The sequence below is a fragment of the Bos taurus genome, chromosome 9 (genome assembly GCF_002263795.3).
Source record: "Bos taurus isolate L1 Dominette 01449 registration number 42190680 breed Hereford chromosome 9, ARS-UCD2.0, whole genome shotgun sequence".
NCBI lineage: Eukaryota > Metazoa > Chordata > Mammalia > Artiodactyla > Bovidae > Bos > Bos taurus.
In genome coordinates, this window is record NC_037336.1 from 54,937,439 (window position 1) to 55,009,527 (window position 72,089).

The following is a 72,089-nucleotide window of genomic DNA, read 5'->3' on the forward strand; positions in this document are numbered from 1 at the left end:
GTGTCTGGCTCTAGGGTGAGTGATCTAGGTGAGTGACCAGTGATTATCTGGGTCATGAAGATCTTTTTTGTACAGTTCTTCTGTATATCATTGCCACCTCTTCTTAATATCTACTGCTTCTGTTAGGTCCATACCATTTCTGTCCTTTATGGAGCTCATCTTTGCATGAGACATTACTTTGCCAACAAAGGTCCATCTAGTCAAGGCTACGGTTTTTCCAGTAGTCATGTATTGATGTGAGAGTTGGACTGTGAAGAAAGCTGAGTGCCGAAGAATTGATGCTTTTGAACTGTGGTGTTGGAGAAGACTCTTGAGAGTCCCTTGGACTGCAAGGAGATCCAACCAGTCCATTCTAAAGGAGATCAGCCCTGGGATTTCTTTGGAAGGAATGATGGTAAAACTGAAACTCCAGTACTTTGGCCACCTCATGCGAAGAGTTGACTCATTGGAAAAGACTCTGATGCTGGGAGGGATTGGCGGCAAGAGGAGAAGGGGACGAGAGAGGATGAGATGGCTGGATGGCATCACTGACTTGATGGACGCGATTCTGAGTGAACTGTGGGAGTTGGTGATAGACAGGGAGGCCTGGCGTGCTGTAGTTCATGGGGTCGCAAAGAGTCAGACACAACTGAGCAACTGAAATGAACTGAACTTGCATGAAATATTCCCTTGGTATCTCTAATTTTCTTGAAAAGATCTCTAGTCTTTGACTGTGTGGACCACAACAAATTGTGGAAAATTCTTCAAGAGATGGGAATACCTGACCACCTGACCTGCCTCCTGGGAAATCTGTATGAAGGTCAAGAAGCAACAGTTAGAAGTGGACATGGAACAAATCAGGAAAGGAGTACGTCAAGGCTGTAGATTGGTCACCCTGCTTAGTTAACATATATGCAGAGTACATCATGCAAAATGCCAGGTTGGATGGATGAAGCTCAAGATGAAATCAAGATTTCTGGGAGACTCAGCTATGCGGATGACACCACGCATATGGCTGGTGGTCCCAAATCAGGAAAGGAGTACATCAAGGCTGTAGATTGTCACCCTGCTTAGTTAACATATATGCAGAGTACATCATATGAAATGCCAGGCTGGATGGATGAAGCTCAAGCTGGAATCAAGATTGCTGGGAGACTCAGCTATGCAGATGACACCACCCATATGGCAGAAAGTGAAGAACAACTAAAGAGCCTCTTGATGAAAGTCAAAGAGGAGAGTGTAAAAGTTGGCATAAAACTCAACATTCAGAAAACTAAGACCATGGCATCCAGTCCCATCATATCATGGCAAATAGATGAGGAAACAGAGGAAACAGTGGCTGACTTTATTTTTGAGGGCTCCAAAATCAGTGCAGATGGTGATTGCAGCCATGAAGTTAAAAGGCGCTTGCTTCTTGGAAGAAAAGCTATGATCAACCTAAACAGCATATTAAAAGCAGAGACATTACTTTGCCAACAAAAATCTGTCTAGTCAAAGCTGTTGTTTTTCCAGTAGTCATGTAATGGATATGAGAGTTGGACTATAAAGAAAGCTGAGTGCCAAAGAATTGATGCTTTTGAACTGTGATGTTGGAGGAGACTCTTGAGAGTCACTTGGACTGCAAGGAGATCCAACCATCCATCCTAAAGGAGATTAGTCCTGAATAATCATTGGAAGGACGGATGCTGAACCTGAAATTCCAATACTTTGCCTCCTTATGCGAAGAACTGACTCATTGGAAAAGAACCTGATGCTGGGAAAGATTGAAGGTAGAAGAAGAAAGGGACGACAGAGGACAAAATGGTTGGATGGCATCACTGACATGATGGACATGAGTTTGAGTAAGGTCTGGGATTTGGTGATGGCCAGGGAAGCCTGGTGTGCTGCAGTCCATGGGGCTGCAAAGATTCGGACATGACTGTGTGACTAAAATGAACTGAGCTGAACTTATAATGGCTAGGACATGGAAACAACCTAGATACCATCAACAGATGAATGGATAAAGCAGCTTTGGCACATATTATATATAAAATGGAACACATTTGTGTCAATTCTAATGAGGTGGATGAACCTAGTGTCTATTATTCATAGTGCAGTAACTCAGAAAGAGAAAAACAAATATTGTTATTTAATACCTATATATGGAATCTAGAAAGATAATATTGATGAACTTATTTGCTGGGCAGCAATGGAGATGTAGACATAGAGAACAGGCTTATGGACATAATGGGAAGGAGAGGTTGGGATGAAATCAGAAAGTAGCATGGAAACATATACATTACCATATATAAAATAGATAGCCAGTGGGAATTTGCTGTATGATGCAGCACGCTTAAACTTGGTGCTCTGTGACAACCTAGAGGGGTGGGAGGTGGGAGGGAGGTTTCAGAGGAAGTGGTCATATGTATACCTATGGCCAATTCATGTTGATGTATAGCAGAAACCAACACAATATCATAGGAAGGACAAATGAGTTAGCCTAATTTTAAAAAATTGAAAAAGAACAATGCTCCACCTAACTAACTTTAGGTGATAGGTAATTCACTGTACCTGACTTTATGGCTTAGTATTTAGTTATAACAATCAAGACAATATAGTTATAAGAGAATTTACATACCTGTTGATTAGAATAAATGATCTAGAGAAAGATTCACAGAATTATGGTCAATTGCTGTGACAAAGGAGCAAAAGCAAGTCAATGGAAATAGGGTAGATTTTTCTTAAAAAATGGTATACAAACAATTAAATATTCATATGCAAAACAAACATGAACCTTGATCTATACTTCATGGTGCATCCAGATTAAATTACTCTGCATAAATTGTACCTTCAAAACACCTGACAAAAAGTGTATAAGAACTGTACAATATTCTTTCATTTTTGCAATAATATATTATGTACAGATGAATAAGTGTAAACACATGGAATAGTCTAGAAATATACTTAATAAATATATGATTTTAAGCATATTGTGATTGGCAGTGGTGGTCAAAGTTTTCTATAAATATTTAACAATATTAATTCAGTGCCTGTTGTGCGCTAGCACTGTTCTATAGCTTTGCACATATTCACTCATTTAATTTTTGAAGAAACTATAAAAGGTGGATACTATAATTAACTTCATATTGAAAACAAATTAAGGAACAAAGAAAAAAATATAACTGACAAGGAGACATTTATTGCACGTGGTAGATCGGTCATTCAAACCCAGGCAGTCTTGATCTAGGTTACATGCCCCTAGCTGTGAAGCCAGAAATGCATTTCTTCACAGCAGAAATGCATTTCTGCTACAGTTGCATTTCTGCTGTGGTTCACTTCCACTCTGAGCTTGCACAAAAGTGAAATTGTAAATACTCTATGAAGTCAAAAAATAACCTGATAAATGGATGGAAAAAGATAAGTCACAATGTCTCAAAATCTCTGCATGGGCTTTTAAAATAAGTTATCAAAGATATATCATTAAAAAACTTGGGCAGGAACCATACACAAGCTCTTATCAGGTCTACTGCTGAGCAGTTTGGGGGCAAAAAAATAAAATGTACTGCAGCAGAACTATTGATGTTTCATTTCTTTTCAAATGCCTCAATTTTGTATTGGAAGCTTCTTACAACAAACAAACAAAACACAGTAATTATGATCTGTCTTAGAACATAAGAAAGTTTTACTTAGAAGAGTATACCTTCGTATATAGGCAGCTGAACAAGTTACAGCTCTCTGCATATTACCACCACAGCTTGTATATCCATGAATTAGTAGATATGTGTGGAACATCTTGTTAAGCTGCTAGGACCCTTCACTGCAATAAATAGGCAAATATTTCCAATCTAGACATCTATTTCTGACATTAAAGTGAGGAGGGAAAAATTTTAATGACTTAATCTTTATGATTGGAGAAGGAAATGGCAACCCACTCCAGTACTCTTGCCTGGAAAATCCCATGGACAGAGGAGCCTCTTAGGCTGCAATCCATGGGGTCACAAAGAGTAGAACACTACTGAGTGACTTCACTTTCACTTATGATACTGGTCAACGTCCTCAGCTAAATACCAATAGGAATGTATCTATTCAAAGTTGGCTTATTGTGTGACACAATGATAGAGCCCTCACGCTGAAGGAAATGGAAATACCATAAGGGACTTCTAGGATTTTGGTTTGTGTTAGGTGACTTACCCGATGGCTCAGCAGTAAAGAATCCACCTGCAATGCAGGAGAAGTCAGAGTTTTGGTTTGGTCCCTGGCTTGGGAAGATCCCCTGCAAGAGGAAATGGCAACTCATTTGAATATTCTTTCCTGAAAAATCCCATGAAAAGAGGAGCCTTGCAGACTACAGTCCATGTATCACAAAGAATGGGACACGACTGAGGACCCACACATTTAGGTAGTTTATGTGTGGAGTCAAGGAAAAGAGACTTTGTTTCGGTTTCTATCTGGTCAGGAAGAAGCAGCAGTGTGTATGTATTAATGTGTGTATACACACACACACATCTCTTTCACAGAATGATAGGATGCTAGGATAGGTAGATGGCTGGTATATTTGTGGTTCTGACAATGTTCTGTTTCTGTTTTGCTGAAATGATTGCAGAGTGGTCTTATTTTATCTCAATCAATCACAGTCACAGAGTGGCCTGGTCTTGATGTTGCGTTCTGTGAAATGGTTTATGTTCATTAGCTGTGAGCACAAGGACTAAGTCAGCAAAATGAAGCCAGGAGAGCTGATAGTTCCAGGACCGCTTCCAGCTGTCAGGAGCTGCTTTTTCCTCTACCAATACCAGACAAACAATTAAGAAGAAGGATAAACTCATTATTAGAACTCCATACATTTTATTCTAAAGCTTACTAAAATTAGTAATAAACAACACATTTAATCCAATAAACAATAGGTGTATCAATAATGATTTTCAATTCTCCACTCTTTAAGGAACTGCTAAAGTTAGTAACAAGAAGTGACAAAGTAATGTTTTGTGTTCAGATTCTGTTTTTTTTCTCTTCTTTGCTAATCCCTTTTGATAATTCTTTTTTGCCTATGCACATATATGGTTTCTTACCCTGGAATCATTTTATTATTAACATCTGTGGGAATTTCTCAAGATTTGTTGTTTCAATTGCTCAAAGTTCAATATTAGTAAGAAACTTTGGTTTTCTACAGAGATTTACAGCCTCTTATGGTACCTTTAAAATATCTGCACAAATATTTTTTCTAGGAATACCCCTGCATATTATCTCCACTATAATTGTGTTCTAAGTAATGTGGGTGAAGTAAAATTGCTTCCTCTTGCTTTTTCTTTTATTTGCCTGCCCCCACCCCCTGCCACTGCAATGGCAGTGGAAATCATCAAATTCTGTTCTCCGCACAAATAATTATCCCCTGGTTTTGCCCTAATGTGAAATTATGCCTCATGTGGGAAGAAAATAAACACTTTTATTTCCTGTCTCCTGGATTAATCTTCTCTTTGTAATTCTGTAATTTAAGTTTTTCCACATATCCACTGAATATGAATATCCCTATCAGAGATCTCACTTTTAGTAGCATTTTTGGTAATTTATTATTTTAGTCATTATTTTTCAAAGGTTAGCATGCAATATATACTTTAAAAATTCCTGATTTGGGTTCCTCTTCCATCCTTTTCACCAAATAGGGATTTGGTGAATAATAATAAACTCTGCAACCAGTAAATACTGAAATATGTAGTTACATTGTTGATATGGATGTGTGTGTATGTGTATGAATGTACATACACTATATGTATGTGTATACACACACACACATATACATGTAAACATAGAGTTTACTCTGCATAATTATTTTGTAGATTAGTTGTTTGGTCTTGTTTCTTAATTATTCTTTAAGAAATTTATTGGGCTCTAATTATTCTATATTATCATCATAGCTTATATATTATAGCTGAAAAATCAAACGATATCTAGAACCTGAATTATCACTAGAGGAAGGAGCTGTACTTGATTTCTTTGAAAATGGGGGGTTGATTGGCACATATCAAAATGCAAACAGTCCCACAGAGAATAGGCTGCCACTAGGAAAGCTGGCAATTTTGGCAATAGCTATGTAGGAGGTGTATGTGTGTGTGACTGTGTGAAAGAGAAGGGACTTGATTGAACAATGATCCTACAGCACATTTTCTGGATTCAAATCCTCCTGTTTATTACTTTGTAGTATCTTTTCTCAAGGAGATCTGTGTTCAAAGTACCTCAAGTCACCTGCCATGTCTCTGAAATATTATCTCATATTTCAGTGCTTGTGTTCCAATAGCATTCTACTAAATCTTTGGTATTCTTCTGACTGCTGATACTATTTCTTCTTGCTTTTTCATTACTGTAGTATTTCCAGTATATGAAATTATAACACCACAGGAATAAAAAAGATATACAGATCATAAAATAGATATCAAATAAGACCAGTCAGGCTACTGACATGTTGCAGAAAATAAACATAAGTCTTTCAAGGTCAATAGATCCCCTGGTGCCCATTGGTAACAGAATCGGTACTAGAGTGTTTGTCCAATTGAGTATAAGGGTTTATATCCATGCTTCTTATCCCAACTGGATTGCTGCTAATCAAATATTACTCTAAATTTTTACAGCTATCTATATTAACATTTTAATCAGAATAGTATACTTTTCAGAGCTCTCTTTTTCCCCTTTTGGGAGGTGATAAAATCCTTTTTTAAAGAAATGAGAAATAATAGCTACTGCAACAAGTTGGACATTTATAATAATCTCTTTGGAGTAAATACTAACTTGTTTGCATTTTGTACTAGTATAATAATTAAAAATATTTAACAAGACAATTTTATCATATTTCCTTTTGTAGATATAACATGAAGTTCAAAATCACAAGCTACAGAAATATTTAATTTACTAATATTTTGACTTAAATCATGGACAACTAGTCCCACAGCATCTATAAAATTCATATAATTATATTTATTAATGATCAGCCTAGTTATAAACTGCTACTTACATATTTTTACACTTGTGTTTATGATAGCTATACTAAGTAAACAACTCCACATATAAACATTCACTAATTCTAGCAAAGTAATTTAAAATGGATAAATAGAATGAATAATTCCTCATAAGTAGAACCTGCTACATTTCTAGTAGCTTTTCAGTATTTTCATTTTATGAATCAATTTAATTACTTCATTACAGTATTTTATTTTGTCTAGTTTACTTAATTTCAATCATAAAGAAATGTTCACCATTCTATTATGTACAATAAATAATTTAGCTATTGAATTAGATCAGTGTACCCTCATTTTCCATGTTGGTGTTTGCAGTATCTAGGTATTCAGTCTGTGAGAGAAATTGTCCATCTGTTGTCCCAATCCATCTGTTATTTGACCTAGGTATTATGATTGTTTAAAAACTTTTCTACAAATACATAATAATTTATTATTTTGGCTTGACACTTTAAAATTCCCAACAAGTCTATTCCCAAGATTAATTCTTACCTATTTTAATTTAAAGTGCTTTTCTAATGATAATATGATATTCAAGTCAGTTTACAATTAAGTGAATGTTATCTCAAGAAGTGTAATCACATTTATAATACTGTTACTTCACTTCACTGCATGACATGGTAGAGAATTATTTGGTCCTTAGATATGTGCACACTTTTTTGAATAACTTTTATAATACCAATCATTTCTTTTATACAAATCTCTTTTTTCTTGATTTTTTCTATCGTCATGGGCTTATGCTTCTATGTAGAATTACTAACCCTTGGATTAAGCCATTTAAAGATGAATCTGTCATTTCTAAGGGTGAAAAAATGTGACATTTGAATTTTTTAAAAGGAGCAGGTCAAATGTAGGCCAAGGAAGAAGCCCATAAAAATCTATTCTACAGCTTTACTTTAAAACATTCATCTGATAATAAAATGAATAATTTCTCATTAAATCCAAGCCATTTAACATATTATTATTATGTTTGAAAATGACTGTATTTTTCCTTTTTTTTTGTACCTGTAAATTTTTGCCTCTCTTATTTAATGTTATTTTTAGCAATTAAAAACTTCCTGAATTTATTTACACAGTTTATATGAAATAACTATTATTTTTCTGTGGTATTTTGTCTCTGAGCATCACATTTATTATTTTGTCTTCCCGTCACAATCCTACTCTCCATTTCTTACCTCATTTCTCCTAGCTCAGCTTTCCCTATCCCATACAATGAAATATTCCAGTTATATCACCTGTAAATTTAATAAAGTGCCTGTTCTCACCACAACATGGTTTTAGAACAGTTTTCAGAAGTCTCAGCACATAATGTATTTTAGTATTGGGATAACTGTCTTATTAAGTAATTATACTTCTGCTGCTGCTGCTGCTAAGTCGCTTCAGTCGTGTCCGACTCTGTGCGACCCCATAGACGGCAGCCCACCAGGCTCCCCCGTCCCTGGGATTCTCCAGGCAAGAACACTGGAGTGGGTTGCCATTTCCTTCTCCAATGCATGAAAGTGAAAAGTGAAAGTGAAGTTGCTCTGTTGTGCCCGACTCTTAGCAACCCCATGGACTGAAGCCTTCCAGGCTCCTCCGTCCATGGGATTTTCCAGGCAAGAGTACTGGAGTGGGGTGCCATTGCCTTCTCTGAAATAGTTATACTAGGTAATGCTAAAACACACATTCTATCTAAAATTCCCCTCATTAGAAATGTCATCCAAGTACAGAGATGGATTTATCATGAATCAAATAAAGCTTAAGCTTTGGAGTCTCTAATGCACAAAGTGCCTTTCCAAGGCCTTGAGAACAGCCCCAAATTTACTAATAAATATCTCTCTTTTTTAAAAACCCCAAATTTTCTAGACTTCAGGTACTATAAACTCTAGATCTCTCCTTGCCAAAAAAGTATAGTGGATGATTAGACCTCCATGCAGTTTCTAATATGTAGCTCCATACCTCAACCTTCTAAAGTCATCCAATTTGATAATATTCCTTTATATTCTTGAAATACAAAACTTGAAATCTCAGATCTTAGACCTGGAGATCTGCTTTGGGCTCAACTGTATGTAAAGAGATTTTTATTTTGTTTGCCAATTGGAATACCTGATCTGAATCCTAGCATGATTCTTAAAACTATATGGGTAGAGTAATGATAAAGTAAATAACAGTAATATCAAATAATGAAAAATAATATATCAACACAAATATATATGCATGAAAAATTTAGCATCAGACAAGATACATGAAGCAAAATAAGATAACTCAAAAAAATTTAATTAAAGGAAAAGTACAATAAAAAAACAGCTTTATAAATTGTAAGGTCAAATTGAATAAATGGACAAATGAAAACTTAAAGAATACATGTAAATACAAATTTACAAATAACTTTAGATTTTACCTAGTTTAAAAGTGAAGATTTGTAAGTTTGTATTTCTCAAACAGCTTTGTAGTAATAATTGAGATCAGGATCTACTACAATCATTCATCTGAGAAAATCAAGTTTCCATCAATTTTTTCAAGTAAAAACATGTAAAAATTAAATGACTAACAATAAAGGACTTAACATAAAGGATCGAGAAAAGGCCAATGCTCATTCTAAAAGAAATGCCATAAAAATCAGGTCTGATTTTAGGTTGTCAGCCTAAACTGCTAGGTCTCATTAAGATTTTCCTGAATAGAGGATAGAGCTTGCTACTTCCAGGTTTTCTCTCTCTGGGGGAGCCTGAAAGACAGGTGACAGAAAATCAGATCAAACAATAAAAATGTCAGAGGTGCCTGATTCTGCTGCTCTCAAGCTGTGCACATAGTAGGCACTCAACAGGCTTTTGAATGATGAATTGTCCTTCTTGAGTTAAACATTTAAAGAGCAAGGCTAGAATCAAGAATAAACTTTAGCATAAAGACTTCCATTATAAGAATCTTCTAAAGATATTAAGGTTGTGCTTTGTTTTGTTTCAAATTAAGTGCTTGTCTACATCTCAGTTTGTGTATTCCAAATATAGTCCCTTATTTTATAATTCTGAGGGACATAACCTTTTAGCCTCTGCAAATGTATGTTATACAGAAATTTAATTCTTTAAATATTTGCCAACACTAGCATGTATTTGTGCTGTTACTTTAAACCATCTTGAAGATTTATTTATGAAATTTAGTTTCCTTTTCCAAGAATCCCCAAGCATTTCCACTGTGTGTGTGTGTGTTTAGGAGAAAGAGTGTGAAAAGTAGAGTTTGAGAGAGCAAGAGTTTCCTCCATGGCTGCTTTTAGACATAGATAGTATGATATAGTTCAATTTTGATGCCTTCCATCCTAGCATAAGATGGTTTCAGTAACAGTTAAAAATAAGCAGTAGGCACTTTTCTAACATCTTATAAGGTTAGTACTATTATTACATCCATACAGAGACAAAGAAAATGAGGCACAGAGAGCTTAATGATGTACATGTTTAAAATTCAATAAAAATATTTATTATTATTATTTCATTAGTTTTACTGTGAGTCTGGGCAACACAATGATGTTTGGCAGAAATCAACACAATATTGAAAAGCAATTATCCTTCAATTAAAAAATAAATAAATTTAATTAAAAAAATACTGGAGTGGGTAGACATTCCTTTCTCCAGGAGAACTTCCAGACCCAGGAATTGAACACATGTCTCCTGCATTGCAGGTGATTCTTTACCATCTGATCCACCAGAGCAGTTCAAATATTATTGATAGCAAGATTTAAATATCTAGATTGAAAGGGCTTACTGATTGACTGGGGAAAGGAAGCTTAAATGCTCCCATGAATATATAACATTATGAAATTTTAGAACTCTAGAGACTAAAAAATCACTCCCACTGAACTAAAAGGTCACAAACAAAAACTCAAGAAATTACAATAGCATTGGATTTTTAACAATATCAGAATTAGAAGGTAGAGAACAGTTGAGAAATACCTTGAAAACTCAAAGGATCTTTTTAACCTAAAATTTTATGTTCAGATAAATTAAGATTCAGATAGGCAGTAGACCAAAGACTCTTTTAGAGAAACAATATCTTGAAACTGTATCTTCTATATAATCTTTCTAAGAAAGATGAAGGATAACTTGGTCAGAAAAGGGGAGAAAAGAAAGGAAAGAAACTGTTATTCAGCAAAGAAAAAAAGATGAAAAGAATCCTCAGGGTAATGACACAGGGAGACTTTAGGATTACAACCAAGCCTGGAGAAAAGCAAACCCTGTCAGGGACAGAATGTTGGAGAGTGGCTGGAAGACAAATGGAAATTTACATTTTCAAGCAAGCTGGAGAACAAGATTATAATCACATATGAAAAAAACTAAACAAGCAAATGATAAAGAGGAAATAATATTCTAGTACACCACATGCCTCCAATTGAATAATATTTTCAGTCATTATTAATAATTGAAAAATTCTGCCTATTAATCTATATTAATAACCTGACAAAATTAAAAAAATCAATACTGGTGTATGAGAGGAGGTTGAAAGTGGATTTTCCCATTTCATCTTAGGAAATTTATAGATCTTGAAGTAACATTACATATAAATCCAACAATATGGTTTATTGTTACTCAGTATCTAAGTTGTGTCCAGTTCTTTGCAAACTCATGGATTACAGCACACCAGGCTTCCCTGTCCTTCACAATTTCCTGGACTTTGCTCAAACTCATGTCCATTGAGTTAGTGATGCCATCCAACCATCTCACCCTCTGTTTCCCCCTTCTCCTCCTGCCCTCAATCTTTTCCAGCATCAGGGTTTTTCCAGTGAGTCATCTCTTCACATCAGGTGGCCAAAGGATTGGAGTTTCAGCTTCAGCATCAGTCCTTCCATGAATATTCAAGGTTGATTTCCTTTAAAATTGATTTGTTTGATCTCCTTGCCATCCAAGGGACTCTCAAGAGTCTTCTCCAGCACCACAGTTCAAAAGCATCAATTCTTTGGCACTCAACCTTCTTTATTTCATATCTCCTTCCCTGGTGGCTCAGATGGTAAAGAATCTGCCTAAAATGCATGAGACCCACATTCAATTCCTGGATTGGGAAGATCCCCTGGAGAAAAAAGTGGCAACTCACTTCAGCATTCTTGCCTAAAGAATTCCATGGACAGGGGACACTGGTGGGCTATAGTGCATGGGGTCATTAAGCATTGACGACTTTCAGTCACTCACATTTGTACTTAACTACTGGAAAAAACATAGCTTTGACTGTATGGGCCTTCATCAATAAAGCGATATCTCTGCTTTTTAATATGCTGTCTAGGTGTGTCATAGCTTTCCTTCCAAGCATCTTTAAATTTCATGACTGCAGTCACCATCTGCAGTGATTTGGGAGCCCAAGAAAATTAATTCTGCCTCTGTTTTCACTTTTCCTCCATATATTTGTCATAAAGTGATGGAGCCATGGGCCATGGTTACCAGAATACAGACAGAGTGGATAGGTTGGAAAATCAAGAAATAGTACAAAAATATATTTTAAGTAAAATAGCATTAACTCATTGCTTCAGTAAATAAAAAAACCAAAACTATGGAAAAACTGATGCATAAGAAAGATGGTTTTCATTATAATATAAACCTCAGAAAACAACTTGCTTTTTCTAACAAGTATTAGGTATAAGAGTGAGAATAAAACTAATTTTTAAGAGCAAATGACAAAATAATAATAAATAAGATAAATATAAAAAGTAGTGGAGTGAGTGAGACTACTTCTATGACTATGACTATTCTTATTTTTCTGGTCCTAATGTTGTTCCCTGTGATTGCTTTTTTTCTTTTTTATGGACTCCCATATTTTTCTTTCATATTTTTTTCTATCCTTTTTTGTCCCTTTAATTATCCTTGTATTAGTTTTTCTACTCTTCTAATATAAGTATTTATAAAAATAAAAAGTGTCAAAACTTGGAATATGTTTCATTACCTGTATCTTCCCTAAAATATTTTAATATTTTGTACGCACTTCTTTTATTTACATTAGTTCAATGATCCTCAAGGAATTCAAAATATAATATGAGAAAAGTTTATTAAAATTACCAAGGGAATGTTTTCAAATTATACCCACCTTTATGTTTCCATTTGGACGAGAATCCCTAGAGTTGGTTATATGTTGGTTAGCATCTATAGATAATTCTAACAGTGTTTTAGAGTTTGTCTCAACATGGACTTTTTAAAGTCTCATCCTTTGATTAAATTAAACTATATGCTCAAATTATGAAATACTCTTAGCAGCATGATTGAGGATTCTTTGGACAGCGAGGCTAAAATTTTCCTCAGTCAGTAACCCAATAATGGAAACTATAAGTTCTTCTCTATTATCGAAACACATAATTTATATCTCAACTTGGGCTTTGAATAATTTAGTTCACAGAAAGTCATTTCAGTAGCTAGCTTTATGTGCAAAGAAAGCTGATTTATTCCATATTAACATAACAGTACATTTCAAATAAAAATACTTGATAATTTAAAAAATACAGGCCCAAATTCAAATGACGTATGAATAGAACAAAATATTATACTAAATCATAATGTAAACACTTATTTTCAATAAAAGATATAATCTGGAAGAAACAATAAGTTCAAACTGTTCTTTTACTGTTCTCCATCATGTTATATATTTTCAAAACTCCATTTTCTGCACATAAGGATTATTGTGTGAAACATTCTTATCGTCATTTATCATCTGCCAAATTCACATACATATATTAGGACCCTCCTCTGCATGAAGGCCTTCTTGGTTCCCCAGATGGATTTAGTTTCTCCTCATCCTTTGTAATCATAGATCATTTTAAGCTTCTTATCAAAAGTATAACAAATATTTATAGGCTTAAAAGCTATATCAGTATAATAATGCTCTGGAGGCTAGACACCTCTTTGTGCTTTTTTGTGTCTCTGGAATTTGGAAAATTAATATCTTTTTACTTTTTATGGAAACACTTTTTAGTAAATGGAATTACTCAAATAGTATTGTGAGTCCTCATATACACATGATTCATAATCACTGATATATATAAACATATACAAAATTTCAGTGTGTATCTCAAAAGACAGTGCCTCTTTTACTTAACACTGCCTAAAATGTCGTTGTCACACTTATAAAAGGGTTAGTTTATAATAATTCCCAAATACCACTAAAAATAAAATATCATGCTCAAATGTCTCATTCTAAATGTACAGATAAGAGTGATCTGCTTGAGCTAGGTCATACCACCTTGTAAGAACCTGTTATAGTTTCAATAATTTTGTGAGCTTAATGTTAAAAACAAGCATTATTAAAAATTAAATTATATATTTGCACAATTAAATAAACTATATTTAAATCATATTTAAAATGAAAGTAAGAAATACTAAAAGTTTCAGTGCCATATTTTCACATATACATTATTAGAATATGTATTAAATAATCCTTTGGTCAATATAGTTGTTCATATTTCAGCTGAAAATGCAAATGATGTCAAACTCGATAATTGACAGCATTTCCTAATGTGATAGAAAATATTTGGTTGGAAGAGTTATCTTCCTGACTACTTAAAGCAGTTCTCTTTTGGACTGTAAATAGATGGGAGGGATAAGCTACACAAATGAAAATAATTAATGATAATATTATCAGTCAATACAAAGACATCCTCCAGAATCACTAGAATAATAAATTATTAAATAAAAAAAATTTACAGCACCTGCCATAGCAAAGCTAATGGTTCAGATCTTTAAAAGGAAATAGTAGCCTTAGGTGCTAGTATTTATACTGTACCTTGAGGATTCAGTTTTTCCTTTAGAAAGCATTGATTCTCTAGAAATGCTTTGATTGAAGGAAAGAAGACTTTAACCTTTGTAAGTAAAAGGCCTTATGTTGCTGCCCTAATGTTCCAAGTCCTCAGTTTATCTTTATTTCTAGCAGTATGATTCTAAATCAAGATTAAAAAGCAACTCAACATGAGGTAAAATAAAAAGGTCATTTAATCACCCTGTTAGCTTCAAATGATTATTGATTCTTAGAGGTGATGTCTAATTCTGCCAGAAAATCCATTTCTGTAATGATTACTGCCTCAGTTTTATCTATGATACTGGAGGTTATTAAAAGTAGGAATCTCAAGGGAAGTGTACAACTTTAGGCCATTAATATTATATTTAATATTATTTTTTTTATCAGAACAGAATTTCTAGCTCTACCCTGTATCAAGAGTCACATAGGAATATGTGCTTCACTGCAAGTTTAATTATTATATACATTCCTTTGGGAAACAGAAGCACATTGAAATATCTGATAGGTAGATATCAAACGGTGTAGGGCATGTTGAACTACTCATCATTTCTTGTTACCACATATACAACACTCAAGTATCGTGCCTAGAAAACGGACATTACTCTAGTCTCTTTTTTTTTCACCCAAACTATTTTATAGTCATGCTTAGAATGCTATTAGAATCACAGATTTGAAAATATAGTATACAGAAATTCCTGAATACAGTTCAAACTATAAGCATAGACAACATAGGCATCTTGAATACAGATAACTAAAGCTCAGATGACCCTTTATGTAAGGTTTATTAAAGGTAATGTGCCAATTAATCAGAAAGTTTCTGCTTTGAGCATGTCTCTCTGCTTGTAGGTGTTAGTGAAAAAAAGAGTAAGAGGGGAGGAAATCTATGGAGCATAATCTAAAAATCTCAAGTACAAATTTATTAAACTTCTACTGAACTGCAGCCCAAGATAGAGCTAGTGAGCAACAGAAATCTCATACAATGGAAATGAAGAAAAGAGAGATATATGAGAATAAAATTTACACATTTGATAGAAAGCATATATAGATAATAGGGTAAATAGAGTGATTCAAAATGATTACCATATTTATGAAATAAGCAACTGAATCTTACCTCAATAAGATGAAATATAATACAAGGGATAATTGGCAGGGAAAATTATGAGCATTTGAAGTTTTGAAGAAAATTATGAGCATATGAGTTTTGAAGAAAATAAATATGAATTTGAAGTTTTATTTATGATATCATTGAAAATATGATTCTAATGTTCATAAAATAAATATACCTTGGGATTAGAAATCTGTGAGTATGTTTACTTGTTATCATAGTAATTAACAGGCTGATGAGGAGGTAAATAATAAAATAACAGGTAAAAGGGTAGCATAGAAGTTATTCTGGCTCCTTTTGAATCATCTTTAAAATACAAGATATTACATTTTGTTTCAATCAGAGCTTAATCACATTAAGTGTACTAAATAAGGGGTCCTTCAATTATGATTATAGAAAAACAGATACAAATTATAAAATAAAATGAAAAAAACAAATTCTAACATAATCTTACCAAATGTAGATTTTTTAACCCTAATTTGCAGACTACAAAATATTCAGACAAAACTGTATGCAAATGATGCTGTAGAATGTTGCTGTTAAGTATTTTTTCACTGAATCTGCATAGCCCTATTACATGGAGGTTACACTCTAGTCAGAAGAGACAGATAATAACAAAAGTAAATAAGTAAGATATTAGGTAGTGTTACAATTTTAAATAGAGTGAACAGGTACAGCCTCACCAAGAATAAAATGTTTGAGATGGAAATATTTTGTCTGCATTATAATGACATAAACTTTAATTTGTATAAAATTTCTGTCCAGATAGATCATATTTATACAAATCATTAATCAATGAAATCATACTGAATGACAGGCTATCTATATTTGAACTTCAAAAATTCAGTTTTTAGTCCTCTCCTGCAATTATAGAAAAAAATACATTCTAAAATATTATATGTACATTTAGATATATAGGTATACAAATATATTTATATTCATAATGTGAGAGTTATTTTAATTTTCACTGCTGTTTTTTCTGAACACAGATTGAAATGATCAGTAAAACTGGTTAAATCCTAGCAATATTAACAAAAAATAAAAATAAAAGAGAAGATACAAATTACTAGTATAGATGAAATAGATATCTCTATAGATCTGGCTGATCTAAAATGAAAACAAGATGATACTAAAAACAACTATACATATATTAATTTGCAAACTTAGATCAAATGAACCCATTCCTCAAAAACCCAAACTATTACAACTCACACAACATGAAATAGAGAATTGAATAGCCTTATAGCTATGAATTCAGGAAACTGAATTCATAATTTAAATCTCCCCCAAAGAAATTGCCAATCCCAGGTGATTTCACTGACAAATTGCTCCATATTTTAAGGGCTTTCCAGGTGGCTCAGTGGTGAAGAGTCTGACTGCCAATGAAGGAGAAGAGGGTTTGATCCATAACTCTGGAAGATTCCCTATAGGAGGAAAAGGCAACCCATTACTGTGTTTTTGCCCGGGAAACCACAGGGACAGAGGAGTCTGGCAGGCTACACCCCATGGGGTCGCAAAGAGGCAGACATGACAGAGCAATTAAGAATGCTTGCAGCATATTTTAAAATAACAACACTAACTCTATGTAATATCTTACATAAAATATACAAAAATTAACACAAATTAGATCATAAACTTGAAGATAAAGTGTAAAATAATTAAATTTTAAAGAGCGACATTGTAGAAAATCTTTGGGATATAGAACTACATAAAGTATATTAGATTTCACTGAAAAAATAGTCTACAAAATGAGAAATGGTAAAGTGGACTTTATAAAATTAAAAACATTTGTTCTGTGAAGGATGCTATTAAAGGGAGGAAAAGATAATTATATTCTTGAAGAAAATATTTTTAAGCCATAATCTGGAAAAGCACTTGTATCTAGAATACTTAAAGGACTTTCAAAACACAACCATAAAAACAAAACAAAGAAAAATATCACATAATTTGAAAATAGAAAGACCTCAACAAATCTTTCGCTAAAGAGGATATATAGATGACAATAAGCACATGAAAAAAATAGCTTAAAAAAAAAAGCGATAACACTAAATTCTGGTAATGGTAATACCACTTTGGAAAACAGTGCAGAAATTTCTAAAAATTGAACATGTAATTGCCATGAATTCCAGCTACTGTCCTGTGCATTTATCTGATAAAAATGAAAAGCTGGGTTGATACAATATCTTGTAGCTAAATGCCTAGAGAAGTTTTACTTAAAATAGCCTAAACTTGAAAAACATTTATGAGATAAATGGTGAAACTAACGGTGGTACCTTCACACCATGCAATAGTACTCAGCAATAAAAAGGATTAAAGTATTGATACTCATAAGAACCTAGAAGAATCTCCGAAGAATTAATAATACTTTGAATGAAAACAAAACAATCTGAAAATGTTACATACTATATTATTCTATTTATAAAACTGTCTTCAAGTGATAAAATAATAGAAATGAAGAATGGTTAGAGGTTCTAGGAGTTTGGATGGGATTGGGGTGTGAGGAAAGTGAGTAAAATCATAAAAGGGTAACATGAGGGATCATTTTTTCATGTGTGCATCTCTACAGGTTAGTTCTTAAAAGTGATTTATCTGGTATAGAAGTCCACTTGAAAATTAATATAATTGTACAACAAGTTTATAAAATTGTAAGAGTAAATTTTTCTACATTCTCTACATTACTGGTATACAAACTGAGATAAAAATATTTTATGTATATGAGAATATTTCTAAGCTGTGTTCAGGCAAGGATGGCATAAGAAAATCAATTTAGAATCCTCAAATTGCGCATTGCATCTCCAAAATTGATGCACTGTCTTAGGAGCTCATAAGGACAGTACATTTAAGTCCCTGGGTGAATGTAAGACAGATTGTAAACTTCAAGAAATCTGAAATCAATCCCCAAGTCATACACCAATGGAAAAGTGTGACCTAGCACATCATCTGAAAGATCAATGGTTGATCATTAATATATTCTGACATAGGAGTGAATACTAGGACATTAAACTTAAAAATAAAAATAAGGAAAATAAATTGATCATGGACATCAAGAGGCTGTACACCATGGGAGAAATGGATCTCACAGAATCAGAGCAGTGAATTCACTGAGCCAAATATACAAATGAACAAAAAGAGCAATAACAATAAACCCTGAGGAATAAGAAATAAGAATCCAGAATTGCTATAACATTATATAAAGTATTTAGTTTTCACCAAAATATTATGTGACATGCCAAAGGAAGCAACATGTTACCCATACTCAAGAAAAAGAGACAACAGAATATGCCTTTAAGAAGTTCCCCAGTGTTCAAATTAGCAGACGCAGATTTCAAAGCAGTTATTATATGTGATCATAGAACCATAGGAAACCATTTTCAAACACTTTAAGGAAAGTCTCACCAAATAGACAATTTCAAATAAAGATGGAGAAACTATTTAAAAAGAAATGGAAATTCTGGATTTAAAAAGTAAAATAAATGAAATGAAAACTTCATCCCACAACTCAACAGGAGATGTGAGCTGAAAGGAAAGAATTCAATTATATTGAAGATCAATCAATACAATTTATACAATCTGGAGAAGAGAGAATGGAAAAAATTGAACAGAGCCTAAGAGAAACATCATGAATCACGAAGTCACTCAGTCGTGTCCGATTCTTTGAGACCCCATGGACTATAGCCCATCAGGCTCCTCCGTCCATGGGATTTTCCAGGCAAGAGTGCTGGAGTGGATTGCCATTTCCTTCTCCAGGGGATCTTCCCAACCCAAGAATCAAACCCAGGTCTCCCTCATTGCAGGCAGATGCTTTACCATCTGAGCCATCAGGGAAGCCTAATGAGAGAAACATGGAACACCATTAATGTATCAATGCATACTTAATGTTAATAACAGAAGGAGAGGAGAGAGAGGATGGGGGAGAAAAAATATGTCAATAAGCGATTGAAAACCTCCCAAATTCTTTCTCTTCATAATAGTAATCTATATCCAAGAAGCTCAAAAAACTCCTAGTAGGATAAAAGGGTCTGATATACAGACATACCATAATTAAATTATTGAAAGTCAATGAAAAAGCAATTACCTTGGAAGAAATTTTAAAAATCTAAAAAAAGGAGTCACAATAAGATTAAAATTTATTTCTCATAATTTCTCCTCAGGAAAAAAGTGGAGACCAGAAGGGAGTGGATGACTTCAAAGTGCTCAAAGGGAGGAAAAAAAAAATGTTATCCAAGTATTCTCTATGCAGCAAAATTCTCCTTCAAAACTGAAGAGTAAATAAGGACATTCCTAGATGAACTAAACCTGAGATATTTTGTGAGCAGATTTGTCTTACAAGAAATACAAAATTTTTCAGGCTGAAAGGAAGTGATCCCAAGCAAAAGAACACAGGAAGAGGTAATTATGGGTATGATTGAAAAAGGCAGTATAATAACATATTTATTCTCACTTCTCTTATGGAAATGTAAAATCACATAGTTACTTTATAAAATAGTTTGGCAGTTTCTCAAAATGTTAAAAATAGAGTTACCATATGACCCAACAATCCCAATCCTTGATAATCACCCAAGAGAAATGAAAACAAATGTATACATAAAAATCTATACATAAATATTTAAGCTAGCATTATTCATAATAGTCAAAGAGTGGAAAGAACTCAAATGCTTATTGAAAAATGAATGGACAATGTACTATAAATTATTAAACAATATTATTAAAAATAAAGTATTAATAAGTACTACATGAATGATCCTCTAAAACATTATAAGTGAAAAATGCCAGACACAAAAGATTATATATTATTTCATTTATATAAAATATCTAGAGTAGGCAGCTATATGGAAACAGAGAGTAGATTAATGTATGCCTAGGGCTATTGGGAAGGGATAAGAAGTGATTTCTCATTGATAGTAGGTTCACTTTTTGGGTACTGAAATTGTTTTAAAATTAGACAGTGTTATTGGTTCCATAACTCTGTGTGTATGTGTGTATAAATATATTAAGAAGTATTGAATTTTCAAAATTCATTTAATTAAAAAATTGAAACCTGAATTTTTTGATATGACTATTATACTTAAATGAAGTTGTTTTTAAAAAGTTAAAATTTAAAAATCCAGTTTAAAAAGTAAAGAGGAAATAATTCAAGGACTAAATGTTTATGCAGGAAAAGTTAAGATATGAATGGTGAGCTGATTTTTAGATTTAGCAATGTAACCTCTATCTTCGTAGTAAAATTTCAGAATGAAATGCGTCTGTGCTAAATCTTTTTTGCTTTGATTTTTCATTTATCACACCTGCTTCTAGAAGTATATATACCCTTTGAATCTGGAGGCTTACATCATTAAACACTGGGAAATTTTCATTACTCATTTAACAATATCTTCCATTCTGTAGTCTGTGATCATTCTCAGTTGAAAGTTGCCTTCCCTGTGTCATTGCTCCAAATGTCTGATGTATTTACTCTTAGTGCTTTTGTGTTACTGAGTTTTATTTGCACTTATATATAGATTTCAAGATATTTGTTTCAGTTTTCTTTCTTAAGGGCTCTCATATTATTTACTAAAATTTTTACTTCTAAAAATGAAATATCTTCTTATATTTTTTCTGTGTATACCAATCAAAACTTTCTAAACACAATTCCATTCTGAGCTTAATTTTTCTATTTTTTTCTGGGACCACTTTAATTTTGTTTTGCTGTTTGGGTTCATTTTTTCTTTTCTTTTTTTATATTTTCCTTAAACATCTCATTAACTATGACTATGCATTCATATTTAACAGGGAGACTCTAAAAAATCTGACTGGTTTATATCTGCCAATTTTTAACTTCCAGTCCTAGGATTAGCAGATGCAAACTAATATTGATGGATAAATAACAAAGTCCTATTATATAGCATAGGGAACAGTATTTAATATCTTGAGATAAACCATAATGGAAAAAAAAACATGAAAAGAATATACGTATATGTGTAACAAGTCATTTTGCTCTATAGCAGAAATTAAGCACAACATTGTAAATCAACTAAGCCTCAATAAAATCAAAAAAAAAAAAAATCTGGGGAAAGCACCTGAAGTGTCTGCTAGAGGAGTTCTAGCTTGGGTTAATAGGCAATAGAGATTCATCACAGTGGTTCCCAAATCTGGCTGTATTTCAGAAACACCAGATGAACTTTATAAAGAAAAATTAATGACTTGCTCTGACTCAAGAATTTGAATTAAATTAATTAAATGAGTTAAATTAAATTAATTTCATATGAATTAAATTAAATATAAATTAAATCAGAACCTACTCATGTAGAACTTTGGCATCAGTGGTTTTTTTAAAAAGCTCTTCCCTTGGAATCAAAGGATTAACCGGATTACAGACTTCTGGACAAGGATGTGGCAGGATAGATAAACCTGTCCATGAAACAAGGATTTGAGGATGCCAGTGTCTAGTGACACTAGTGATTACAGCAAGAAAAGTTCCAGAGTCTCCCTTATTTCCTGACTTAAAGGAGCTTAGACTCACAGAAGGAGAAGAAATCAAGCCCTGAGCCTTTGGAGTCGGAGCACTGATTCCAAGACCCTAGACTACCAGAGAACTAACTCTAGAGAGTATCAAATAGTGAGAATGCACACAAAGAAAACCACTTGAATACAAGACTCAGCGTCACCCAATCACCAGTAGCACCCTGTGAAGGACACCTTATCTAAACAACAAACAAAAGAAAAATACAAACCAAATCATCAGCAGACAGAATTACCAACTCACTCAGCCTTGCCCATCAGAGGAAAAACAAACAAACAAAAACTCGGCACAAATCTCACCCTATACGAAGCTTACACAAACCATTGGACCAGCGTTAGGAGGGAAGAAACCAAAAAGAAGAAATAATTCAACCCTGAAGCCTTGGAAAAGGATATCTCAAACACAATAAGTTGAACAAAAAAATAATAAAAAGGCAGAGAAATACTACACAAATGAAGGAACAAACTAGAAACACAGAAGTCCAGATAAATGAAGAGGAAATAGGCAAACTACTTGAAAAAGAATTCAGAGTAAAAATAGTAAAGATGATCAAAAACCTTGAAAACAAAATGGAGAAAATGGAAGAATCAATTAATGAAGACCTAGAAGAATTAAAGAATAAACATACAGAGACAAACAACACAACTGTTGAAATTAAAAATAGTCTGGAAGGAATCAATAGCAGAATGTCTGAAACACAAGAACAAATCAGTGAGCTGGAAGATAAAAGGGTGGAAATAACTTCTGAAGAGCAGAATAAAGTAAAAAGAATGAAAAGAACTGAGGATAGTCTCAGAGACCTCTGGGACAATATCAAACTCACCAACATTCAAATTATAGGGGTTGCAGACGAAGAAGAGGAAAAGAAAGGGTATGAGAAAATTTTTGAAGAGATTATAGTTGAAAATTTCCCCAACATGAAAAAGGAAATAGTCAATCAAGTCCAAGAGGCACAGAGAGTCCCATACAGGATAAACCCAAGGAGAAACACTCCTAGACACATACTAATCAAACTAATAAAGACTAAACACAAAGAAAGAATATTAAAAGCAGCAAGGGAGAAGCAACAAGTAACATAAAAGGGAAACCCCATACGCTTAACAGCTGATCTTTCAGCAGAAACTCTGCAGGCCAGAAGGGAATGGAAGGATATATTTAAAGTATTGAAAGGGAAAAATCTACAACCAAAATTATAGTACCTGGCAAGGATCTCTTTAAAAACTGATGGAGAAATAGAAAGCTTTTCAGCAAGCAAAAGTTAAGAAAATTCAGTACCACCAAACCAGCTTTACAACAAACGTTAAAGGGACTTATATAGTCAAGAAATACAAGAGAAGAAAAAAAACTTACAAAATCAACCCCAAACATAAGAAAAATGGCAATAGGAATATATATCAATAATTATTTTAAATGTAAATTGATTAAATGCTCCAATCAAAAGACACAGACTGGCTGAATGGATACAAAAACAAGACCCACATATCTGCTGTCTAATAAACTCACTTGAGACCTCAAGACACATATAGACTGAAAGTGAGAGGATGGAAAAATATATTCCATGCAAATGGGAAGCAAAAGAAAGCTGGAGTAGCAACCTCATATCAGAGAAAATAGACCTTAAAATAAAGAAGATCACAAGAGATAAGGAAGGACACTACATAATGATCATGGGATCAATCCAGGAGGAAGACATAACAATTGTAAATATCTGTGCACCTGACATAGGAGCACCTTAATACAAAAAACAAACACTAACAGACATAAAAGGAGAGACTGACAGTAACACAATAATAGGAGACTTGAACACCTCACTCACACCAGTGGACACATCATCAAAACAGAAAGTTAATAAGGAAACACAAGTCTTAATGATAGAGTAGATGAGATGGATCTCATGGATATCTTCAGGACATTCCAGCCAAATGCAGAATACACCTTTTTCCCAAGTGCACATGGAACATTCTCCAGGATAGACCACATCTTTGGTCACAAATAAAACTTCAGTAAATTTAAGAAAATTGAAATCATATCAAGCATCTTCTCTGACCACAATGCTATGAGACTAGATATCAATTACAAGGAAAAAAAAAACTGTAAGAGACAAACACATGGAGATTAAACAACATGTTTCTAAATAACATTGATGAAGACATCAAATGGGAAATCAAAAAATTCTGGAAACAAATGACAATGAAAACACTACAACTCAAAACCTATGGGATGCATTGAAAGCAGTTCTAAGAGGGAAGCTTAAAGCAATACAATTCTACCTCAAGAAACAAGAAAACTATTGAATAGCCAACCTAACTTTACACCTAAAGCAACTGGAAAAAGAAGAACAACAACAAAACACCAAAATTAGTAGAAGGAAAGAAGTAATAAAGATCCAAGTGTAAATAAATGAAAAAGAAATGAAAGAAAGAATAGTAAAAATTAATAAAATGAAAAGCTGGTTCTTTGAGAAGATAAACAAAATTGGCTAAAAGCTTTTAGCCAGACTCATCAAGAAAAAAAGAAGAATCAAAACAACAAAATTAGAAATGAAAAAGGAGCAGTTACAACAAACAATGAAGTAATACAAAGGATTATAAGATACTATTATGAACAACTATATGGCAAAACCACTGGATAACCTGTAAGAAATGGACAGATTCTAAGAAAAGTTCAATCTTCCAAGACCAAACTAGGAAGAAGTAGAAATTATGAACAGCACAATTCATTTCAGTTCATTCGCTCAGTTGTGTCCTACTCTTTGTGACCCCATGGACTGCAACACCCCAGGCTTTCCTGTCCATCACCAACTCCTGGAGCTTACTCAAATGCATGTTCATTGAGTCGGTGATGCCATCCAAACATCTCAAGAACTGTTGTCCCCTTTTTTACCTGCCTTCAATCTTTCCCAGCATTAGGGCTTTTCCAATGAGTCAGTTCTTCATATCAGGTGGCCAAAGTATTGGAGTTTCAGCTTCAGCATCAGTCCTTCCAATGAATATTCAGGACTGATTTCCTTCAGGATGGACTGCTTGGATCTCCTACAAGCATTGAAATTGAAGCTGTGATAAAAAAAAAAAAAATCTCCCCCAAACAAAAGCCCAGAACCAGATGGCTTTGCAGATAATTCTATCAAACATTTAGAAAAGAGCTAATGCCTATCCTTCTAAAACTCTTTCAAAAATTGCAGAGGAAAGAACACCTCCAAACTTATTCTATGAGACCACAATCACTCTGATACCAAAACTAGATAAAGACAACACAAATAAAGAAAACTACAGGTTAATATCATTGATGAACATAGATGCAAAAATCCTCAACAAAATTTTTGCAAACAGAACTCAGCAACTCATCAAAAAGCTCATATACCATGATAAACTTAGGTTTATTCCAGGAATGCAAGGATTCTTTAATATAAGCAAATCAATCAATGTGATAAATTATATTAACAAATTAAAAGATAAAAACCATATGACCATCTCAAAGATGCAGAAAAAGCCTCTGACAAAATTCAGTACCCATTTACAATTAAAATTCTTTAAAAAATGGGCATAGAGTTGATCCTAAGATGGCGGAGGAATAGGACTGGGAGATCACTTTCTCCCCCACAAATTCATCAAAAGAACATTTAAACGCTGAGTAAAATCCACAAAACAACTTCTGAATGCCGGCAGAGGACATCAGGCATCCAGAAAAGCAGCCCATTGTCTTCGAAAGGAGGTAGGAAAAATATAAAAGACAAAAAAAGAGACAAAAGAGGTAGTGACGGAGCTCCGTCCCGGGAAGGGAGTCTTAAAAAGAGAGGTTTCCAAACACCAGGAAACACTCTCACTTCCGAGTCTGTGCCGAGCCTTGGAAGTACAGAGGGCAACATAATAGGGAGGAAAAATAAGTAAAGAATTAAAACCCACAGATTACAAGCCCAACGGTAACTCCCCCAGTGGAGAAGCAGCGCAGAGGCCTGCACCTGCCACTAGCAAGCGGGGGCTGGGCAGGGAGGCGTGGGCTGCATTGCTTAGACTAAGGATTGGGCCTGAATGCCCCCTAGGCTAATCAGAGTGAACTAATTTGGGCTAGCAAACCAGACTGTAGGATAGCTATCATGTGAAAAGCCCTAAGACACCACCAGTCTCATGCACAGAACAAAGGGCAGAACAAAACTAGCTAGCTGCAGACCATCCCCCTCCGGTGACAGGCAGCCAGAGCCGGAAGAGGGCAATCACAGCCCCAGAGAGACATTATCTACCAAACTGCAAGCAGGCTTCTTTGCTTACTAAGACTTCTTGAGGTTCTAGACAGTCATCCGCCTGAGGTGTGCCGGTTGTACACCCAGAAAACCGAACGGCAGGGACAGGAGAGGCGATAAGTCGCAGTGACCACACTCACCAAACACCTCATCACCCGAGCTGCTCAGAGCTGGGAAGGGCACAAAACCCAGGCCTTATCCATTCATCTGCTGATGGACATCTAGGTTGCTTCCATGTCCTGGCTATTATAAACAGTGCTGCGATGAACATTGGGGTACACGTGTCTCTTTCCCTTCTGGTTTCCTCAGTGTGTATGCCCAGCAGTGGGATTGCGGATCATAAGGCAGTTCTATTTCCAGTTTTTTAAGGAATCTCCACACTGTTCTCCATAGTGGCTGTACTAGTTTGCATTCCCACCAACAGTGTAAGAGGGTTCCCTTTTCTCCACACCCTCTCCAGCACTTATTATTTGTAGACTTTTGGATCGCAGCCATTCTGACTGGTGTGAAATGGTACCTCATAGTGGTTTTGATTTGCATTTCTCTGATAATGAGTGATGTTGAGCATCTTTTCATGTGTTTGTTAGCCATCTGTTTTTGAATCAGTTCTAATGAGGTGGATGAAACTGGAGCCTATTATACAGAGTGAAGTAAGCCAGAAGGAAAAACATAAATACAGTATACTAACGCATATATATGGAATTTAGAAAGATGGTAACAATAACCTGGTGTACGAGACAGCAAAAGAGACACTGATGTATAGAACAGTCTTATGGACTCTGTGGGAGAGGGAGAGGGTGGGAAGATTTGGGAGAGTGACATTGAAACATGTAGAATATCATGTAAGAAACGAGTTGCCAGTCCAAGTTCGATGCGCGATACTGGATGCTTGGGGCTGGTGCACTGGGACGACCCAGAGGGATGGTGTGGGGAGGGAGGAGGGAGGAGGGTTCAGGATGGGGAACACATGTATGCCTGTGGCGGATTCATTTTGATATTTGGCAAAACTAATACAATTATGTAAAGTTTAAAAATTAAAAAAACAAACAAACAAACAAAAAAAACCCAGGCCCAACAGAGTCTGTGCCTCTGAGGAGTACCCAAGTGCCTGAACCTGAGCGGCTTAGACCTGGGAGGTGCATGCAGCCCAGGGCCAGCATCAGACGGTTTCCGGAGGAGCAACCTAGAGCCTGAGCTGTGTGGGCAGGGAGGGCACATGCACCGTGAGCGGGGGCAGGCCCAGTGTGGCTGAGACACTAGGAGTACGCCAGTGTTATTTGTTTGCAGCTTCCCTCCCTCCCCACAGCCCGACTGAACAAGTAAGCCTAAAAAAGTGTCCATCACCGCCCCCTTGTGTCAGGGCGGAAATCAGACACTGGAGACCAGCATACAGAAGTTAAAACGGAGAGAACCGCCTTGGAGGTGAAAGGTGCAATCGATTATAACCCTGTAGTTAGTATTGACTACATAGGAAGGGGCCTATAGATCTTGAGAAATATAAGCCGGACCAAGAAACTATCCGAAAATGAACTGACCCCACACTGCCTACAACACCACCAGAGAAAGTCTTACATATATTTTTACTATTTTTATGATCATTCTTTTCTTTTCTTTCTTTTCTTTTTTTAACTTTTTAAATTTTTAAGTCCTCTATTACTCCTTAAATTTTCATTTTTATAACCTACTATTACTTTTCAAAAAAAAAGACTTTTTTAAAGCAAACTTCATATATATATATATTTAATAACTTTTGTGATTTTTTTTTCTTCTTCTTTTCTTTAATATTGTATTTTTGAAATCTAACCGCTACTCTAGAATTTTAATCTTTGCTTTTTGGTATTTGTTATCAATTTTGTACCTTTAAGAACCCAATCTTCAGTACCTATTTTTACTTGGGAGTGAGATTACTGGCTTGACTGCTCTCTCCCCCTTTGGACTGTCCTTTCTCTCCACTAGGTCGCCTCTGTCTCCTCCCTCCCCCTTCTCTTCTCTACCCAACTCTCTGAATCTCTGTGTACTCCAGACGGTGGAGGACACTTAGGGAACTGATTACTGGCTGGATCTGTCTCTCTCCTTTTCATTCCCTCCTTTTATCCTCCTGGCCACCTCTGTCTCCTTCCTCCCTCTTCTCTTCTCTGTATAACTCCATGAACATCTCTGAGCGGTCCAGACTGTGGAGCCCACATAAGGAAGAGATTACTGGCTAGCTTGCTCTCTCCTCTTTTGATTCCACCTCATCTCATTCAGGTCACCTCTAACTCCCTCGTCCCTCTTTTTTTCTCATGTAACTCTGTGAACCTCTCTGGGTGTCCCTCACTGTGGAGAAACTTTTCATCTTTAACCTAGATATTTTACCAATGGTGCTGTATAGATGGAGAAGTCTTGAGACTACTGTAAAAATAAGACTGAAAACCAGAAGCTGGAGGCTTAAGTCCAAATCCTGACAACATCATAGAACACCTGACTCCAGGGAACATTAAGCCATAGGAACTCATCAAATGCCTCCATACCTACACTGAAACCAAGTACCACACAAGGGCCAAGAAGTTCCAGAGCAAGACATACCATGCAAATTCTCCAGCAACAAAGGAACACAGCCCTGAGCTTCAATATACAGGCTGCCCAAAGTTACTCCAAATCCATTGACATCTGATAACTCATTATTAGACACTTCATTGCACTCCAAAAAGAAGAAATACAGCTCCACCCACCAGAACACCGACACAAGCTTCCCTAACCAAGAAACCTTGACAAGCTACCGACACAACCCCACCCACAGCGAGGAAGCTCCATAATAAAAAGAACTCCACAAACTGCCAGATTACAGAAAGGCCACCCCAAACTCAGCAATATAAACAAGATGAAGAGACAGAGGAATACCCAGCAGATAAAGGAACAGGATAAATGCCCACCAAACCAAACAAAAGAGGAAGAGATAGGGAATCTACCTGATAAAGAATTCCGAATAATGATAGTGAAAATGATCCAAAATCTTGAAATAAAAATGGAATCACAGATAAATAGCCTGGAGGCAAGGATTGAGAAAATGCAAGAAAGTTGTAACAAGGACCTAGAAGAAATAAAAAAGAATCAATATATAATGAATAATGCAATAAATGAGATCAAAAACACTCTGTAGGCAACAAATAGTAGACTAATAGAGGCAGAAGATAGGATTAGTGAAATAGAATGGTAGAAATAAATGAATCAGAGAGGAAAAAAGAAAAAATGAATTAAAAGAAATGAAGACAATCTCAGAGACCTCCAGGACAATATTAAACACCACAACATTCGAATTATAGGAGTCCCAGAAGAAGAAGACAAAAAGAAAGACCATGAGAAAATACTTGAGGAGATAATAGTTGAAAACTTCCCTAAAATGGGGAAGGAAATAATCACCCAAGTCCAAGAAACCCAGAGAGTCTCAGACAGGATAAACCCAAGGCGAAACACCCCAAGACACATATTAATCAAATTAACAAAGATCAAACACAAAGAACAAATATTAAAAGCAGCAAGGGAAAAACAACAAATAACACACAAGGGGATTCCCATAAGGATAACAGCTGATCTTTCAATAGAAACTCTTCAGGCCAGGAGGGAATGGCAAGACATGCATAAAGTGATGAAAGAAAATAACCTACAGCCCAGATTACTGTATCCAGCAAGGATCTCATTCAAATATGAAGGAGAAATCAAAAGCTTTACAGAAAAGCAAAAGCTGAGAGAATTCAGCACCACTAAACCAGCTCTCCAACAAATGCTAAAGGATATTCTCTAGACAGGAGACACAAAAAGGATGTATAAACTCAAACCCAAAACAATAAAGTAAATGGCAACGGGATCATACTTATCAATAATTACCTTAAATGTAAATGGGTTGAATGCCCCAACCAAAAGACAAAGACTGGCTGAATGGATGCAAAAACAAGACCCCTACATATGTTGTCTACAAGAGACCCACCTCAAAACAGGGGACACATACAGACTGAAAGTGAAGGGCTGGAAAAGATATTCCAAGCAAATAGAGATCAAAAGAAAGTAGGAGTAGCAATACTCATATCAGATAAAATAGACTTTAAAACAAAGGCTGTAAAAAGAGACAAAGAAGGACACTACATAATGATCAAAGGATCAATCCAAGAAGAAGATATAACAATTATAAATATATATGAACCCAACATAGGAGCACCAAAATATGTAAGACAAATGCTAACAAGTATGAAAGGGGAAATGAACAATAACACAATAATAGTGGGGGACTAATACCCCACTCACACCTATGAATAGATCAACTAAACAGAAAATTAACAAAGAAACACAAACTTTAAATGATACATTAGACCAGTTAGACCTAATTGATATCTATAGGACATTTCACCCCAAAACAATGAATTTCACGTTTTTCTCAAGCCCACATGGAACCTTCTCCAGGATAGATCACATCCTGGGCCATATATCTAGCCCTGGTAAATTCAAAAAAATTGAAATAATTCCAAGCATCTTTTCTGACCACAATGCAGTAAGATTAGATCTCAATTACAGGAGAAAAAATAATAAAAATGTCAACATATGGAGGCTGAACAACATGCTGCTGAATAATCAACAAATCACAGAAGAAATAAAAAAAGAAATCAAAATATGCGTAGAAATGAATGAAAATCAAAACACAACAACCCAAAACCTATGGGACACTGTAACAGCTGTGCTAAGGGGAAAGTTCATAGCAATACAGGCATACCTCAAGAAACAAGAAAAAAGTCAAATAAACAATCTAACTCTACACCTAAAGCCACTAGAAAAGGAAGAAATGAAGAACCCCAGGGTTAGTAGAAGGAAAGAAATCTTAAAATTAGGGCAGAAATAAATGCAAAAGAAACAAAAGAGACCATAGCAAAAATCAACAAAGCCAAAAGCTGGTTCTTTGAAAGGATAAATAAAATTGACAAACCATTAGCCAGACTCATCAAGAAACAAAGGGAGAAAAATCAAATCAATAAAATTAGAAATGAAAATGGAGAGATCACAACAGACAACACAGAAATACAAAGGATCATAAGAGACTACTATCAGCAATTATATGCCAATAAAATGGACAACGTGGAAGAAATGGACAAATTCTTAGAAAAGTACAACTTTCCAAAACTGGAACAGGAAGAAATAGAAAATCTTAACAGACCTATCACAAGCCCAGAAATTGAAACTGTTATCAGAAATCTCCAGCAAATAAAAATCCAGGTCAGATGGCTTCACAGCTGAATTCTACCAAAAATTTAGAGAACAGCTGACACCTATCCTACTCAAACTCTTCCAGAAAATTTCAGAGGAAGGTAAACTTCCAAACTCATTCTACAAGGCCACCATCACCCTAATACCAAAACCTGACAAAGATGCCACAAAAAAAGAAAACTACAGGCCAATATCACTGATGAACATAGATGCAAAAATCCTTAACGAAATTCTAGCAATCAGAATCCAACAACACATTAAAAAGATCATACACCATGACAAAGTGGGCTTTATCTCAGGAATGCAAGGATTCTTCAATATCTGCAAACCAATCAATGTAATACACCACATTAACAAATTGAAAGATAAAAGCCATATGATTATCTCAATAGATGCAGAGAAAGGCTTTGATAAAGGCTTTCCATACCATTTATGATAAAAACTCTCCAGAAAGCAGGAATAGAAGGAACATACCTCAACATAATAAAAACTATATATGACAAACCCACAGCAAACATTATCCTCAATGGTGAAAAATTGAAAGCATTTCCCCTAAAGTCAGGAACAAGACAAGGGTGCCCACTCGCACCACTACTATCCAACATAGTTTTGGAAGTCCCAGGTATAGCCATCGAGAAGAAAAAGAAATAAAATGAATCCAGATTGGAAAGGAAGAATAAAGCTGTCACTGTTTGCATATAATATGATACTCTACATAGAAAACCCTAAACATAGTATCAGAAAATTACTAGAGCTAATCAGTGAATTTAGCAAAGTTCCAGGATACAAGATCAATAAACAGAAATCACTTGCATTTCTATATACCAACAATGAAAAATCAGAAAGAGAAATTAAGGAATAAATCCCATTCACCATTGCAATAAAAATAATTAAATATCTAGGAGTAAACTTACATAAGGAGACAAAAGAACTGTACACAGAAAATTATGACACTGATGAAAGAATACAAAGATGGCATAAGAAGATGGAGAGATACTCCATGTTCCTGGGTAGGAAGAATCAAAATTGTGAAAATGACTATAGTACCAAATGCAATCTACAGATTTAATGTGATCCCTCTCAAATTACCAATGACATCCTCCACAGAACTAGAACAAAAATTTCACAATACATATGGAAACAAAAAAGAGCCCGAATAGCCAAAGCAATCTTGAGAAAGAAAAATAGAGCTGGAGGAATCAACCTTTTTGACTTCAGATTATACTACAAAGCTACAGTCATCAAGACAGTATGGTACTGGCACAAAAACAAAAATACAGACCAATGGAACATGATAGAGAGCCCAGAAATAAACCCATGCACCTATGGGTACCTTGTTTTTGACAAAGGAGGCAAGAATATACAATGGGGCAAAGACAGCCTCATCAATAAATAGTTCTGGGGGAAATGGACAGCTACATGTAAAAGAATGAAATTAGAACACTTCCTAACACCAAACACAAAGATATACTCAAAATGCATTAAAGACCTAAATGTAAGACCAGAAACTATAAACCTCTTAGAGGAAAATTTAGGCAGAACACTCGATGACATAAATCAAAGCAAGATTCTCTATGACCCACCTCCTAGAGTAATGGAAATAAAAACAAAAGTAAACAAGTGGTACCTGATTAAATTTAAAAGCTTTTGTACAGCAAAGGAAACTATAAGCAAGGTAAAAAAACAATCCTCAGAATGGAGGAAAATAATAGCAAATGAAACAACTGACAAAGGATTAATTTTCAAAATATACAAGCAACTCATACAACTCAATGCCAGGAAAACAAACAACCCAATCAAAAAGCTGGAAAAAGGCCTAAACAGACATTTCTCCAAAGAAGACATACAGATGGCTAACACACACATGAAAAGATGCTCAACATCGCTCATTATTAGAGAAATGCAAATCAAAACTACAATGAGATATCACCTCACACCAGTCAGAATGGCCATCATCAAAAAGTCTACAAACAAATGCTGGAGAAAAGGGAATGCTCTTGCACTGTTGCTGGGAGTGTAAATTGATACAGCCACTATGGTAGATGGTATGGAGATTCCTTAAAAAAGTAGGAACAAAACTACCATATGACCCAGAAATCCCACTCCTAGGCATATATCCTGAGGAAACCAAAATTGAAAAAGACACATGTATCCCATTACTCGTTGCAACACTATTTACAATAGCTAGTACATATAAGCAACCTAGATGTCCATCAACAGATGAATGGATAAGGAAGTTGTGGTACATATATACAATGGACTATTACTCAGCCATAAAAGGAATGAATTTGAGTCAGTTCTGATGAGGAGGATGAACCTAGAACCTATTTTACAGAGTGAAGTGAGTCAGAAAGAGAAAGATAAGTATCATATTCTAACATATATATACAGAATCTAGAAAAATGGTACTGAAGAATTTATTTACAGGGCAGCAATGGAGAAACAGACATAGAGAATGGAGTTATGGACATGGGAAGCAGGGAGCAGAGGGTGAGATATATGGAAAGAGTAACAAGGAAACTTACATTACCATGTGTAAAATAGATAGTCAATGGAATTTGCTGTATGGCTCAAGAAATTGAAACAGGGGCTTTGTATCAATCTAGAGGAGTGGGATGGGGCAGGAGATGGGAGGGAGGTTCAAAAGGGCGGGGACATTTGCATACTTATGGCTAATTCATGTTAAGGTTTGACAAAAAACAACACAATTTTGTAAAGGAATTATCCTTCAGTAAAAAAATTAATAAAAAAAAATCTGACTGGGCATGCTGAATCCAGTTTCCCCTCTCTAATGGTAGACTTTAAGTTAACTCTTTAGTTAATTGACTTTTAATCTGGAAACTTTCAGTTCAGTTCAGTTCAGTCACTCAGTCTTGTCCGACTCTTTGCGACCCCATGAATCACAGCACGCCAGGCCTCCCTGTCCATCACTGACTCCCAGAGTTCACTCAGACTCACGTCCATCAAGTCAGTGATGCCATCCAGCCATCTCATCCTACCCTTCTCCTCCTGCCCCCAATTCCTCCGAGCATCAGAGTCCTTTCCAATAAGTCAATTATTCCCATGAGGTGGCCAAAGTACTGGAGTTTCAGCTTTAGCATCATTCCTTCCAAAGAAATCCCAGGGCTGATCTCCTTCAGAATGGACTGGTTGGATCTCCTTGCACTCCAAAGGACTCTCAAGAGTCTTCTCCAACACCACAGTTCAAAAGCATCAATTCTTCAGCACTCAGCTTTCTTCACAGTCCAACTGTCACATCCATACATGACCACTGGAAAAACCATAGCCTTGACTAGACGGACCTTTGTTGGCAAAGTAATGTCTCTGCTTTTCAATACGCTATCTAGGTTGGTCATAACTTTCCTTCCAAGGAGTAAGCGTCTTTTAATTTCATGGCTGCAGTCACCATCTGCAGTGATTTTGGAGCCCAAAAAATTAAAGTCTGACACTGTTTCCCCATCTATTTCCCATGAAGTGATGGGACCAGATGCCATGATCTTCGTTTTCTGAACGTTGAGCTTTAAGCCAACTGTTTCACTCTCCACTTTCACTTTCATCAAGAGGCTTTTGAGTTCCTCTTCACTTTCTGCCGTAAGGATGATGTCATCTGCATATCTGAGGTTATTGATATTTCTTCCTGCAATCTTGATTCCAGCTTGTGCTTCTTCCAGCCCAGCGTTTCTCATGATGTACTCTGCATATAAGTTAAATAAACAGGGTGACAATATACAGCCTTGACATACTCCTTTTTCTATTTGGAACCAGTCTGTTGTTCCATGTCCAGTTCTAACTGTTGCTTCCTGACCTGCATACAGGTTTCTCAAGAGGCAGGTCAGCTGGTCTGGTATTCCCATCTCTTTCAGAATTTTCCACAGTTTATTGTGATCCACATAGTCAAAGGCTTTGGCATAGTCAATAAAGCAGATATAGATGTTTTTCTGGAACTCTCTTGCTTTTTACATGGTCCAGTGGATGTTGGCAATTTGATCTCTGGTTCCTCTGCTTTTTCTAAAACCAGCTTGAACATCCAGAAGTTCACCATTCATGTATTGCTGAAGCCTGGCTTGGAGAATTTTGAGCATTACTTTACTAGCATGTGAGATGAGTGCAAATTGTGTGGTAGTTTGAGCGTTCTTTGGCATTGCCTTTCTTTGGGATTGGAATGAAAACTGACCTTTTCCAGTCCTGTGGCCACTGCTGAGTTTTCCCAATTTGCTGGCATATTGAGTGCAGCACTTTCACAGCATCATCTTTCAGGGTTTGAAATAGCTCAACTGGAATTCCATCACCTCCACTAGCTTTGTTCATAGTGATGGTTTCTAAGGCCCACTTAACTTCACATTCCAGGATGTCTGGCTCTAGGTCAGTGATCACACCATCGTGATTATCTGGGTCAGGAAGATCTTTTTTGTACAGTTCTTCTGTGTATTCCTGCCACCTCTTCTTAATATCTACTGCTTCTGTTAGGTCCATACCATTTCTGCCCTTTATCGAGCCCATCTTTGCATGAAATGTTCCCTTGGTATCTCTAATTTTCTTGAAGAGATCTCTAGTCTTTCCCATTCTGTTGTTTTCCTCTATTTCTTTGCATTGATCACTGAGGAAGGCTTTCTTATCTCTTCTTGCTATTCTTTGGAACTCTGCATTCAGATGCTTATATCTTTCCTTTTCTCCTTTGCTTTTCGTGTGTCTTCTTTCCACAGCTATTTGTAAGGCCTCCTCAGCAAGCCATTTTGCTTTTTCGCATTTCTATGCCAAAATATGATAATCATTTATTTTTTTGGTGTCACTTAATCTAGCTAACAGAGAAGGCAATGGCGCCCCACTCCAGTACTCTTGCCTGGAAAACCCCATGGATGGAGGAGCCTGGAAGGCTGCAGTCCATGGGGTCGCTGAGGGTCGGACACGACTGAGCGACTTCACTTTCACTTTTCACTTTCATGCATTGGAGAAGGAAATGGCAACCCATTCCAGTGTTCTTGCCTGGAAAATCCCAGGGACAGGCAAGTCTGGTGGGCTGCCGTCTATGGGATCGCACAGAGACGGACACGACTGAAGTGACTTAGCAAAAAAAAAATCTAGCTAATGTTGGTAGGGAGAACTTTCTGGCTAGAATTTTCCTGTTTTGAAGGTGGTGAGCCTTTATGTTTTTTTTTTTTTTTAATCCATATCCCAGACATTTATTGATTTGCCTTCTGTCACTAATTCTAGAATTAAAAAAAAAAAAAAAAGAATCATACAGTATGTGCTTTCATTTTTTTTAATCATCTGTCTTTCACTTCACTTTCATAATTATTTTGAGATCCATTCATGTTATAGCATATGTAAATAACACTTTTTATTGCTGTATCAATAGTTCATTTAATTTTATTTATCTGATACACAAGCTGACCACCATTTGCTTACCCCTTTACCTGTTGATTGGCAGTTGGTTTCTGTCTAGTCTTGCTATTACAAATAAAGCTGCTATGAATATTAGTACAAGTCTTTGAACGAGGATATGTTACATTCTTTCTCTGGTAAATACCGAGGAGTGGAATGGCTGGGTCATATGTTAGGTGTATGTTTTCCATAGTGGTTGTATAATTTTACATTTTCACTATCAGTGTATAAAACTTCCAGTTCATCTACATGCCTTCCAACACTTTGTGTAGTCAGCATGTTAGATTGCGTCACTCCAGCAGACATAGTTATATCTCATTGTGGTGTAATTTGCATTTTCCTAATGGCTAATGCTGTTTAGGATCTTTTCATATACATATTTATCCTCTGTATGTCTCAAATGGTGAAATGTCTGCTCAAATAATTTGCTTTTTTTTTAAAATTGTGCTATTTTTTAATGTATTCTGGATTTGAATCATTTATCAAATATATATTTTAAAATATTGTTCTCCCAGTACATAGCCTGTCTTTGCATTCTCTAAAGAGTGTTTTTTTGATGAGCAATAGTTTTTCATTTTGACAAATTCCTATTTACCAATTTGTTCTTTTGTAAATTTTGCTTTTAGTGTTTTATCTAAAGAATCTGATATTCTATACATTTGTAACATTTTTTGTCTGTATTTATGTCAAAAATTGTGAGGGGCCTAAGATTTTACCCTGCTTTGAATTAACGAGTTAGTCAGCACAGTCTTATACATGTTGGCAGAAGACAAGATAACACTGGTTCAGAAATTATATATATATAGTTCATGTGTTCATGGCACAGCACATAGGAAGAGCTTCAACTCCTTTTGCCATCTTAGCCCTAGATAGGCAAGGTAGAGGTGAGCTCAGGAGGATGGTAGACACAAATGCAATAGTAGATTTGTGTATCTGAGAAGCGTCAAGCGCGGAAATTATAACATTTTAAAGGAATCTCTGCTTATTTTCCCACCATTTTCTATAGCCTGGAAACTCTCTCAAGGCAAAAAACATAGTAATCATTGGGTCCAATTTACTATCCTGCATTTCAAGGATAAGTGTCTTTCATTATCTCTAGTTTGATGTCTTAGACATTGTGATTTAATATATTTGGTTGATTTTAAAATTTATTTTCTGGTATTCCATCTTGACCAAAAGTGTAGAGGAATCTTAAAGATTGTCATTATTCAAACTGAGACCAGACAACTTGTGTGTATGTGTGTTGCTGTGTGTGAATTGTGGTAACAGGCCTCTCAATTTGCTTAGGAATAAAGGATTCCCTGCGGAGAAGGCAATGGCACCCCACTCCAGTACTTTTGCCTGAAAAGTCCCGTGGACAGAGGAGCCTGGTAGGCTACACTCCGTGGGGTCGCTGGGAGTCGGACATGCCTGAGCGACTTCACTCTCACTCTTCACTTTCATGCATTGGAGAAGGAAATGGCAACCCACTCCAGTGTTTTTGCCTTGAGACTCCCAGGGATGGGGGAGCCTGGTGGGCTACTGTCTCTGGGGTCCCACAGAGTCGGACACAACTGAAGGACTTAGCAGCAGCAGCAGCAGCAAAGGATTCCCTGAGATGTATAATTTTAGTTCAAAACCAAGATAGTCACAGGCCAACAGGAAAACTTGGTCATTTCAGTTTGTGTGTGATTCAGCTACTTTTGGTGAGTTCCATTAAAATGAATATTGCACATATACTGTACTGGAATTCCTAAGAATCTTGTTGATATGATTCGTTGTGCATTTAGCTTATTTAATTCAGTCAGATTTAACAAATATAGAATAAGTAAGAATGGTAAATTTAATTCTTTCATGTCTTCTCCTCACAGCCCTGATATTTAAATGAATTCTTGTAAATTGTAATAAAATCTTCTTTGGCCTTTCTGATTCATATAGACTCTTTTTAAATGACAGTGAAACAAGATTTTCTGTGTCATAAATTTAGTCAAATAAATTATTTTTAACCGTGCTGATCAAAAAACCTAAGCCTTTAGCCTAAATTTAATCATTTACTTAAGAATTTTATTTCATGTTGGAAAGCATAATTTTATGATGAAAGGACATAAATGCCTTTTATATTTTTAAAGTTTTGTTCTAGAGAAGTAAATCTTATGTGACTAAGAGATGTGTTAGATCAAATTTAAAATGATCGTTGCAGAATATTTCATAATTTATAGAGAATCCTGAAACACCATTTCCTAATTTTAAGGTAGATTTCACAGTTCATGTCAGATCCCATTGCACTTTACATTTCCAGTATATTTTACAAAAATTACTATTGACCCTACAGAGGGAGAGAAAGGAATCTTAACTAATAAACTGGATGCATATGGTCCATTAATGCTAACCAATACCATGGTATGTGATTAAGTAGGATAATTATCCAGTACCAGATTCAAAGCTGGCAGATCATTTCACATTGTCAGAGGAATCATTGTTAGTCTTACCTCCTATTAATCTCTGCTTAGCTCAGTTTTAAGCTGTTGATCCATTGCAGTGATGAGACATTTCATACTTTATTAAAAGCTCCACTAACACACCTAGACATTTAATCTCCCCTGTTTTAGTAGAAATTCAGTCCTTAAATATTAATTAGTACTGCAAACACTGAAATTCTACCAAAAAAAAAAAAAAAAAACAACCCTCACAAAAACTGCTTGCCATTATGTATTGTCATGTTCTTTTTCATTTATAACACAATCAATTCTGGCTGCTCTGTTTAAAAGGAAGGTATAACTTTGTCTCATTTTCAAAGTTTCCTCAGTATTATTATGATGAAAAAAAACTTATCTACACAACTCACCAGATCCATAAAATATTACTGAATATTTTTAAAAGGAAGGGTATATATTTTGACCATTAAACATTCCTACAATATTTCCATTCCATTTAGTAAATCTTATAATGAAGAAAGAAGTCTGAAAACTTGAGGAGGAAAGAGAGGGCACATCAAGAAAAGACATAGAACGGAATATGATAGACTATACCACTCAATGTAGTAAAGATCAATCAAGTTAAACAAACCAATAATTTATGCAATATTCTTTTTCTACATTATAGTTAATGACTTGCTAAGAGAAAGAGGCAGTGAGAGCTAGAATGTTGTGCACGTACCTAACTCAGCACAGTTTATCTTGTTTATCTAGGGAACCAGCAACTGCACCTGTATCCACTTGTTTGACACACAGGTGTTACAGTCTGTATTTACAAGATTGTCTGCAAGCCTGAAGACCCTTTGTTGTGAAGGCTGTAAGCCATTGTGATTATACACACATAAAATCAAAAGAAAACCGTTCCCTAATCCTCTTCACTTCCATCTGTTTGGTTGCTAGTTCTCAGGTGTAATTTAGACAGGCAGATGTGCAATCTGGGAATCCATCCAAATTCACTTTATTTACTTCCTTTTTAAGGAAAGAGGAACATTCAATATTGTCTTCAGGAAACAATTCTGTTTCTACTGGTGTTCTCTCCAATCTGTGGTTATATTTTATTCTATGATCATAATGTGGAAAAAGTGTAGGTCCTGGGACTTTGACACTGGTCTTCTGTTTCTCTTGCCTCTTCTGTTACATCAGACAATGCTGTTTCTAGGCAGAAGGCTCCTGCACTTCCTCCAGGGAGACTTCTTCAATAATGACTGTTGGTCTCTGGTTGGTGGCAAAGGGCTAGGGGAAAGCTACATAAAATTCCCTATAATATGTCTCTTAAGCTAACCAAACTGTGAAGACAGCCAAATTCATTGTATAATTGACATAATAGTAAGGTTAGGGATCTTTTAGTAACCAAACACAACTGGACATCCGGAATACTTAGGAAGGAATAGTCAACCATTAAAAGTCTCATTAAGGGGGAAGATAGAGCAATGGGAGACAAATTAACTCTTCAGCTACTTGTGACCTATAGTATTCGTCAAAATGGGGTAGGTTGTGTTGTGGTAACTAAATTAACCCTGAGATCCTGGCTACTTAAAAAAAAAAAAAAAGTTTCAGGCTAGACTAATGTTTGTGTCCTTACTATGAATTGGCCATAATGGTCATATGACCTCATTTAACAGCAAGTTGGAGCAAAAGTGTAATTTTCATGGAAGAAGAGGTAAACCATATATGCACAGATGTCTATAGACTTCACTACATTGACCACATTGATGACTATTTATCTTTAAGTTGACTGATTCTTTAAGTTCTCAATTGTTTCCCATCAGGCATGGGTTCTATAAAGCAAAACAACAAAAAATTCCATATTGCCTTTATTTCTCAATATGTACCTCTCTTGAAATTATATATATATATATATATATTTCCCAATTACTAGAAAATTCAGTGAACATCATAGCCATTTTACCTCCACCAAAGGAGGGAAAAACATTTAGGTGTATAGAATAGTGGACAAACATTATCTCAGTTATGAGATATTTAATTTTATTTTCAAAAGTCATTTCCATCACTGACTTAGTGATGCTTCACTTACTGAAAATGATGGCAGGACCATGTTTGGAGAGGTCAATTGGATGCAAGAAAATGTGGTGGCAGATGGTGACATAGTGTGTGGGAGATAGGGTGGTGTGAGTGGGAATACACAAATAGAAATAACAAGATTAACTATAGGTGACAGCTGCTGGTGAGGGAGCTGACAGATTTTTTCTTCTGGTGTCCAAGACTTTCACCACATTTGTTTTAGGATTATAAAATGTGAAACCAGCTTTGGCACTTTTGTTCTGTTTTGGCATTACCTAGAGTCCTTGCAGTACCTACAGTCGTCATTATAATAAGTCAAGAATGGATCCTTTGAAGTAACCAACAGTACCTGAGAACTACTAACATCCAAGTGCTCCTGTCTCTTTGCTCTCATCCTACTGAATAATTATTAAACAAAAATGACACCATCAACAGGAAGAGAGGAAAAATCAAGAGTTTTATGTTGCATTTCATTGTGTTAAATCTAATATTATAGATACCATGAAGGAACTTGTAATGAGTCAAAACTGACACCATTTAGTAGCAACAATATTGACATACTATTGACAACAATATTGATATAATATTGACAACAACATTGGCATACTATTCATAAGTCATACTAGAATATTGCCTGGCACATAGTTGTGTGCTGAGTCACTCAGTCATGTCTGACTCTTTGTGACCCCATGGACTGTAGCCAGCCAGGCTCTTCTGTCCATGGGTTTCTCCAGGCAAGAATATTGGAGTGGGTTGCCATGCCCTCCTCCAGGGGATCTTCCCAACCCAGGGATCAAACCCAGGTCTCCTGAATTGCAGGCAGATTCTTTACCATCTGAGCCACTCCAGTATTTCTGAAATATACATTAAAAAAAATCATCAGTATTATTTTTTTCTTAGATCATAAGCAACTATTTTCTTATCAGGTCAAATTCAAAGGAATTTTTCATAAGTTTACTGTTTATGGTGCTGTTATGGGCTTCCCTGGTGGCTCAGATGGTAAAGTATCTGCCTGCAATGCAGGAGACCCAGGTTCAATCCCTATGTAGGGAAGATCCCTGGAGAAGTGAATGGCTACCCACTCCAGTATTCTTGCCTGGAGAATTTCATGGACAGAGGAGCCTGGTGGGCTATTGTCCATGAGATCACGAAGAGTCAGACAGGATTAAGTGACTAACACTTTCACTTTCACTTTCATGGTGAAGTTCTAAAAACTTCACAAGAAAACTTGGGTACATAAGATTATATAAGTTTAAAAAGGCTTTGTTTGCAAATATTTTTCTCCCACTCTAAGGGTTGTCTTTTCATTTTGTATATGGTTTTCTTTGCTGTGTAAAAATATTTTAAGTGTAATTAGGTCACATTTGTCCAATAGTTAGAATGGACATCAGTACAGTGGGTGAATGCACAGTCACTCAGGTATGTCTGATTCTTTGCAACCCCATGGACCTCAGCCAACCAGGCTCCTTGTCCATTGAATTTTCCAGGCAAGAACACTGGAGTGGGTTGCCATTTCCTTCTCCAGGGGATCTTCTTGACACAGGGATTGAATCTTTGTCTCCTGCCTAGGTAGGTGGATTCTTTACAACTGAGCCACCTGGGAAGCCTTATGTCTCAATTTCAACAATATTTTTCTTAGAAACCCAAACTAATACTTTTATAATCATGGTACTTTAAAGTTATTACAATCTCTTTTACGGTTTTCTGTTTCTTACAGATAACCTCTTTTAGATTATTATGCTTTACATATTGTAAATCTGGCAGGGTACCACTGAATATACTATAGCAACAAAGATAAGTCTTTTTCCTAACTAATGAGAAATTAAATTTGCATTCATTAGACAGAACAAACTTACACTTGAGATTTTAAAAATTAACCATATTTTAGATAAGTAGTTTTTAACTAAATACAGAGAAGAAGCAGGAGTCATTTATACAGCTTTTCTACAGTCTCAAATTTAAGTCACCCTGTTTTACAATTACATACAAATGCTCAAACTACTGCACAATTGCACTCATATCACATGCTGGCAAAGTAATGCTCAAAATTCTCCAAGCCAGGCTTCAACAGTACATGAACCATGAACTTCCAGATGTTCAAGCTGCATTTAGAAAAGGCAGAGGGACCAGAGATCAAATTGCCAACATCTATTGGCTCATTAAAAAAGCAAAAGAGTTCCAGAAAAACATCTACTTCTACTTTATTGACTACACCAAAGTTTTTGATTGTGTGGATCACAATAAACTGTGGAAAATTCTTAAGGAGAAGGGAATATCAATTACCTGACCTGCCTCCTGAGAAATCTGTATGCAGGTCAAGAAGCAATAGTATACTTATGGCTGATTCCGGTTGAGGTTTGACAGAAAACAGCAAAATTCTGTAAAGCAAGTATCCTTCAATAAAAAAACTAAATTAATTTTTAAAAAAAGAAAAAAAAAAAAGCAACAGTTAGAACTGGACATGGAAGAACAGACTGGTTCCAAATCAGGAAAGGAGTACATCAAGGCTGTATACTGTCACCCTGTTTATTTAACTTACATGCAGAATACATCATGAGAAATGTTGGACTGGATGAAGCACTAGCTGGAATCAAGACTGCTGGGAGAAATATCAATAACCTCAGATATGCAGATGACACCACCCTTATGGCAGAAAGGGAAGAACTAAAGAGCCTATTGGTGAAAGTGAAAGAGGAGAGTGAAAAATTTGGCATAAAACTTAAAACTGAGATAATGGCATCTGTTCCCAACACTTCACAACAAATAGATGGGGAAACAAAGGAAACAGTGATAGACTTTATTTTGGGGGACTCCAAAATTACTTCAAATGGTGACTGCAGCCATGAAATTAAAAGATGCTTACCTCTTGGAAGAAAAGTTATGACTAACCTAGGCAGTTTATTAAAAAGTAGAGACATTACTTTTCCAACAAAGCTGTTTAGTCAAAGCTGTGGTTTTTCCAGTGGTCATATATGGATGTGAGGATGTGAGAGTTGGACTGTGAAGAAAGCTGAGTGCCGAAGAATTGATGCTTTTGAACTGTGGTGTTGGAGAAGACTTTTGAGAGTCCCTTGGACTACAAGGAGATCCAACCAGTCCATCCTAAAGGAAATCAGTCCTGAATACTTATTGGAAGGACTGATGCTGAAGCTGAAACTCCAATACTTTGGCCACCTGATGCAAAGAGCTGACTCATTTGAAAAAAAACACTGATGCTGGGAAAGATTGAGGGCAGGAGGAGAAGGGGATGACAGAGGATGAGATGGTTGGATGGCATCACCAACTCAATGGACATGAGTTTGAGTAAACTCTGGGAGCTGGTGATGGACAGGGAGGACTGGCATGCTGCGGTCCATGGGGTCACAGAGTAGGACACACGACTGATTGACTGAACTGAACTGATTGTGTATTTTATACTTGCAGCTACTGTTTAATGAAATAATTACTGAAAGTGTCTGTATAGCATCTATATCTCACTACATTGTAGGTTCTGTTTATTTATTTCTACTCTGTCCTTATCATCTAGCACATTGTTTCATCTATCAAGTCTCAGTTTCCACATGTGAATAATAGTGTATAAGAGCATATACTTTATTGGGAAATAGCATGAAGTTGTAGTTAGCATTGATTTTAGAATCAAATAGTCTGTATATTAGCTATGCAATTATTAATAATAATTATGTGAATCTGAAAGAGATGGGAATACCAGACCACCTGATCTGCCTCTTGAGAAATATATATGCAGGTCAGGAAGCAACAGTTAGAACTGGACATGGAACAACAGACTGGTTCCAAATAGGAAAAGGAGTACGTCAAGGCTGTATATTGTCACCCTGTTTATTTAACCTATATGCAGAGTACATCATGAGAAAGGCTGGACTGGAAGAAACACAAGCTGGAATCAAGATTGCTGGGAGAAATATCAATAACTTCAGATATGCAGATGACACCACCCTTATGGCAGAAAGTGAAGAGGAATTAAAAAGCCTCTTGATGAAAATGAAAGTGGAGAGTGAAAAAGTTGGCTTAAAGCTCAACATTCAGAAAACGAAGATCATGGCATCTGGTCCCATCACTTCATAGGAAATAGATGGGGAAATAGTGTCAGACTTTAATTTTGGGGGCTCCAAAATCACTGCAGATGGTAACTGCAGCCATGAAATTAAAAGACGCATATTCCTTGGAAAGAAAGTTATGATCAACCTAGATAGCATATTCAAAAGCAGAGACATTACTTTGCCAACAAAGTTTCATCTAGTCAAGGCTATGGTTTTTCCTGTGGTCATGTATGGATGTGAGAGTTGGACTGTGAAGAAGCCTGAGCACCGAAGAATTGATGCTTTTGAACTGTGGTGTTGGAGAAGACTCTTGAGAGTCCCTTGGACTGCAAGGAGATCCAACCAGTCTATTCTGAAGGAGATCAGCCCTGGGATTTCTTTGGAAGGAATGATGCTAAAGCTGAAACTCCAGTACTTTGGCCACCTCATGCGAAGAGTTGACTCATTGGAAAAGACTCTGATGCTGGGAGGGATTGGGGGCAAGAGGAGAATGGGACGACAGAGGATGAGATGGCTGGATGGTATCACTGACTCGATGGACGTGAGTCTGAGTGAACTCCGGGAGTTGGTGATGGACAGGGAGGCCTGGCGTGCTGCGATTCATGGGGTCGCAAAGAGTGGGACATGACTGAGCGACTGATCTGATCTGATCTGATGTGAATCTAAAAAATTCAACCTCGAATAGCCAAAGCTATCTTGAGAAAGAAGAATGGAACTGGAGGAATCAACCTACCTGACTTCAGGCTCTATTACAAAGCCACAGTTATCAAGACAGTATGGTACTGGCACAAAGACAGAAATATAGATCAATGGAACAAAATAGAAAGCCCAGAGATAAGTCCATGCACATATGGACACCTTATCTTTGACAAAGGAGGCAAGAATATACAATGGATTAAAGACAATCTCTTTAACAAGTGGTGCTGGGAAATCTGGTCAACCACTTGTAAAAGAATGAAATTAGAACACTTTCTAACACCATACACAAAAATAAACTCAAAATGGATTAAAGATCTCAACGTAAGAACAGAAACTATAAAACTCCTAGAGGAGAACATAGGCAAAACACTCTCCGACATACATCACAGCAGGATCCTCTATGACCCACCTCCCAGAATATTGGAAATAAGAGCAAAAATAAACAAATGGGACCTAATTAACCTTAAAAGCTTCTGCACATCAAAGGAAACTATTAGCAAGGTGAAAAGACAGCCTTCAGAATGGGAGAAAATAATAGCAAATGAAGCAACTGACAAACAACTAATCTCAAAAATATACAAGCAATTCCTACAGCTCAACTCCAGAAAAATAAATGACCCAATCAAAAAATGGGTCAAAGAACTAAATAGACATTTCTCCAAAGAAGACATACAGATGGCTAACAAACACATGAAAAGATGCTCAACATCACTCATTATCAGAGAAATGCAAATCAAAACCACTATGAGGTACCATTTCACACCAGTCAAAATGGCTGTGATCCAAAAGTCTACAAGTAATAAATGCTGGGGAGGGTGTGGAGAAAAGGGGACCCTCTTACACTGTTGGTGGGAATGCAAACTAGTACAGCCACTATGGAGAACAGTGTGGAGATTCCTTAAAAAACTGGAAATAGAACTGCCTTATGATCCAGCAATCCCACTGCTGGGCATACACACTGAGGAAACCAGAAGGGAAAGAGACACGTGTACCCCAATGTTCATCGCAGCACTGTTTATAATAGCCAGGACATGGAAGCAACCTAGATGTCCATCAGCAGATGAATGGATAAGAAAGCCATGGTACATATACACAATGGAGTATTACTCAGCCATTAACAAGAATACATTTGAATCAGTCCTAATGAGGTGGATGAAACTGGAGCCTATTATACAGAGTGAAGTAAGCCAGAAGGAAAAACACCAAATCAGTATACTAATGCATATATATGGAATTTAGAAAGATGGTAACAATAACCTTGTGTACGAGACAGCAAAAGAGACACTGATGTATAGAACAGTCTTATGGACTCTGTGGGAGAGGGAGAGGGTGGGAAGATTTGGGAGAATGGCATTGAAACATGTAAAATATCATGTATGAAATGAGTCACCAGTCCAGGTTTGATGCACGATACTGGATGCTTGGGGCTAGTGCACTGGGACAACCCAGAGGGATGATATGGGGAGGGAGGAGGGAGGAGGGTTCAGGATGGGGAACACATGTATACCTGTGGTGGATTCATTTTGATATTTGGCAAAACTAATACAATTATGTAAAGTTTAAAAATAAAACAAAATTTAAATAAATAAATAAATAAAATAAAAAATTCCCTAGAATATCCAGTAAAATGCTAATTTTAGATATTGTATTTTTCCTTTCCACAATTTTAATTAGTGTTTTGTTTGGCTTTTTTCACTAGATCATATATCTCACAGAGATCTTAATTTGTCTGTCCCAATGTCTGGGATATTTTAGACTTGTTCATTAATTTCCTTTTATGATGGGTATGGATCATGTTCCCTTATTTTTCTTTTTGATATATATGTCTTCTAGAAATTTTATAACATATCCTGAAAACTAAATGATACCCTGAGTGGATTATGGCTGGATCCTGTTATATTTCTCTGTGGAATATTAAGATTTCCCTTGCTTGTTTACCTTAGCAGCCCTTTACCTTGGCAAATGAAATTCCAAACTCTATCTTGTATGTAGGGTGCAGCCACTGACCTCAGTATCCAACTGTTTATAGTTGGCCTGCTTGGAGTCTGTCCCATGCATTCATAGAAAAGAGATCAGCTAAAGAGATGGGAAAAGGTAACATGTAGAATTTGGGGCCACTTCTCTCTGTTTTTTACCTTTGTACAATTTCACTCCTCACATTCCATTTGCTGTGATACCCCTGATGTGCGTGCTCAGTTGCTTCAGTCATGTGCAACTCTTTGCAACCCTATGGACTGTAGCCCACCAGGCTTCTCTGTTGATGAGACTCACCAGGCAAGAATTCTGGAGTGGGTTGCCATGCCCTCCTCCAGGGGATCTTCTGGACCTAGAGATTGACCCCCCGTGTCTTGCATTTCAGGTAGATTCTTCACCACTGAGCCACCAGGGAAGGTACAGTACCCCTCATATATGTTCCCTAATTTCCAAAGTCAAAAGCACCAATTCTAAGTTTTAGCTGCCTGTCATGAGTGCTGGCTGTAGACCTTCATTAGGCAAAAACCAATTGAGAAACTCAGAGCTATTCCCTTCTTCCCAATGTTGATTCTTTTCCAGATTCTGCTGGTTTTAAGTCACACTTTAGTACCTTTGGGTATTTTGTTACATATACTTCTTTAGAATTTCTAATTTTTTAGAGCTTATAATTTACAGAAGATTACTCTGTCACCAACTCAATGGACATGAGTTTGAGTAAACTCCGGGAGTTAGTGAAGGACAGGGAAGCCTGGCATGCTGCAGTCCATGGGGTTGCCAGGAGCCGGACGTGACTGAGTGACTGAACTGAACTCAAATGAACTCTGTCATTACCAAAAGTCAAAAGCTCTTTCCAAACTGTGAAAATAGTTTTCACACATTTGTTTAAAAAAATACTTGAGTAATTATAACACTTCAACAGATGTGGCAATTATTGATTGAGGTGATACATGACAATAATTCAGCAAGGCTGGTATGTGCAGTATTCAATCTGTAGCAATAGCAATTACATTAATTACACAGTCAGTTGCTCAGTTGTGTCCAATTCTTTGTGACCCCATGGACTTTGGCCAGCAAGACTCTGTTCATGGATTTCTCCAAGCCAGAATACTGGAGTGGGTAGCCATTCTATTCTCCAGGGGATCTTCCCTACCCAGGGATCAAACCCATGTCTCCTGCATTGCAGGCAGATTCTTTACCATCTGAGCCACCAGAGAAGATCGATAATGACATAACTGAGTATTAAATGAAAACGTATAGCATTTTCAAATAGTAAAATATTATATTCTCAGGATAAATTTGATGACTATTTGGACAATATGGACAACATTACATTGATAATTATAATAGTCTAGATAGCTAATTTCTTCTGAGAATCAAAGTCATTTAGATATGTTTCAATTACTGTGCTGTATTGCATCCTTAAAGCATTTTGATTAATCAAAGATTTTTGTACATCAATTATCATAGTAGATATTTAAACTAAATCCTTTGATGCAGTTGGGTAACAGCTATCATATTTATTCTCTTATAGTAACAGAACTGAAAATTAGATTTTAAGTAAAAGTTTATCAAAACCACATAGAAAATATTTAGGCCAGGTAGTTGGAGTTCCTGAATAAGCATTGTAAGCTTCTCATTCTCTACATCACTTTCTCTGTTTCTTCTCTTTAATAGCAATTTCAGATGCTAGGAAGCAATATTCTTTTTTTTTTTTTTTTTCTGCACTCAAGAGATGATGTTGATGATTTTGTATGTTATATTTACAAAACATTTTCTATTTACATTGTAACTTAGTTCTCCTAATGCCTTTGTGAAGAAGACTTTCCACCTGTGTGTTTGTTCATTGTACTAATGGGGATTATCATCCCCATCCCTTTGCATTTTCTTCTGTCACTGGGAATAATGATACATAAGAATGCTAGAATTTGCATTTGATGGCACACTTAAATATGAAATAATTACTAGCTTTACAGTCATCCTGGCTCCAGTCACTGAATTTACCTTGAGAAAAATATAGAGCAGTTTTAGACAGTAATCATTTGACAAGAAATTAGCTATGATGATTTTTACACACCTGTCTTAGAATTAAGAAGTTAAAAAAAAGGAAAGTAAGGAAATTGCATCTCTTCCATAGCAATTTTCTGGGGTGCTCTCTTGTTTTCAATTCATCTGGGGTATTTTATTTTTTGATTGCTTTGAAGATGTTCTTTCTCTATATAAACTATAGTCTTGTTAAATAATAGAAACATTTTAATTATAACAATGGGGCAAATGTTTGAACATATGTATATATGTATAAATATAATATATCATTTTATATCACACATAAACATGCACATATATAGATATACTACATTCGTATTTCTCTTCATTTTATAATAGTCATAAAATCTTTATTCAAGATTCTAGCTTGGCAATCTCTAAGAATGCAATTGTGGGGTGGTGTTATCATGGAACCACAGAAAGAGTATCAGAATTTAAGAGTGCCTGGATACAGAGTTTCACCTGTGTGTATGAGTTTCTATGTACACATGTGAAAGTTTCAGGTAGACCTAGAGTGAAAAGCAAATTCCATCTTATAGTAGCTATGTGAACAGAAGTTAATTGTATGTAAAATTAGGATATTAATAATTACCACACAGGATCAAAGATAATACATCTAATTTCCTATTTCAACAGCTGTGATGTATATACAGATAGTCAATATATTCATTTTCTTTACTCTCAACTCAGTTCAGTTTCCACCTTTGCTTAAAAGCTTTCCCTAACAGTCTTTCTCCTCAATGCTGAATTTTTCCTTAATACCCATGCTTTGCGATTCTTTCTTAGCAGCTGCTACCTAATATTTCCAGTTGCACACTGTTATTCTTCTTGTATTCCTCAAAATGAGATTGTAAAACATTTAAGATACTGTTGAAGACAGTAGTAGTTCATTACACCTTTCAATATACCAACTAATCATCCATGAGTCTAATGTACAGGAAGTAATTAGTTTTTAACAGTAGTGATCAACGAAAAAGAACCATAGAATTGTAGAGATTTAAAATTTAGAGTAATCATAGAAATCATCTAGACTATTCTTCTTTCTCAAGATGGCTGGTTTTCAAACAGTTTCTGTAAAGGGTCAGACAGTAGCTATTTAAAGCTTCTCAGGCCAGACTCTCTAAGTCTGCCACTAAAGCATGAAAGCAGGCATGCTGCTGCTGCTGCTGCTGCTAAGTCACTTCAGTCGTGTCCGACTCTGTGCGACCCCATAGACGGCAGCCCACCAGGCTCCCCTGTCCCTGGGATTCTCCAGGCAAGAACACTGGAGTGGGTTGCCATTTCCTTCTGCAATGCATGAAAGTGAAGAGTGAAAGTGAAGTCGCTCAGTCGTGCCGACTCTTAGTGACCCAATGGACTACAGCCTACCAGGCTCCTCCATCCATGGGATTTTCCAGGCAAGAGTACTGGAGTGGGTTGCCATTGCCTTCTCCAGAAAGCAGGCATAGACCATAAATAAATGGATTCAGCTGTATTCTAATAAAACGTGATTTATTAAAATAGGCAATCATGGCATGTTGATCCTTAATTTATAGATTATTTGATCCACAGTGACACATTTCAGAAAGATATTTTTCCAAAGATGAAAGCAGTCAAAATGGCAGAGTGAGAGTTAGAATATCTTTAGCCATAATTGAGCTCTCATTCTAGAAATCCAACAGCCAAAGGAGCTAGTAGAGTAAATATGCAATAATATTTCAGAATATAAATAACATAAAATTAAACTTACTATAAAGAGGTTTTAAATTTTTATTTGGAAATACCTTGTTGTAACTGTGTAGGACTAGAAACACCCATATAGTCTCATTTGTTATATCAATTGCATTAGAAATATAGTAAGTTAATCTAATCACTCATATTTTCCACTCATTTTACTATAGTCATTTGAAAAATAACTAATCCATTGTGTAGCTTATTTAATGTCACCAACTTCTTAAGAGTAAAACATCAAATTGAGATTTAAAGGTTAAAAAGTAGCTCAGAACAGAAGGTAACACAAGAGTAGGCTTTCTATGTCCTTGTAAAATGGGAAAAAACACAGGTGTCCAATTTCAGCAGCTTTTGAATAAGTGGAATCCATAAAAATAAGATTGTTTGCATTTACAGGAAATAACTATGAAAATAGTCTATTCATATTGAAATAGACTCCTGATTAAGATGTCTGTGACAGCTTTAAAACTCATTCTGTAATGATTTAAGTAGCCTCATGCTGCAAAAGGATTGGCTTTCCAAATCTGCAGAGTTGTTGTATTAACTCTACTATTAAGTGAAATATTTGAAAACTTTTAGAATATCCTTTAAGGTCAGTTTCATGATACACAGATTTATTTTGCCTGTATCTTATGTGAAGATATTTGAATAGTCTCTTATGAAAAATACCTGACTATAAGTAGGCATATAATAGATTTCTTAGAAATTTAAAGTCCTGTCATATTTCAAGGTAAGTCTATTATTATTAGCTTATCACCATGATTTTACATAATGTATCCTAATAAACAAACCAAAAATAAGTACAAAATATCATAAAGAAAATATAAGTGATGATAAATCCCATGTCTTATTAACTTAAGTTGTGGATATTTTCTTAAAAACTGGTATCCACATGCATTCATTTTTGGCCACACATAATAGAAGTCTACATTCAGAGTAGTGTATTAGGAGTGAAGATAATGTTCTCTAATAGTTGAAACCTCTTTCCCTTGCTGGGTATGATTTTTGGTGTCATATTTATCTTTTTATTATTTCTCCAACTGCAAGCTAGGATGAATGGCATTGAAATATGTATAATATCATGTATGAAATGAGTCGCCAGTCCAGGTTCGATGCACAATACTGGGTGCTTGGGGCTGGTGCACTGGGATGACCCAGAGGGATGGTATGGGGAGGGAGGAGGGGGGAGGGTTCAGGATGGGGAACACATGTATACCTGTGGCGGATTCATTTTGATATTTGGCAAAACTAATACAATATTGTAAAGCTTAAAAATAAAATAAAATTTAAAAATAAATAAAAATAAAAGAGCAATATTGCATAGGAACCTGGAATGTCAGGTCCATGAATAAAGGCAAATTGGAAGTGGTCAAACAAGAGATGGCAAGAGTGAATGTCGGCATTCTAGGAATCAGCAAACTGAAATGGACTGGAATGGGTGAATTTAACTCAGATGACCATTATATTTACTACTGCAGGCAGGAATCCCTCAGAAGAAATGGAGTAGCCATCATGGTCAACAAAAGAGTTTGAAATGCAGTACTTGGATGCAATCGCAAAAATGACAGAATGATCTCTGTCCGTTTCCAAGGCAAACCATTTAATATCAGAGTAATCCAAGTCTATGCCCCAACCAGTAACGTTGAAGAAGCTGAAGTTGAACAGTTCTATGAAGACCTACAAGACCTTTTAGAACTAACACCCCAAAAAGATGTCCTTTTCATTATGGGGGACTGGAATGCAAAAGTATGAAGTCAAGAAACACCTGGAGTAACAGGCAAATTTGGCCTTGGAATACAGAATGAAGCAGGGCAAAGACTAATAGAATTTTGCCAAGAAAATGCACTGGTCATAACAAACACCCTCTTCCAAGAACACAAGAGAAGACTCTATAAATGGACATCACCAGATGGTCAACACTGAAATCAGACTGATTATATTCTTTGCAGCCAAAGATGGAGAAGCTCTATACAGTCAGCAAAAACAAGACCAGGAGCTGACTGTGGCCCAGACCATGAACTCATTATGCCAAATTCAGACTTAAATTGAAGAAAGTAGGGAAAACCACTAGACCATTCAGGTGTGACCTAAATCAAATCCCTTATGATTATGGAGTGGAAGTGAGAAATAGATTTAAGAGCCTAGATCTAATAGATAGAATTCATGATGAACTACGGAATGAGGTTCATGACATTGTACAGGAGACAGGGATCAAGACCATCCCCATGGAAAAGAAATGCAAAAAAGCAAAATGGCTGTCTGGGGAGGCCTTGCAAATAGCTGTGAAAAGAAGAGAGGCGAAAAGCAAAGAAGAAAAGGAAAGATATAAACATCTGAATGCAGAGTTCCAAAGAATGGCAAGAGATAAGAAAGCCTTCTTCAGCGATCAATGCAAAGAAATAGAGGAAAACAACAGAATGGGAAAGACTAGAGATCTCTTCAAGAAAATCAGAGATACCAAAGGAACATTTCATGCAAAGATGGGCTCAATAAAGGACAGAAATGGTATGGACCTAACAGAAGCAGAAGATATTAAGAAGAGATGGCAAGAATACACAGAAGAACTGTACAAAAAAGATCTTCATGACCCAGATAATCACGATGGTGTGATCACTCACCTAGAGCCAGACATCCTGGAATGTGAAGTCAAGTGGGCCTTAGAAAGCATCACTATGAACAAAGTTGGTGGAGGTGATGGAATTCCAGTTGAGCTATTCCAAATCCTGAAAGATGATGCTGTGAAAGTGCCGTGGTCAATATGCCAGCAAATTTGGAAATCTCACCAGTGGCCACAGGACTGGAAAAGGTCAGTTTTCATTCTATTCCCAAAGAAAGGCAATGCCAAAGAATGCTCAAACTACTGCACAATTGCACTCATCTCACACACTAATAAAGTAATGATCAAAATTCTCCAAGCCAGGCTTCAGCAATATGTGAACCATGAACTTCCTGATGTTCAAGCTGGTGTTAGAAAAGGCAGAGGAACCAGAGATCAAGTTGCCAACATCCTCTGGATCATGGATAAAGCAAGAGAGTTCCAGAAAAACATTTATTTCTGCTTTATTGACTATGCCAAAGCCTTTGACTGTGTGGATCACAATAAACTGTGGAAAATTCTGAAAGAGATGGGAATACCAGACCACCTGATCTGCCTCTTGAGAAATTTGTATGCAAGTCAGGAAGCAACAGTTAGAACTGGACATGGACCAACAGACTGGTTCCAGCAGACTGGAAAAGGAGTACGTCAAGGCTGTACATTGTCACCCTGCTTATTTAACTTATATGCAGAGTACATCATGAGAAACACTGGACTGGAAGAAACACAAGCTGGAATCAAGATTGCCGGGAGAAATATCAATAACCTCATATGAAGATGACACCACTCTTATGGCAGAAAGTGAAGAGGAACTAAAAAGCTTCTTGATAAAAGTGAAAGAGAAGAGTGAAAAAGTTGGCTTAAAGATCAACATTCAGAAAACGAAGATCATGGCATCCGGTCCCATCAGTTCTTGGGAAATAGATGGGGAAACAGTGGAAACTGTCAGACTTTATTTTTCTGGGCTCCAAAATCTCTGCAGATGGTGACTGCAGCCATGAAATTAAAAGACGCTTACTCCTTGGAAAGAAAGTTATGACCAACCTAGATAGCATATTCAAAAGCAGAGACATTACTTTGCCAACAAAGGTTCGTCTAGCCAAGGCTATGGTTTTTCCTGTGGTCATGTATGGATGTGAGAGTTGGACTGTGAAGAAGGCTGAGCGCCGAATAATTGATGCTTTTGAACTGTGGTGTTGGAGAAGACTCTTGAGAGTCCCGTGGACTGCAAGGAGATCCAACCAGTCCATTCTGAAGGAGATCAGCCCTGGGATTTCTTTGGAAGGAATGATGCTAAAGCTGAAACTCCAGTACTTTGGCCACCTCATACAAAGAGTTCACTCATTGGAAAAGACTCTGATGCTGGGAGGAATTGGGGGCAAGAGGAGAATGGGATGACAGAGGATGAGATGGCTGGATGGTATCACTGACTCAATGGACATGAGTCTCAGTGAACTCCGGGAGTTGGTGATGGACAGGGAGGCCTGGCGTAGTGTGATTCATGGGGTCACAAAGAGTCAGACACGACTGAGCGACTGATCTGATCTGATCTGATTTTTAAAGAGAAGCTTTAGTGTGATAGTAATATATCATGTCAATAAATGGCTTAGCATGGGACTTGACACATTATACAAGTATAACAAACATTAAATGTCATAGTTTTGAGTTCTAGGAATCACTCTGCAGAAGAACATAGAGAAACTAGAGCCCATAACATATGATAGAAAGAGGAACTGTGTTCCATTCCCCCTTAAAATTAGTTCATTTATTTATATAGTAAATGTGTACCACTCCTTTGGTTAGATATTTGTAATGCATTAATGAATAAAACAAACAAAAATTTCTACCCACATATGGCAAACATAATAAGGAAGTGAATGTATAGTTTTTCTAAGGAGACAAATATACATACATGAATATGTACTTATATTAGTGTGTATATATATATATATATATATATACACATATATATACACACACAAGTGTGCCGTATATATGAAAATGTAAAATAAAATGGAGTCAATTGAGCATGGAGATGGTACCATATATGTGGTAGGATGAGCAAAAAGAAAATTAGGCTAGAACTGACTTATTGAGAGAATAACATTTGTGCAACAATTTGCAGAATGTGAGAATTACCAATTCAGATATTTTGGGAAAAGGCAGAGTACATCATGAGAAATGCAGGACTGGATGAAGCACAAGCTGGAATCAAGATTTCCGGGAGAAATAGAAATAACCTCAGATATGAAGATGAGTCCACACTTATTGCAGAAAGTAAAGAAGAACTAAACAGCCTCTTAATGAAAGTGAAAGAGGAGAGTGAAAAAGTTGGCTTAAAATTCAACATTCAGAAAACTAAGATCATGGCATCTGGTCCCAACACTTCATGGCAAAAAGATGGGGAAACACTGGAAACAGTGAGAGACTATTTTGGGGGGCTCCAAAATCACTGCAGATGGTGACTGCAGCCATGAAATCAAAAGATGCTTGCTCCTTGGAAGAAAAGCTATGACCAACCTAGACAGCATGTTAAAAAGCAGATACATTACTTTGCCAACAAAGGTCCATCTAATCAAAGCTTTGGTTTTCCCAGTAGTCATGTACAGATGTGAGAGTTGGACTATAAAAAAGGCTGAGTGCCAAAGAACTGATGCTTTTGAACTGTGGTGTTGGAGAAGCCTCTTGAGAGTCCCTTGAACTGCAAGGAGATCAACCAGTCCATCCTAAAGGAAATCAGTCCTGACTATTCATTGGAAGGACTGATGCTGAAGCTGAAACTCCAATAGTTTGGCCACCTGATGCAAAGAGCTGACTCATTTGAAAAGACCCTGATGCTGAGAAAGTTTGAAGGCAGGAGGAAAAGGGGACTACAGAGGATGAGATGATTGGATGGCATCACGGACTCAATGGACATGAGTTTGAGTAAGCTCTGGGAGTTGGTGAGGGACAGGGAAGCCTGGCATGCTGCAGTCCATGGGGTCACAAAGAGTGAGACACGACTGAGTGACTGAACTGATACTAGACAGAACACAGGGACTCTACAATGGGAGCATGATTTACATGTTAGAGAATCAGCAGGGAAGCCAACACAGTTGTAGATGAGTGATTGGAAGAGGAATTAAGGAATGAGGTCAAAAGATAATGAGAATCAGCATCTCACAGGCCTAAATGTCCTTACATGTCTTGGTATTTAGTTAGTGAGATGTGGAGCAGGTTAAGTGTGGAACAGTATGATAAGATCAGGTTGTGGTTTAAAAGATCATCCCTACTGCTGTGTTGATAAGTGCTTGTAAGAGAACAAGGGAAGAATCAGGGAGATCAACTCAGAAGCAACCGCAGTGAAATAGGCCAGAGATGATGATGCCTCAGACTAGGTGAAAAGTAGCCAAATTCCATATTAATTTTGACTTTCTGATGGAATAAAGTAGGCAAACGGAGAAAGGAAGGAATCTTATTTAACTTCAAGTTTTTTTCTTTTTTTTTGACATGAACAACAGGGAGAATGGATTTATCTAAAACAAGATACAGAACGCTGCCAGTGGAGAATGTTTTTAAGAGGGTCAGTAAGAATTATCTTTAACTCATGCTGACTTGAGATACATAATAGACTTGCAATAGAGTTTTCAAGCAGCCAATGGATATAGGAGTCTGTAGGTTTTTTAAAAGATCTTGATTAAAAATAAATATGTAGGGATCCTTGACCCATAGATAATATTTAAAACCTTGGAAATCACCAGAGAAGACCAAAGGCTGAGCATCAGGACTCACTACCAATAGACTGAGAGATCAGGCAAACAAAGACCATTGAGAAGAAGCATCCCATATGATCTGAGGAAAATCAAGATGTGGTAGCGTCCCAGAAGCCAAGTAAAAAAAGTATATCAAGGTTAAATGCCAACAAATGCCAAGCAAATAAAGACAGAATATTGACCATTGAAGCAAGCTACATGCCAGCCATTCATGATCTGAAAAGGACCTGCTGAGGTGGTTATAATTAAGAGTAAATATTAGGGACAAATATGAGACAATAGGGAGAGAAATTAAAGGCTGCAAATGCAGACAATGTATTTAAAGAGGTTTTTGAAAATAAAAGAAGAGAAATTTGAAGCTGGTGGAGGAAATGGGATCAAGAGCACACTTTTTATTAAAGATTGTTTTGATGTGGACCATTTTAAAGCCTTTATTGAATTTGTGACAATATCGCTTCTGTTGTGTTTTGTTTTGGCTGTGAGGCACACGGGATCAATCCTGCACCCCTTGCGTTAAGAGCACACTTTAACAGGCGAGAGATCCAGCATCGTATTTTCATGATGATGCAATGAGACAGTGTATTGTGTTGAAAGGCATACCCCATTCACGCCCATCATGAACCTGTGAATGTGACATTATTAGTCAAATAGGGTCTTGCAAATGTAATCAAGTTAAGATGGATCCTAATTCAACACCTACCATCCTTAAAAGAAGAGGAACATTTCTAAACAGATATAAAAGGGGGAGAAGACCGTATGAAGATGGAGACAAAAGCGAAGTGATGTATCTGCAAGCCAAGAATGCCAAGGATTGCTGGAAACCACCTGAAGCTAGAAAAGAGAAGGAAAGATTCCTCCCCTAGTGCCTTCAAAGAGAGCATCGTCATGCTGTTACCTTGATTTCAGGAAACTTCTAGCCTCCAGAATTGTGGTGGAATAAATTTCTGGTCTTTTAAGAGAACTGGTTTGTGATATTTAGTTACGATAGCTTTCAGAAACTAATTCAGACAGCAAATAAGTTGATAAATGGAAAATCAGCTATGGAGAGAAAAGAAAAGAGCACATCTGGAGCATAAGGCAAGAAGACAGCATATTTTGGTGAGTAGTGTGCATTCGCATTTGCTCCATCATGTCAGACCCTTTGCGACCCACATACACTGCAGCCCACCAGGCTCCTCTGTCCATGGGATTTTCTCAGCAAAAATACTGGAGTGGGTGTCACTACCTTCTCCAGGGAATCTTCCAGACCCAATTGAACCTGAACCTCTGTGTCTCCTGCATTGGCAGGTGGATTCTTTACCCGCCGTGAATCCCTCTGGTGAGTCGATGCGGTGGTATTTTAAATCATTATGAGGCTTGCAAGCCTACACTGTAGACCTTAAAATATACTTTAAAGTCACTGATCTAGATTAGCCTCCGTGTTTTAAGATGAAAAACTGAATAGTGGCATCTGCCTGGTATTTATCACCCAGCTATAACCATGTCTTTTCTCATTTTTATTTTGAGTGCTTTTCATCTTAATATCTACCAATAAAAATCATATTTATACTTCTAAATTCAGATAAAGTATGAACTTTCAAACTGCCCCTCAGGTGTATGCTATGCTATGCTAAGTCACTTCAGTCGTGTCTGACTCTGTGCCGACCCCATAGATGGCAGCCCACCAGGCTCCCCTTTCCCTGGGATTCTCCAGGCAAGAACACTGGAGTGGGTTGCCATTTCCTTCTCCAATGCATGAAAGTGAAAAGTGAAAGTGAAGTCACTCAGTCATGTCCGACTCTTAGTGAACCCATGGACTGCAGCCTACCAGGCTCCTCTGTCTATGGGACTCTCCAGGACAAAGCACTGGAGGCCCCTCAGGTGTAAATATATATAAATAATATTTTCTCTTCTCATGTTTTTGTTTAGAGAACATTTTTCATCATTTTCCTTGTTACATGCAATTCAACTAATTTTCATGTTATTTGAGATTAGGAACAATATCTTAAATATCCTAAATTTCCAAGAATGCTCAACAAAATACTTTGCATATAGGTTAAAATAGACTTTTGGTCAGGGCAAACTCAGAAGTCACCTAGACAAAAATCCCTTTTATCAATTTCTCTGAACTTTATCCCTGTGCTCTTAGGACTTCTCTGATAGCTCCGTTGGTAAAGAATCCACCTGCAATGCAGAAGATTCTGGTTTGATTCCTGGGCCAGGAATATTCATTGGAAAAAGGATAGGCTACCCACTCCAGTATTCTTGGATTCCCTTGTGGTTAAGCTGGTAAAGAATTCACCTGCAATGTGGGAGATCTAGGTTCCATCCCTGGGTTGGGAAGATCACCTGGAGAAGGGAGAGGCTACCCACTACAGTGTTCTGGCCTGGAGAATTCCATGGACGGTATAGTCCATGAGGTCACAAAGAGTTGAACATAACTGAGTGACTATGCTCTTAAATGAATTGACATGTATTTTGACTTGGTCTAATGTGTAGGGATATTTTCACTATGTAGTATTGCCTTCAGCATTTTTCAAATTATTCTTTGATAGGGTGAAAATATATAGTGTTTACCAACAGTGTTTTTGAAATCATATTTGAGTAAAATAAAATAGTCTACAATTGATCTGAAAATGAAACATTCCAACTTTGACTCTTTTCCTTGATCTTCTCTTCCATTTGGCTTCCTAAGTTTTCATCATTTATCTCTGCTCATTATCCCCTGCATCTCTTGAGTAGTAGGAAAGAAAACAAGTCTGGAGAAAATTTAAAATCTGTCCTTTGCTTTTTCCCTGAAACTTTTGGCCAGAAATTAGTCAAAGATGTGAATATTAATGACTTCAGTAAGATCAGGGGTTATTTGAGAATTTCACTCATCTGGATTCTGCCATTTCCCATTTCCAAGGGTAACTGAGGTTTTATCTAAGATGGTTCCAGTGGATGAGGGAATTAATATTTCGAGGTGATATCTAAACTCCAAAATCAACTACTTTATAGATAAAATGGCCATATTGGATCTTGTGAAGATTAAATTTGACACAATTGACCGGATATGTTATGAATTCAAATCAAACTGGTTACTAAAGTAATCAAAAATAATTATTGAAAAATTTCAACAGAGAATTGTCAAATAAAACAATCAAAAATTATATATTTTTCATGCTTTTGAAAGCAATAAAATATTGTTTTAAAAATTCATCTTGCATTTTAATACAAATATTTTATGCTTGTATATCTTCAAATTACAAATAATTTCTACAAACATTCAGTTAACCCAAGTTTAATAAGTTTAATGTAATGAGTTAATCCAATGTCTATATAAGTTTCAACAACAAAACACTTAAATTTAAAACAAATTTGTGTAAATTGAAGTTAATTTTTGGTACTTTCTATTGTTTCAAATAGGAAATCTGAATTTGTCATATTAAATATAAATTGTTGATCATTTGATGATCTGATTTTTATGGTATTGTCTTTCCAATCTAATTAATGTGATACTATAAGGTTGCTTTTAAAATGCTTTTGGAGACATTTTTGCATTTGATCTTCATAATACTGACATTGTGAAGTGATTAGGCCTTATTTTGTTATCATAGTCCTCATCTTAGAGATGAGAAATCTTTGGCTCATTTAGTAAGCTGTAAAGGCAAGGCACAAACCTGAGTTGTGCACCTCAAACATTATGCTCTTTCTGCTACCCATATCTTTCTTGTCGTTGTTCAAGTGAACATTCTTAGACTTGGGTTCTAATTCTGGTTCTGTCAAAAATTAAGAGAATGACGAAGAAAATTTTAATAAAGTGTTTTAGCTTAGAACACAGTTCAATGATGTATAGAGAGATCAATATCTTTTCCTATGCTAAAGTTGAATGTTCTATGTATTTTCACATTTAAAGTCGTGTGTGAGTGCGTATGTATCAAACTCTTGAGATATTATTGCAACTCAAGGTTGAATAAAACTAACATAGTTCTTTACGGATTTTCAAATTTTTAGTGTATTAATCAGTATTCTGAATTTCAAGCACCAGTTAAATTTTGCAATATTTATATAATTGTGTATAAATGTGGTTCTTTTATGTCAAGAAAGCCTATTGGTATTTAGTAGAAAAAGCATTTCCTGATATATTTTGGGATAAATGTACAGAATATATTTTTATTTTTTAACATCTAATAATAAATGTATGGGCTTCCCAGGTGGCACTAATGGTAAAGAATCCCACCCCTCCCAACTCCCCCACCCACACACCAACCACATTAACGCAGGAAACTTAAGAGACACAGGTTCAACCCTCTTCCCTTGGATCAGGAAGATCCTCTGACTGAGGGCATGGCAATCCACTCTAGTATTCTTGCCTGGAGAATCCCCATGACAGAGGTCACAAAGAGGTGAACATGACTGAAACAGCTAAGCATGCACACAATGAATTTGTAAATCTTTTTCTGGAATTGTCATTACTTTTATTGCCTCGTTCAGCAAGGGGAAGAAGATACCAAACTGCTAAAGGTTAGTGCTAATATTTTTTTTATTATTGCTAATTTTTACTTAGTATATATTTTACCTTCTCTTTCTTTCTCCTTCTGTCTCTCCATATGTGTGTGTGTATTATTATTAGATTATTTTATATATTTATATATATATATATAGTTTCTTTAAATTGACTTTTCTATTTTCACAGATTTCAGTTTTATTTTCAAAACTTTCACTCTACCTTTTCCAGGCTATGGTCCTGATGTCAGTTCAATTCTCAAAGATTTGGCAGTGCTATTCACATATGTCTTCTATATATATATACACACACATACATAGCATGTCAGTGACCAGTCTGAGATTTGGACAGTGACTTACTCAATAGTATGTTCTTTAAGTCCATCACATGTTATTCAGGGTCAGAGTCACAGATGTTTACTTTGGAGGTGAGCTTAGGCATTCCTATACAACTCTATGGGCCCAAACACTTCTCTCTAATATTTGAAATTTCCTTTCTTTCTACTTGCCTTCATTTCCTGGCTTCTAGTCAGATTTCTGAGATATTGAGATATGTTTACCATCCTTAGAGTTTTAGATGTCAGCAGCTGCTTCTGTCCACCTAGCTGCCACCATTGTGGTGGCATTGTCTGGGAGTGAAAGGAAATCAATAAAAAGCAATAATAATCACAATATTTCTATCACTTTATCTAACACATAGCATCTCTCTTTCATCTTCTTTGGTCCAGAAGGAGAGGCCCAAGGTCTCTATGAGATCTTTCTCAGTCGTTAGTTGGTATATACACTGTATTTCAACCTGCCCCTGAGTTCAAGCAGGCAATAGTAGGGGAGTGGTAAAATCTGTACCAGTTTGGTGGAACTTTGAATTCTGGTCTCTTTTCAATCTATCTATTTATATTCTTGAGTGCCCCTTGGACTGCTTTAGGACAGTTCCTAAAGGAAATCAGTCCTGAATATTCTTTGGATGGACTGATGCTGAAGCTGAAACTCCAACACTTTGGCCACCTGAAGCAAAGAACTGACTCATTGGAAAAGACCCTGATGCTAGGAAAGACTGAGGGCAAGAAGAGAAGGGGGAAACAGAGGATGATATAGTTGGATGGCATCACTGACTCAATGAGATAACTGAGCAAACTCAGGGAGATACTGAAGGACAGGGGAGCCTGGGGTGCTACAGTTCATGTGGTTGCAAAAGTGTTGGACATGACTTAGGGACTGAACAACAACTTTCCTGAAATTAGAAACATTAATCCTCCATTACTATTAATTTAGTACCAGGAAAGTTTCCCTCCTTATGATTTTGTTTAGAAAATGATGTTGAATTTGCAACTGTTAAAAATACAGTTCTTTAAAAGATCAGCTAAAAACTTCATACAACTAACAAATCAATATGTGCTATCAGTGACTAATCTACAAATTGTAGTAAATCTAGCTTTGGGACATATCTAATAACTAATAACAAATTAACCTTTTGACTTCTCAGTCAATAAAGACAAAATTGGTGGTTCCTTTGTAAATACAAATTGAATTTCCTAATACTTTAAAGAAACACTGTCCAGAAGAAAAGGAAAATGCAGTAAAGAGGAATTTAAACATGATTAACCAGACCTTCAAATAACCCAATTGTTCTTCCCTCTTTTTTATACTTGGGATATGTGGTGAATAGTAAATTAATAATTGAGTCTTAAAATTTATTTGAAAATCAATACTTTTCAGGCCCCAATCTTTACATCCATAGGGACAGAAACCAATATTCTATATTCCCTCTATAATTCCATCTCTATCCATATGCAGTGAGAATTGATGCTTAACATGATGAGCCTGAGACATTGCAGATCCTGAATTACAGATTCAATTGTCCTCAGTCTCATGAACTTGCTAAGGTGGGTGAAAGATGCATTTGAGAAAGACTGTAAAATAATAAGAATTGATCTAAAATGATTGGGGTGTTAGTTTTTTGTTTTCATGGACTTTTATTGGCCATTATTAGCCAAAAGTTTTTAAACATTACTGATAATCAAGATTTGTCTTATAGTCTTTTGGTTTAAAATATGACCTGAATATTAAGGAATACATTTAAAATAAAAGAGTTAAAGTTCATATTTATGATAGTAAGAAATTTCTCTGTGGAAGCTTTCTATATCTATCAAGGAGTTCAATAGCTATCTTCTTTGTTTTTAATTTAATTAGACTGAACAGTGTAGCAACTATGGATTTCTCAAAATAATAATGTCTAGAGAAATAAATGTTATTATTTTTCATTATTACCATTTACTAAATAAATATTACTATTTTATTTTTCATTTTTCTTATGTCAATAGTTGACATTCTGATTTGTAAGTATAAAGATTATTGTAAATTATAATTGTTAATTGATTAGAATTAGAATTAAAAAAAAAGAATTAGTATTTCATTGACATTACCTAATACTTTCCTGGTGGCTCAGTTGGTAAAGTGTCTGCCTACAATGTGGGAACCTGGGTTCAATCCCTGGGTGGGGAAGATCCCCTGGAGAAGGAAATGGCAACCCACTCCAGTATCCTTGCCTGGAAAATCCCATGGACAGAGGAGCCTGGTTGGCTACTGTCCATGGGGTCTCAAAGAGTCAGACACGACTGAGCAACTTCACTCACTCAATACATATTTAGTTATGAAATCATATTCCTGTCCTATCTTTGTGGATACATACAAAGAATATCTCTGAAATTTGTCTATTTACAAGATGATATATTTTATTCCTGAAAGGGAGGAAACATACATTATGCAATATGTAAATTGTAACATAGCTTTTAAATATCAAATTCATAATTAGATATCCTGCTCAGCCAGACTTCATTAATCCTTAATCTTTTAACATACTGTGTGCTTCTTGAACATAATTTGTGACACAAACTATTTCTCAGGGTAAGCCATACAGACATTTGTTGAAATAAAAACAAAATGATATATGATTCATCTGAGAACATTTAAAAACAGAACAAAGCACATTGTTTTAACCTCTGATTCTCCTTTTTATTTTGTCAAACTTTTGTTTATTTTGCAGAGCATACAGGAGGCAGACAGTTATAAAATGCTCAACTGTATCCTTAAGTTAAAAATGGTGAAGCCACTTTTAACCATGGGAGGTTTCCACTAAACTGAGAATCAAAATATGCCATGTTTGAAAGAGAAAAATTAACAGTAAGATTTTCCTCAAGTAAGAGATTGATTTGTCTAATAGAAAATGCCTGTATCAGAATCATGTTAAACTTGATCTAATTCTTCATTATATATTCAGCATTCAAATTATTTCTTCCCTACTGATATTATTTTTTTTCAATAACAGGAAAGTTGGAAAGAATTTTTAAAGATATGTAGAAGAAATAAAGTAGAGTTGTGATAGAAAATTGCAGTCTCTCTATTTGAAATAGCATTTCCTCAGGTAAAATTTCCGGGAAAAAATCTCATATACAATGAATGTGATATAAAGAAAAGTATTTACCAATAAGATGTAATTCCCTAGGGCAGGGCTATGTAGCACCTCTAAAAAACAGACAGAGGTTATCTAATGACTTGATATTATGTGAGGCTCTGGGTAATTATAGGAAATTCTAAAGATCATACCAGAAAGAAGTATGGAACTGAATCTAATTGCCCATCATCTGATTTGGAGTATTTGTTTCTTTGCACTGTATCTGATTTCTCTGATATAGCAGTTTTATTTTTCTCAATTTATCAAAATTTCTAAATATTCTGCTAATTTAATGCCCCTGCTGAGAGTCTAGATTTGGTTCTAGTTTTTGTTTATATGTTTGTTTTTAGTTTTTATGCCACATCTTTTAATTTATTAATGTAATCACTCACTCAGTGCCTATTTAGATAGTTGATGCTTTTTACCAGACACCATTACAGGCATTTGGGGGAGTGTAAATGAACAAACTAGTAAAAGACTGTTGCCCACATGGTAGAAGAAATAAACAGTATGGAAAAAGGAAATAAGATAAAGTAAGGCAATGGGAAATTGCTAGGTCATATGAAAGGGGAGAGATCTCATGCTAACTGAAGTCAGAATAGACCTTATTGGAAAGGGATATTTGAGCCCAGATTTAAAGAACTTAAAGGAGTTAAGCCTAAAGATATCTTAAGGAAGATATCTTTTTACACTGCTAGTAAAAATATTTTCTGGTCAGCATGTGCCTAACATGTTCCAGGAACAGTAAAATAGTCAATTAGATGGGAAGAAAATAATATAAGTAGCCATCAGAGACTTAATGGGATACCAGAATATGAAGCAGTTCGTAGGCTACTGCTGCTGCTAAGTTGCTTCAGTCATGTCCGGCTCTGTGCGACCCCATAGACGGCAGCCCACCAGGCTCCCCTGTCCCTGGGATTCTCCAGGCAAGAACGTTGGAGTGGGTTGCCATTTCCTTCTCCAATGCATGAAAGTGAAAACTGAAAGTGAAGTCGCTCAGTCATGTCCAACTCTTAGTGACCCCATGGACTGAAGCCCACGAGGCTCCTCCGTTCATGGGATTTTCCAGGCAAGAGTACTGGAGTGGGGTGCCATTGGCTTCTCTGTGTAGGCTACTAAAGACTTTCAATTATAGTTTGAGCATGGTAGGGAATCCCTGGCTTTTTTTGAATAGAGGAATAACATGATTTAACTTGAGTTAAGAAAGGGAGACGCAGGTACAAAGATTAAGAAATATAGTGGAATAGGAATTTCGAGAAATAAGAAAAACTGAGGCATGCAGTTCTGATTCTATGTCTCTGCCTTTGTTAACAATCTTCGTGGGTCAGGCAATAGCAGCTTAAAGCTGAAGAAAGGGCAAGAGTTTGGAGAGAGACACCATATGGGGCACAGATTTTCAGGATAGAAATTTGAGAGTGGAACTCTAACACTGAGTAAAAGCTTCTGGTAATTCACAACTGCCCCCCAATTCCGGCAACCTATGCACAGCTTAGAAAACAATAAAGTCTGTGGTATACTTCATTTATTAACAATTATACAATTGCAAAACCCAAACTCAGCTCAAATATTGATTTGATTAATTTAGACCCTCCACACATAAACCAATTTATTGGACAAGTTGGCTCATTACTAAATTTAAATACTATTTTCTTCAGATACTTCTGTTCTATGAAAGATTTCAGGCATTTAATTAAAAATTATAGAACACATAAAACTCAAAAGAAAATTATCTCATTAAGAAAGACAAAACAATCATTAGAGTCAGAGAAAACACAAATGCTATAAATTTCAGAATATTTAAAATAACTATTATAAATATGAAAAAAAAAGATCTAGGGGAAACATTATACAACATTCACACACAAATGGAAATTTTAGGAAAGAAATAGAGAACATAAGAATCAAATGGAAGTGCTAGCAAAAATTGATAAATAGAAGAAAGGGATGGACAAATTTACAATTATATTTGAAGGCTTAAGTATTTTTTACTTAGTAATCACTAGAAAGTTTAAGGAAAATTAACCCTAAATCACATGGTCAATCATTTAATCTAACTGACAATTAAAGAACTTATTATCCTAGAGTAATAAAATGCAAGTTTTTTTCCCCCAAGTGTACATAGATTATTCACAAAGAAAGAATCATATTTGGGGCCACAAAGGAAACCTCAATGCCTTTAAAAGAATAAAAAAAAGAAGTTTTTATAGTTTTTATAGTTTCTTAAGTTTTTATAAGTTTCTTAATAACAAGAATAACAAAAATATATCAAAAATGCAATAATATTTAAAAATTAAATAACACTTCTAAATAACTGATGGGGATAGATAAAGATTAGTTAATTATAAATATTTTGAATTGAATAACAATCAAAACATACCAAATATTTAAAGAGAGCTAAAGCAGTTAACAGAAAAATGTATAGCATTAACAGCTTATATTAGAAAAGAAATAAGGTCTCAAGACAATGATCTAGTATTTCTTTCAGGAAACTACAAAAAGAAGATGAAACTGAACTGAAATTAAATAGAAATATGGAAGTAACTCAGATAAAATCAGAAAGCAATGAAACTATAAAATAAAACAAAGCATTAAGAACACTAAAAGCTCACTAATTATAAAGGTAAATGTAAAAACACAAAAATTTGGCCAGACTGTGAAAAAATAGAGAATATCAAATTATAAATACCTGAAGGAGACATCCTTAAAGATCCTGCTGATATTAAAAACTTGTTAAAAGAATACTGTGAATGTTTTAATAATAAATTCCACCACTTAGAAATTCCTTGAAAAACTAAACTACCAAAATTTAATCACGAAATTGCTAACCTAAATTGCTCAATCCATTGAATAAACTGAATTTATAGTTAAACCCTTCTAATACATAAACTTTAGTCACTGATGCTTTCAAGAAGATCCTATACTTCTCAACCAATTTTACTAAGCATTTATTATAGTGAAGCAGAAAGAATGAATAAGAGAGGGAAAGAAAGGTAATAGAATCATATAAAGTGGTGGTTCAATATTCATCATGAACATAAACACAAAATTCTCAACAATATATTAGAAAATGAAATTCACCTATAAACATAAAAATAATGAATCATACTCATGTCCTGGTAATGCAAGTTTTGTTCAACTTTGAAAATTGAAACAATCTAATTCACCTTATCTATAGAATATATATGTATATATATATATGTGTGTGTGTGTGTGTGTATATATATAATCACTCACTCATTTGAAATAGGAGAATGTTTTTTCACTTGTTAAAGAGACTGTATCCAAAAAACTCCACAAAACGCTACAGCTAACATAATACTTAATGGAGAAATTCTGATTGCTTTCTCATTGACTTCTAAGAGGCAGATATGTTAGCATTTACCCCTGTTATAAAAATATTACTGGAAGGAACACTCCTACACTGTTGGTGGGGATGTAAATTAGTACAACCACTTCCCAGGTGGCACAGAGGTAAAGAAGCTGCCTGCCAATGCAGGAGACACAAAAGACATGTGTTCAATCCCTAGGTCTAGAAGATGCCTTGGAGAAGAAAATGGCAACCTACTCCAGTACTCTTGCCTGAAAAAGTCCATGGACATAGGAGTCTGGCAGGATATAGTCCATGGGGTCTCAAAGAGTTGGACACCACTGAGCATACACTCACACACTCTATGGAGAACAGTATGGAGCTTCCTCAAAAAACCAAAAGTAGAATTACCACATGATTCTGGAATCACACTACTGGGCATATATCCAGAGAAAATCATAATTTGAAATGATACCGGTACCCCAATATTCATTACAGCACAATTTACAATAGTAAACACATAGAAAAAACCTAAATGTCCAGTAACTGATGAATGGATAAAGAAGACAGGGTATAGATAGCTAGATATAAAGGTACAGATAACTAGATATCAGTTCAGTTCAGTCACTCAGTCGTGTCTGACTCTTTACAACCCCATGAAACACAGCACGCCAGGCCTCCCTGTCCATCACCAACTCCCAGAGTCCACCCAAACCCATGTCCATTGAGTCGGTGACGCCATCAACCATCTCATCCTCTGTCGTCCCCTTCTCCTCCTGTCCTCAGTCTTTCCCAGCATCAGGGTCTTTTCAACTGAGTCAGCTCTTCACATCAGGTGGCCAAAATATTGGAGTTTCAGCTTCAACATCAGTCCTTCCAATGAACACCCAGGACTTATCTACTTTAGGATGGACTGGTTGGATCTCCTTGCAGTCCAAGGGACTCTCAAGAGTCTTCTCCAACACCACAATTCAAAAGCATCAATTCTTCTGTGCTCAGCTTTGTTTATAATCCAACTCTCACATCCATACACGACCACTGGAAAAACCATAGCCTTGACTAGACAGATGTTTGTTAACAAAGTAATGTCTCTGCTTTTTAATATGCTATCTAGGTTGGTCATAACTTTCCTTCCAAGAAGTCTTTTAATTTCATGACTGCAGTCACCATTTGAAGTGATTTTGGAGCACCCAAAACTCAAGTCAGCCACTGTTTCCACTGTTCCCCATCTATTTGCCATAAAGTTATGGGACCAGATGCCATGATCTTAGTTTTCTGAATGTTGAGCTTTAAGCCAACTTTTTCACTCTCCTCTTTCACTGTTGTCAAGAGGCTCTTTAGTTCTTCTTCACTTTCTGCCATAAGGGTGGTGTCATCTGCATATCTGAGATTATTGATATTTCTCCTGGCAATCTTGATTTCAGCTTGTGCTTCCTCTGGCCCAGTATTTCTCATGATGTACTCTGCATATAAGTTAAATAAGTAGGGTGAAAATATACAGCCTTGACATGCTCCTTTTCCTATTTGGAACCAGTCTGTTCTGAGTCCAGTTCTAACTGTTGCTTCCTGACCTGCACACAGGTTTCTCAAGAGGCAGGTTAGGTGGTCTGGTATTCCCATCTCTTTCAGAATTTTCCACAGTTTATTGTGATCCACATAGTCCAAGGCTTTGGCATAGTCATAAACATAGATAAACACACACACACACACACACACACACACACACACACATGTATATATGTATATATATATGGACTTCCCAGGTGGCACTAATGGTAAAGCAGCTGCCTGTCATGCAGAAGACACAAGAGACATAGGTGTGATCCCTGGGTCAGGAAGATGCCCTGTAGTAGGAAATGGCAGGCAACTCACTCCAGTATTCTTATCTGAAAAATTCCATGGGCAGAGGTACCTGGCAGGCTACAGTCCATAGGGCCATGAAGGGTTGGACACAACTGAACAATTAAACACAGCACAGTATATATATCATATTGTGTGCACACATACACACAATGGAATACTACTCAGCCATGAAAAATGAGCTAATGCCATTTGCAGCAACATGGGTTGACTGAGAGAATATCATACAAAGTGAAGTAAGCCAGAGAAAGACAAATATACGATACTGCTAATTTGTGAAATTAAAAAAAAAGGATACAAATGAACTCATATACAAAACAGAAGTAGATCCATAGACATGTAAAGCAAACTTATAGTTACCAAAGGAGAAATTAGGGGAAGGAAACATTAGGAGTTTATCCTAAAACAGGGACCTATTGTATAACACAGAGAACTATACTCAATATTTTGTAATAACTTATAAGGGAAAATAATCTGATAAGGAAAAAAAATATGTGTATATATATATATATATATATATACATATATGAAGTTTACATGATAATATTGAAA